This window comes from Salvia splendens, chromosome 10, assembly GCF_004379255.2.
Source record: "Salvia splendens isolate huo1 chromosome 10, SspV2, whole genome shotgun sequence".
NCBI classification, from domain to species: domain Eukaryota; kingdom Viridiplantae; phylum Streptophyta; class Magnoliopsida; order Lamiales; family Lamiaceae; genus Salvia; species Salvia splendens.
In genome coordinates, this window is record NC_056041.1 from 18659739 (window position 1) to 18729356 (window position 69618).

At 40.6% G+C, this 69618-nt stretch overlaps 9 protein-coding genes across 12 annotated transcripts in view; 4 read left to right on the forward strand and 5 right to left on the reverse strand.

The window, feature by feature from the left end:
- Positions 1-4347: 4347 nt before the first annotated feature.
- On the reverse strand, positions 4348-5571 carry LOC121752720 (probable polyamine oxidase 5). Its single transcript, XM_042147819.1, has one exon. The coding sequence runs from the start codon at positions 5569-5571 to the stop codon at positions 4348-4350; it is 1224 nt and encodes a 407-aa protein (XP_042003753.1).
- Positions 5572-30222: 24651 nt separating this feature from the next.
- On the forward strand, positions 30223-36203 carry LOC121752388 (thioredoxin-like 2, chloroplastic). Its single transcript, XM_042147431.1, has 4 exons — positions 30223-30786; positions 34258-34440; positions 35299-35463; positions 35932-36203. The coding sequence occupies exons 1-4, from the start codon at positions 30574-30576 to the stop codon at positions 36067-36069; spliced, it is 699 nt and encodes a 232-aa protein (XP_042003365.1). The 5' UTR covers positions 30223-30573; the 3' UTR covers positions 36070-36203.
- A 643-nt stretch (positions 36204-36846) lies between these two features.
- Positions 36847-37401, forward strand: LOC121752721 (PRA1 family protein F3-like). Its single transcript, XM_042147820.1, has one exon. The coding sequence runs from the start codon at positions 36847-36849 to the stop codon at positions 37399-37401; it is 555 nt and encodes a 184-aa protein (XP_042003754.1).
- A 1162-nt stretch (positions 37402-38563) lies between these two features.
- On the reverse strand, positions 38564-40471 carry LOC121751217 (tetraspanin-2-like). The gene is made up of 2 exons (XM_042145932.1): positions 39854-40471; positions 38564-39082 (listed from the first exon to the last, which is right to left on the reverse strand). The coding sequence occupies exons 1-2, from the start codon at positions 40352-40354 to the stop codon at positions 38771-38773; spliced, it is 813 nt and encodes a 270-aa protein (XP_042001866.1). The 5' UTR covers positions 40355-40471; the 3' UTR covers positions 38564-38770.
- A 1548-nt stretch (positions 40472-42019) lies between these two features.
- LOC121750402 lies at positions 42020-43748 on the forward strand. Its single transcript, XM_042144933.1, has 2 exons — positions 42020-42249; positions 42343-43748. The coding sequence occupies exons 1-2, from the start codon at positions 42065-42067 to the stop codon at positions 43631-43633; spliced, it is 1476 nt and encodes a 491-aa protein (XP_042000867.1). The 5' UTR covers positions 42020-42064; the 3' UTR covers positions 43634-43748.
- Positions 43749-44596: 848 nt separating this feature from the next.
- Positions 44597-53257, forward strand: LOC121751649 (K(+) efflux antiporter 4-like). The gene is made up of 21 exons (XM_042146447.1): positions 44597-45118; positions 45782-45825; positions 46370-46428; positions 46571-46649; positions 46817-46878; positions 46972-47047; positions 47186-47260; positions 47378-47449; positions 47573-47656; positions 48047-48115; positions 49109-49186; positions 49377-49465; positions 49885-49981; positions 50051-50104; positions 50322-50417; positions 51522-51710; positions 51792-51869; positions 52077-52121; positions 52610-52699; positions 52793-52843; positions 52955-53257. Exons 1-21 carry the CDS (start codon positions 44920-44922, stop codon positions 52982-52984), a joined length of 1716 nt encoding a protein of 571 aa, XP_042002381.1. The 5' UTR covers positions 44597-44919; the 3' UTR covers positions 52985-53257.
- A 146-nt stretch (positions 53258-53403) lies between these two features.
- On the reverse strand, positions 53404-56516 carry LOC121751648 (inactive protein kinase SELMODRAFT_444075-like). Its single transcript, XM_042146446.1, has 8 exons — positions 56139-56516; positions 55736-55890; positions 55540-55634; positions 54538-55457; positions 54302-54462; positions 53979-54206; positions 53750-53899; positions 53404-53625 (listed from the first exon to the last, which is right to left on the reverse strand). Exons 1-8 carry the CDS (start codon positions 56290-56292, stop codon positions 53587-53589), a joined length of 1902 nt encoding a protein of 633 aa, XP_042002380.1. The 5' UTR covers positions 56293-56516; the 3' UTR covers positions 53404-53586.
- Positions 56517-59201: 2685 nt separating this feature from the next.
- LOC121752216 (protein NDL1-like) lies at positions 59202-62890 on the reverse strand. Its single transcript, XM_042147166.1, has 11 exons — positions 62622-62890; positions 61755-61854; positions 61561-61658; positions 61324-61412; positions 61130-61190; positions 60961-61047; positions 60787-60864; positions 60603-60659; positions 60431-60486; positions 60179-60314; positions 59202-59902 (listed from the first exon to the last, which is right to left on the reverse strand). The coding sequence occupies exons 1-11, from the start codon at positions 62682-62684 to the stop codon at positions 59681-59683; spliced, it is 1047 nt and encodes a 348-aa protein (XP_042003100.1). The 5' UTR covers positions 62685-62890; the 3' UTR covers positions 59202-59680.
- Positions 62891-68121: 5231 nt separating this feature from the next.
- LOC121753187 (ATP-dependent DNA helicase Q-like 3) overlaps positions 68122-69618 on the reverse strand; it is a 7699-nt gene continuing 6202 nt past the window's right edge. For all 4 annotated transcript variants that reach the window (XM_042148390.1, XM_042148389.1, XM_042148391.1 and 1 more), the window contains 3 exons: positions 69467-69597; positions 68818-68924; positions 68122-68725 (listed from right to left, as the gene is read on the reverse strand). In XM_042148390.1, the coding sequence (XP_042004324.1) occupies positions 68278-68725; positions 68818-68924; positions 69467-69597 (686 nt within the window). In that variant the 3' untranslated portion in view covers positions 68122-68277. The remainder of the gene's footprint in view (positions 68726-68817; positions 68925-69466; positions 69598-69618) is intronic.

Consider the following 69618-nt stretch of genomic DNA (forward strand, 5'->3'; position numbering starts at 1 on the left):
ACAAAGAGCACTTGAGAACAGTCCTAGCAACTCTAAGGGACGAGAAACTATATGCCAAGTTCAGTAAGTGCGAGTTTTGGCTCAAGGAAGTTAACTTTCTTGGACATGTAGTAACCTCAGATGGAATTCGTGTAGACCCGGCCAAGGTGGAAGCTGTACAGGAATGGAAGTCACCTTCTACACAAAATGAAATCCGAAGCTTTTTAGGACTGGCGGGCTATTATCGAAGGTTCATTGAGGGATTCTCGAAGATAGCAAGGCCAATGACTCAACAACTGAAAAAGGGAGTCAAGATGAATTGGACACCGGAGTGTGAGGCGAGCTTTCAGTTGTTGAAGGAGAAATTGACCACCGCACCAATTCTAGCCGTGCCGGAGTCAGAGACTGACTATGCGGTGTATACGGATGCGTCGAAGGTGGGACTTGGATGTGTGCTTATGCAGAAGGGGAAAGTGATCGCATATGCATCGAGACAATTGAAGCCCCATGAGCTGAATTATCCGACGCATGACCTGGAACTGGCAGCCGTGGTACATGCTTTGAAGATCTGGAGACATCATCTTTATGGAGTCCGTTGTGAGATATACACGGACCATAAGAGTCTAAAGTACTTCTTTGAGCAAAAGGAGTTGAACATGCGCCAACGTAGGTGGCTCGAGTTGGTAAAGGACTACGATTGTGGTATAAACTACCATCCAGGAAAAGCAAACGTAGTGGCCGATGCTCTTAGTAGGAAGTCTCAATCTCAGCTGGCCACCTTTCTTACTATCGAGGAGAGCTTAATCCAAGAGTTCAGTAAGATGCGGTTGGAGGTAGTGAGAATGCCCGAGACTGTGGAAGAAATAGTAGCCACGTTGGTGATGGAACCCGACTTAAGAGCCAGAATTGTGGAAGCTCAACGGCGAGATACGTTACTAGAAAAGTTTCGCTCAGAAGTGAGGACGGGTGAACTCGAAAATTTTCGTGAGGCAGCAGATAATGGTCTCACATACAAGGGAAGGTTGTGTGTGCCTAAGGATGAAGGCCTGAGGATGGAAATCATGAGAGAAGCACATGAAACCCCATACGCTGCTCATCCAGGAAGCACCAAGATGTATCAAGACTTGAAAAGACAATTTTGGTGGAACGGTATGAAAAAGCATGTTGCAGCTTTTGTGGAGAGATGCCTAGCATGTCAACAAGTAAAGGCACTACACCAACGGCCCTATGGGAGATTGCAACCCCTCGAGATTCCAGAATGGAAGTGGGAACATATTGCAATGGACTTTGTGATAGGACTGCCAAGATCCCAGCGAGGGAACACTGTGATTTGGGTGATCATAGATCGTCTCACCAAATCTGCACATTTTGTACCGGTTCGTGCTACTTATGGGTCCGACCAGTTGGCTAAAGTATATGTACGGGAGATTATACGCTTGCATGGCGTACCCGCAACAATTACATCTGATCGCGATGCTAAATTCACTTCTAGATTTTGGACAAGCCTGCAGCGCGAGTTGGGGACTAAGTTGAAATTCAGTACAGCTTTCCACCCACAAACCGACGGGCAGTCGGAGAGAACAATACAAGCCTTAGAGGATATGCTACGAGCCGTGGTGCTTGATCGAGGCTGGGGTTGGGAAGAAGTGTTGCCATTGGTTGAGTTTGCGTACAATAATAGTTACCAGGCGACTATCAAGATGGCTCCATATGAGGCATTGTATGGAAAGAAGTGTAGATCGCCACTTTATTGGGATGAAGTGGGTGAGAGAAGAATTCTCGGACCAGACATCCGAAAAAAAATATGTTTATGTTTTTTTTTGAATTTTTATTCTTTTAATTAATGGTTGATCTTTTTGTGTTTTCTTGTTTAAAACATGGTGTGGAAAATCTTAATTGATTTATTTCATTGTTGTGGATGGGATATAATTTACCTAGGCTTTTTATAATTGGGATAATTAATAAATCATGAATTAAAATCCTAATTAACTAAATCCTTTTTTCCTCTCCCTCTTCCTCTGTTTTTTTCGAAAACCCCCCCCCTCTCCCACTAATTTCTCAACCTCCTCCCACTCCTCACAACCGTGGCTATCTACTCTCTCTCAATCTCTCCCTCCCTCATCTCTCAATCTCTCATCTCTCTCGAAGGGTTCTCTCATCGGTAAGCTTCTCTCCTTTCTCCCTCTCGATTCTCATCTTTTTCTTTCACTCCCTCTCATCGAATGGTGGATTATTCAAGGTGATACGCACTCTCGTTGTGAATCGGAGTCGGAAGAAGAAGTAAAGCGTGTGAGTTACGTTGAACTATCCGGGAAAGGTAACCCGATACCCTAACTCATGATAATTTCGAAAAACATGCATGTAGGATGTTTTTGGATGGTTTAGATGTCGAATAGGATTTGTGGCTATGTGTTTGTGTTGAACATGTTTTCGGTGATAACTGACAGTGGGTTCCGACCCCTTTTTGACTGAGCAAAAGATCTCCTTTTGATACGAAATTTTAACTGTATAAACTTGGATGTGTCTTGGGTGTGGTGTGTAAATTTCAGCTTCTTTGGAGGTCGTATGATTTTATTATGATTTTCGCAAGTAAACTGCGCAGTTCTGCGAGTTGTGTGTTCTGGGTGATGTATGTGTGTGCAATGGGGGTGTGTCTGAGTGCTTCGTTTTTGTGAAGTCTGTGGGTGTGTTTGGCCAAGAGATGGCTCGGAGGAATCAGCGTTTGGTTCGAGGGTTTCGTGTGTGTTGGCCGAGAGTTTTAGGGTTCGGCCTAGGGCAGTGTGGTGGAGAGTGTTGAAGGGTTGATCCCAGGTGTTTGGGTGTGTTTTGGGATGTAGAATGTGTGGTGTGGTTGTCGTATAGGGTTTGAGAATCGTTGGTTGGGGAAAAACGGGTGTACACATGATCGAGCCAGTGCCGAGCCAGACGCCGAGACAGACGCCGAGCCAGGTGCCGAGCCATGTGCCGAGACAGGTGCCGAGCCGTGCCGAGCCAGGGCCGAGCCATGTGCCGGACAGGTGCCGAGCCAGGCGGCCGAGGTGCCGAGCCAGGCGGCCGAGACGGTCGGCCGAGGTGCCGAACCAGGCGGCCGAGGTGCCGAGCCAGGCGGCCGAGACGGTCGGCCGAGGTGCCGAGCCAGGCGGCCGAGACACCGAGCTAGGCGGCCGAGACAGCCGGCCGAGGTGCCGAGCCAGGCGGCCGAGACACCGAGCCAGGCCGAGACGCCGATCCTTTTTCCGAGCTTTTTCCGAACCTTTTCCGAGCCAAGTGAGCCGTTGCACAGTAAGGGTATGCCAGGAGTATGAGTGTTGTGTGTGTGTCGTGTGCGCGTTTTGGGTACGTCGTATGCGTGTCGGGTGCGTGCGGGGTGTGTTTTCGGGCGTGTGTTTTTGTGTGATTGGCTTATGAGATGTTGTTAAGTGTGTATACGTGTAACGTGCTAGATGTTGAAGTCATCCAAGTAGGAATCATGCATTGTCGTTAAACATCGTCTACCCTGACTCTAATCATGATTTATTTATCTTTCAAAAAGGGTGATCTTTTACGAGGAAAGTGTGGTTGAAGGGAACTATTTTAAAAGCTAAGCAATCGAGGTGGGCTTTTCTACCCTACTATTTTATGTGGGTTATCTTTAATACGGACTTCGTTCCGGAAATGTTTATGGAGGTGAATTGCTTGTCTTGCCAACTGTTTTGATTTGAAACCTATCTGAAGTGGTTTACCACATATGTTTAATCGAATTCGGGTCTGTTGGGCTGCGAACCCTCAGGCTAGTGTACACGAGATCGGGAGCCATCTGAGAGCAAGTTGGCCGGTCTAGATGACCTGGGGTGTGGCCACGCCCCTTGTCACCGTTGGATCAGATAGTGTATGATGGTGGGGATAAGGGTGGCAATATCTGAAAATGACTGCGCAGTCGAGTTTATGAAATATATTTTGTGTACTTGGGCGATTTTCATTACACTCAAAACCCCAATGTTACACTGTTATGGCATGACAAACCATGTTTTTGGCGTGTGTCCACTGAGTGCAACAAGTACTCAGCCCTGCATGTTGTTTTCTTAATGTGCAGGTTGTGCGGCGATGGGGATGACGGATGTTGAGCAGTGAAAGCCAAATCAGTGATTTACTTTGTCTTTTGGATGGTGTCGTGTCGCCATACCCGGCATCATCTGTCTCTTGGTCTTTTCCGCTGCTTTGTAATCCGATACAATGTTTTTATTTAAACTCTGTTTACTTTAACCTTAGTACAATGTTTTGAAGTGAACTTCTTTTAATAAATGTTTTTGGGTCAAATAATCTTGTTCTCCCCTTTCTTCCCCGTTTCTTTGTTCCTCCCCTAGTCGCGGTCCACCGTACTTCCTATCCTTAGGAAATGCGGGCGTGACAACTGAAGTAGGCTCCATGAGTCGTCGAGTAATGCGTTTTATGCGTTGCTTCGCCGGCGAAAAGGATTTGCAGCGGCGGCGTAGCTGAATCCACGCCGCCGTATTTCGGCAGCGGCTCAGCCAATGTGTCCATGTCATCTATACTCGAACCAACTGCCACGTAGCTGTATGATCCCAAAAACAGCGGATTACTCCCCCATTGTGTCCTCAACACTTTATCGAATTTCTGGCTGATTTCATTCTGTTGCTGTGATGGCAACAAATTCGACACCGTCCTCCAAAAGCCGCCGATGATCTCGTCATCAGTCAGCTTTTCCAACTCGAGGGCCTCCTGCCCTGTGAACCAGGACAAGACTGTTCTCGAGTTGCTATAAATAGGACATAGAAACCACGTCCTCCGGATCCACTGAGGAACCTTCGGGTTCCTCAGCTCGGAATCCGAGGGATGGAACACCATTTGCAGGAACGGGAACCCGTCGTCGCCACGGTAATTCGGGCTAAGACGCAAAAACACCTTATTAACAAGGCCGTAGCCGAGCCTGGAAATGGCTCCGGCCTTGCAGCTGGGCAGCGAGGGATGGAACAGATTCCATCCCTCGCCGCTACTGGTGGTCCCGGCCTTGAGCACCCCGAGGGACACCGTCACGATGATGTGGTCCGCGGACATGGCCGTTCCGTCGCTGAAATGTAGAGCGACGGGGCGGCCGCTTTCGCAGGAGGCGGCGGATGGGGCCCACTCAATTTTTTTGACTTTTCGGTCTAATTGGATGACCTCGTCGGGGAGGACGGAGGCGAGGTGGTTGACGATGCCGGAGTATCCGCCGGCGACGGTGATCTCCTCGCCGGGGAAGAGAACGTAGTCCTTTTCGGCATTGTAGTCGAGGCCGGAGAGATCGTCGGCGGAGGTGTAGGTCCGCTGTATGCTCTCGTGCATCGCGAAAACCGCCTGCTGCAGCGATCGCTTGCTCCATCTTCCCACAGATGTACCCTTCTTCTCCTTCTCCAGAAAAGAGGCGAGGCCACGGCGGAGGAAGGAGCCGACGCTGAGATCGCCGCCGCCTCCATTAACAAGGCATTGATCGGACTTTCCGAGGATGAAATCCATGAGATTGGAGAAGAGGCGCGAAATCGGATCGACGAAGGCGGGGGGTAGGAGGTGGCCACCCTCCGCCGCCGTGACGGGATCTCCGAGAGCGCCGTCCATGCACTCCCACGGCTGATCGGAGACGAGCAAGTTTGTGTCACTGGCGATTTCGTAAAGGGGGCTGCCTTCGATCCCGTGGATCCATGTGGCGCCCTGCTCAATCCGCCGATCCTGGAGCCGCCCTCCACCACCGCGAGCTCCAAGTAGCTCGCTGCGGTTGTGTACAGCCTGTTGGCGGCCGTGAGGCCCGCCATTCCGGCGCCAATTATAACCACCCTGGGTTTTTTGCTCACCATAGGATTTAAAAAAAATGAAATTGGTGTGATGTTTTGAGGTTGAGAGTGAGATAATTGGAGAGAATATATATAGGGTGCAGCAAGTGATGGAGATTAGTGTATTTAATGTTGATGGTATTTAGAGCATCCGCAGCGGTGAGTGGGCACCCGTCCGTCCGTGCTAGCGGCGCGACACCTCTTGCTCGCCGCTGTGCTCTTGCCGCTGGCGCGGCGCTGCTCGATGCATCGAGCACGTCCGTGCCAGAGAGCAGCTGATGTGGCGCGTTCTGATTGGCCAACGACATTTCTGTTGGAAATTCATTTTTTTAAATCGAAAATAATACCAAAAATGAAAAAAATATTTTCACATTCCTAATAATATGGCCATATTTTTACCGTTTTCTGGAATTTTTTATTTTTTTAATTTTTTATTCCCAAAATCATCTATAAATACACACATTTATCATCCATTTTTCACATCAAATCATCTCCGATTCATCTCTCATTCATATTTTTTCATACAACTTATCTACATCTTCCTCTCTCACTCAAACCCTCTCAAATGGATTTCACCAATCTCATTGCGGAAGCGGAGCGCGAAGAACAAGAATACTATGAACAATATCGTGTCGTCTATGAAGCCTGTGTCACTGCGAATACCCCCGCCCCTCCTCCTTGACCAACTAGATCAACTCGCCGCTACATCCATCGTGACCGGGAGGGAGCCAACGAAATGCTCGTTGCCGACTATTTTTTCGACCAGCCGCGGTTTCTGGAAGATTACTTTCAGCGCCGTTTTCGCATGTCAAAACGCTTGTTTATGCGTATTGTCAACACATTATCCGTCCGTGTTGAATACTTTCAAACAAGTACAGACGCAACCGATCGGCAAAGTCTCTCGGCGTTGCAGAAGTGTACGTGTGCCATCCGACAACTTGCTACTGGGCAAACGGTTGATCTCTTCGACGAGTATTTGCATGTCGGTGAGTCAACTGGAATCCTTTGCCTTAAAATTTTTTGCGACAGCGTTCGTTCAGCTTTCGGTGAGGAATTCCTTCGGGCACCCACCACCGATGATTGCCAACGGTTGCTTCGCCTTCACGAAACAGTCCATGGTTTTCCCGGTATGCTTGGCAGCATTGACTGCATGCATTGGAGGTGGAAGAATTGTCCGACTACTTGGAGGGGGCAACACTTAAGCGACCACAAAGGCGGCGGCCCAACACTTATCCTTGAAGCGGTCGCCGACTACCGCCTATGGATTTGGCATGCATATTTTGGTATTGTCGGATCCAACAACGACTTGAACGTGCTCTATTCTTCACCATTCTTCAATGATGTTTTGAATAGCGTAGCACCGGCGATCGACTTCACCGTCAACGGAAATGCATATCACATGGGTTACTATCTCGCCGATGGTATCTACCTAAGGTGGTCGACTTTCGTGAAGACGCTCAGCAACATGCAAGACCTGAGATAGGTTCTTTTTGCGCAGCGTCAAGAGTCCACTCGGAAAGACGTCGGAAGAGCTTTTGGGGTCCTTCAAGCCCGATTCAACATTGTGAAGGCCCCGTCTCGGCTGTGGTATGTGAAAAATATCACCGACATCATGTACACGTGCATTATCTTGCACAACATGATTATAGCTGACGAAGGACCGATGACGGCTAGCTTTTACGACGAGGATGAAGCCGGAAGCTCAACCGCGAGGTCTCCCTCACGCCGAGGTGTGCATACGACGGTGGGCGAGAGGATCGAAACAAGGAACACAATACGTGATACCCGAGCCCACATTGAGCTACAAGAAGACCTAATCAAACACATTTGGGCGAAATTAGGTCACGAGTAGTGAGTTTTTTTAATTTTATGAATTTAACTATGTAACTTTTAATTTTTAGGATTTTAATTATGTACTTTTTAATTTTTAGGATTTTAATTATGTACTTTTTAATTTTTTTGTAATTTGTAATAGTATTCCGGATATTTTTAATGCATTTTAAATTTGTGGAAATATTTTTATTTAAATTGAATAATAGAATGGTGAGACCCTTGAGCTTGTCCTTGCGGAAGAGCACGGATGTGGATGTTGTGCTTTTGCCTAAGAGCAGGGAGTAAAAGTGGGTCCGTGCCCACATCCGTGCTCGTTGGCAAGAGTACGGATGGGGATGCTCTTATTTAGGCTAATAAAGACATGTATCTACTTTTGCTGAAGCTGGGTTCTGGTGTGTTGCAAATATGCAAATTTTGTGGGTTGAAATCACATGCACTTGTATATACAAAAATGAGGAGGCAGATAGTATAATGTGGCGTGTGAGTGTTGTCTATGTTATCATAATAAGGTATGCAGTCTAAGGCTAGGAAGTATTGCGAGGAATCCCACTATAGTCCATTCACACAAAATAATTGTTACTCTTACTCATTTGATTGAGAAGTCTACGTTGGATACAACACTAGAGTTTGAATCTTTTGATTGATTAAAATTTTATTTTATTTTAACTTTATTTTTTAGAATCAAAAGAATTAAATGTGTATATAGCCAATGGCGGATCTAACTTGAACTTTGAGGTGTAATAAATAATTAATAAATGCAATAGTATAATAATAATCATTGATTTTTTTGGCCTTACAAATTTGCAATCCCTGGAAAAATATATTATGGAACTTTTTTAAAAAAAAACTTTGCACTTTTGCACGTTTAAAGTACTTTTACCGTTAGCGGACAACTAGATTAGCATTTTCTCATGTGATTTTTATATAACGGCCATAACCAGTGGCAGACCTATATACGCATGGGGGCACTGTCCCCCAACAATTTTAACTCTCTCTATTATATTTATGAATCCATAAATTTATCTATTCTATTTTTAGTGCAATTGATCTTGAATATAGGTTGTAGAATCACTTGATTCCACGTCTGAGTTCGATTCCTAAAGTTGCTTTTTTGTGCTTTTTTCTTTGTAATGTTCATTTTTCTTGTGTCATGTGCCTATTTTAAAATTCCTAAGTCCGCTACTGATGATTCCGCGAATTATTGATGATGATAAATGCTCGTAAAAATAAATCACGACACAGAGAATTTAACGTGGTTCGATTTACTGAGGTAAATCTACGTCCACGGGGAGAAATGGGGGCAGGTTTGTATTGCTTGATCTGCCAAATACAGCTTACAACACAGACTTGCTATATGATTGTTTCTCTAGAGAGATTCTAACCTCTTCTATCAGATCTAAGTTCTATTTATATAATGAACTCAGATCATGGCTTGCGTCACCACCCTAAGTCGTGGATGTCGTGTAGGTTATGGCCTAAGATCGTGGGTGAAGCGTAGGTCATGGCCTACGATCGTGGCCTGAACTGACATCACGTGGTAGTGGGTGTGTTGGACATCCGGTATGGGTCCACTAACTCCTTGTTCGGTCGAATACCGAGACCGAACTGCTTTGGTTGCCGATCTGAGAGTAGAGCTTGATGCCGACCTGAGAGCAGAGCTTGATTGGTTGGCTTTTACCGAGCTGTAGGCTGAGGCCGAACTCTTTGGTAATGCCGAACTGAACTCTTGGGCTTTGGGCTGGCCGAGCTGTCACTGCTATTGGGCTTGTTTAGTACGTACCCCATCACTACCCCCCCCCGAAAAGCGAAGTGATTCATTTCGGCGAAGCGAGTCACTTCGGCATTCTGGAAAAGGGTACGGGGGAGGCTGAAGTCAGGGGACGTGCCCTGCGCGTGACTGCATTAAATGCGGCATTAAATGCGACAGTAAAATCCGGCCGTTGAATCCTGAAAAGGTGGGATATGAAACGGTGCGATGATTTGAAATCTTTTCCAAATCTGATAAATACCGTCTTTCTTCATCATTTGAACACCTTTGCTATTGGCTTCTTCTGCACTCTCTATCTTCTGCGTGAAAAATTTCCTTCCGCTTTCAAAAATTTCTTCAGACTACCTTCACCTTCAAAAAGTAAGAAAAATGTCTTCTTCTTCTTCTTCGGAGTCGGGTAGCGTTAGGAAAGGGGGTAAGGGGTCTTCTAGCCGGAAAGAATCCGGGGAGAAGACCGTAGAGTATTTTCACAGTATCTTGAGTAAGGATACTGTGATATCCCTTTACGAAAAATACTCTTTTCCTGGGGGGAAGGCGGTGGTACCTGACGGTGATCACAGGGCTGACTCCCCGCCGGAGGGTTACGTCACCGTGTACGAGGCCTGCTTAGAATGCGGGCTTCGTTTCCCCCTCCCTTCTGCCTTTATAGATTTACTAGATTTTTTTCAGCTTCCTTTAGGCCAGGTGACTCCGAACTCTTGGAGGCACTTGTCGGCCTTCGCTGCCGAACTCCGTAGGTTAGGAAGGGATTTGTCTTTGAAGGCGATCCTTAAATTCTTTCAATTTAAGAGGAAGGGGTCTTGGTTTTACTTGATCCCTTTACAGCCCTTTAGGGCCTTTTGTAAAACGAAGTGGCCGAAGTGGCAAAATCGCTTCTTCTACTATGATAGGACCGCGGCTCCTAGTTTTCCCTGGAGAGGGCCGGAGTCCGTTATCCGTCACCCTCGGCCTGAACCGTTGGACGAGCTCGATGGCGAGCTCAACAAGATTCCCATAGTTAGGAAACAATACACGGAGTCTGAGCTCGTCAAGGGCGACGTCGTGTTCGACATCTCGTCTTCGGACGAAGAGGCCGAGGGTGAGGATTTCTCTTTATCTTTATGCTCTACTGCTTTAACGAAGAAAATCTGACTTTGCTTTCTTGCTTTTTGGCAGTGTTCATGTTGAATAAGGCTATCAGAAAGTCCTCCGAGCTTGTGGAGCCGGAGAGAGAGAAGGCTACCAGCTCGGCGCCTGATGCCGAGAAGAATCCGAAGAGGCAAAAGACCTCTTCGGGTCCAAAGAAGCCGGAGTCGACTTCGGCAAGCAAGAAGGGGAAGACCCAGAAGCCCCCAAGGGCGCCAGAGAAAGACGTGGTCTTGGCGCCTCCTTCGGAGCATATCTGTGAGCCATTTTTATGGCCCACGGACTTCGCCGAGGTGAATTGTCTTCTTGATTCCTTGGCTTGGCTTGTCTTGTATTTTTGGTGCCCTCTGTTAACTTTTTTCCTTATCCATTTTCAGAGGAATGATATGCTCTCCAAGCTCGTCGCCGTCGAACTCTCCAAAGCGTCCAACGACTATGCCGAGATGCAGAGGAAATTGGCGGCTGCTTGTCACCGGGCCGAGCAGGCTGAGGCAAACTTTGAGAAAGCCAGGGCTGCTAGGATTTCGGCCCAGGATGAAGCTCAGTTTGCCAAAAACCAGCTCGTCATCCAGCGAGAGCAGACGAAACGGAGGGATGCTGCCGCCGTGGTTGCCCAAGGAGAGGGTCTCCGTGCCTACACGGAGAGACTCTTTTTGAGCAGCCAGTTCTCGGCCTTTGTCGGTAGTCTGGTAAGGCTAATTGCCGATAAGGGCGAGCAGGGGCCCGACGTCGTGCTGCCTCTGTACAGCCGAGAGATAGCTGCTCGGCTTCAGAATCTGCCGCTCCTTGAGGAGCTCGCTTCATCCTCGGTCCTGCTTTCTGCAGACCGAGTCCGGAGTTGTCGAGCTGATCGGGACGAGAACCTGGAGGCTATCTTTGCCTCCGTGGGACCCGTTTCACCCGCTTCGACTTACAACGGAGAGGGTGAGGCCGAGCCGCTGGAGCCGGAGGCCGAAGTCGAGCGGGCCGGGCATCCGGAGGAGGAAGCCGATCAGGAGGCGGAGGCGAGGCCGGCAGGAAGCGAGGCCGAGGCTGAGGTAGCCCAAGAGAAAGAAGCTTGTACCAGACCGAGGAGCCGGAGACGAAGCTGGCGGAGTATGATTTCGTCTCCCTTCTCTTAGTCTAGTTTCTTCCTTGTAAAATGGCCTTGAAGCCCTAGTGTAAAAAATTTTCCTTGTGAATGAAAAATTCTCTACACTTGTCTTCGTATAGCTTTGCGTACTCGCCTTTACTCCTGTTGTATTTTACTATCTGCTCGGTACAGCTGCCGAACTAATATAGCTGCTTTGTACTCAAGGAGATGGAGATACTTCACTGGAAACGGCTGTACTCTTCGGCTTTAGACGAAGCTGAGAGAAGAGCTATAGCCGATCAGACGAAGAATGACGAGCTTCTGGCTCGTTTAGTGAAGCTGGAGGCCGATAATAAGGACTTAGAGTCCGATAAGAAGGATCTGGAGGCCGAGCTGAATACGACCATTGCTGAGAGGACTGCGTACGAGGATTACATCCGTGTGCGCGGGGGATTGACCATCTCAGATGTTCAGAGTCGAGTTGACGAACTGTGGGAGGAATATCTTGTACTCCGGAGGAACAATGCGCTGGAGAGCTCGGCTTGCCAACAAGTTGTGAAATCATTACGGCGCTGGGCTTCTCGGTACGACATTGTTCTTTCTCGGCGCCCCTCCATAGAAAGATTCCTTCGGCATATCGTGCCAACAGATGCTCGCACTCCAGATCAAACCTCTGGTTCCCTTGTTCAAAATCCTACTCCCAGCCAACAACGAACTCCGGAACAGCCGGAAACGTCAAGACGAGAACGGGCTCAGGAGCAACCGGAATCGTCAAGACGGGGACGGACTGAAATTCGCCGAGGAGTTGTGACTATGAGCGAGCAAGATCAGCAGATGCTTATTGCAGAGACTCTTCATCGCCGAGGTGTTAGGACTTCTCGGGCTCGGGGAAGAGGCGTTGGGTCGAGGATAGCATCTCGTCGACCTGCTTATTCTTCATCTGCTCGGAACAACCGAACTCGGCTTCCAGAGGATTTTGCAGATAGGTGGCTTAACTTCAGCAACCCTGGACGGTAGAATAGTCCTTTGTAATAGCGTAACGCCATTTTGTAGGGGTAGCGGAGTTGTATGCCGAACAAGATTTGATAAATGAAATTTTGTTTTCGCTTCTAACACTGTATTTACAGCTTAGCGAAAAAATTTCATCGTACTTGTCCTCGGTCTTATGAAGTAAACTTCTTTGACCGGACTTGGTCCTTGGTCTGATGAAATAAACATCTTTGACCGGACTCGTCTTTGGTCTGATGAAATAAACACCTTTGACCGAACTCGTCTTTGGTCTGATGAAATAAACATCTTCGACCGGACTCGTCTTTGGTCTGATGAAATAAACATCTTTGACCGAACTCGTCTTTGGTCTGATGAAATAAACATCTTCGACCGGACTCGTCTTTGGTCTGATGAAATAAACATCTTTGACCGGACTTGGTTTGTGTTCTAATTTTGCGATTTTTGTCGCCGGGATCGAACTTTCCCTTGTCCTAATTCGGCGAGTTTTATCGCGTGGATCGGACTTTCCCAGTTAACCGAAGTGGTCTTATGCAGTAAACCTCTTTGACTAGACATGGTCATCCCCGGTCTTATGAGGTAAACTTCTTTGACCGAACTTGGTCGTCCTAATTCGGCGAGGTTTATCGCGTGGATCGGACTTTCCCTTATTGCAGTTCGTATCAGACGAAGTGCTTGTTAAGCTGAATTGCGGTCTTGTATCCTCCTTGGAAGCTTGGACTCACAATCGTTGGCTTATTGCAGTTCGTTTCAGACGGACTGCTTGTTAAGCTGAATTGTGGTCTTATATCCTCCTTAGAAGCTTGGACTCACAATAGTCTTTAATAATCGATCTAAAAAGGGGATCAGTCTTTAAAGAACGATATACCTTGGTACCATTTGTAAGAGACGACAAGCACATAGGGACAAAACACATAGAGAAAAAATGAAAAAGACGAAAGAAAAAACTTTAAACTTTTTATAAAACGACAAGTAAAAGGTGCAAGTAAAAAACAAACAAATAAAAACACATACCCCTATGACCGAACTAGACACGAGACGGATTGACCGGACTTTGTCTCTTACAAGTGGAACTTCTTGAGGTTGGAGACGTGCCATGTTCGGGGTACTTGTTCTCCTGACATGTGAGTCAATTTATAAGACCCTTTGCCGAGGACTTCGGACACCCGATATGGACCCTCCCATGTGGGTTCGAGTTTGCCCAGCTTTTCTGCTCGGCTTACTTCGTTGTTTCTCAAGACGAGATCTCCCACTTGAAATTGAAGCTTTTTCACCCTTTGGTTATAATACCGGGCTACTTGCTCCTTATACTTGGCTGCTTTTATGCACGCCAATTCTCTTCTTTCTTCGGCGAGATCTAGTTCTGCTCTCAGTCCGTCGTCATTCATTTCTGAGGAGAAATTTAGGGTTCGGGGACTGGGTACGCCGATCTCCACCGGAATTACGGCTTCAGTGCCGTACACCAGGCTATACGGAGTTTCACCGTTGGAGGTTTTGGGTGTAGTTCGGTAGGACCATAGGACTTGAGGGAGATTTTCTACCCATTGTCCTTTGGCTTGTTCTAACCGAGCTTTTAACCCTTTCACCAGAATCCGGTTCGTTACTTCCGTTTGTCCGTTTGCTTGGGGATGGGAGACCGAAGTGAACCGCTGTTGAATGTTCAGCTCTTGGCACCAATTCTTGAACGTCTTGTCGGTGAACTGAGTCCCATTATCCGAGATGAGGATGTGGGGTATGCCAAATCGGCACACTATGTTCTTCCAGACGAAGTCCAATGCCTTTGAGCTCGTTATCGTAGCTAATGGTTCAGCCTCCACCCACTTCGTGAAGTAGTCCACGGCAACGATAAGGAATTTCATTTGCCGAGGAGCTTGAGGAAGTGGTCCCACTATGTCTATGCCCCATTGCATGAAAGGCCAAGGGCTTTGCATAGTGTATAGATCGGTCTGCGGCATCCTTGGGACATTTGCGTGAATTTGGCACTTCGTACACTTCTTGACGAGCTGCACTGCCTCTTGTACCATGGTTGGCCAATAATATCCCCATCTCAGAACTTTTTTAGCTAAAGCTCTGGCTCCGATGTGGCTACCGCACGATCCTTCATGAACTTCTCTGAGGATGTAGTCCGTCTCTTCTGGTCCTACGCACCGCAATAACGGCTGGAGGTAAGACTTTCTAAAGAGGACTCCTTCATGAAGTTCGTACCGAAGAGCTCGGCACGTGATCTTCCGAGCTTCTCTCTTATCCTCGGGCAATTGTCCTTGATCCAGATACTGCAAGATCGGCGTCATCCAGTTCGGCGAGCTGGATACAGAATGTACCTCGGCTTCATCAATGCTTCGATGCATTAATTCTTCCGCCTTTGAGCTCGGATCTGAGGCCAACTTACTTAAGGTATCTGCTCGGCTATTTTCCGCTCTGGGAATGCGGATTATCCGAAAATAGGAGAAACTTCGGCTGATGCTTTGCGCTTTGTCCAAATACTTCTTCATTCTCTCGTCACGGGCTTCACTTGTACCCAACATGTGATTTACTATGACTTGTGAATCACAATGGACTTTGAGAGATTTGACGAGTAGACTTTGCGCTAACTGGAGTCCGGCCAGGAGGGCTTCGTACTCGGCTTCATTATTAGTAGTGGGGAATAGGAAACGAAGTGAGTAGGTTACCTCGTGTCCGTCGGGAGCGACAAGTAAAATACCAGCTCCACTTCCCATCTTGTTTGAAGCTCCATCTACGAATCCGCTCCAGCAGTCCGGCGGCTCTACTTCGGATTCCAAGGGTTGTGCTAGTTCGGCATTGGCAGAATTCTTCTGTTCGGCAATAATAGGAATTGCTTGATCGAACTTCGCTTCTGCAAGAAAATCTGCCAAGGCTTGTCCCTTGATGGCTTTCCGAGGTAGATATTCAATTGTGTGCTCTCCCAACTCTATAGCCCACTTGGCGATTCTGCCCGATGCTTCTGGCTTGGTCAAAACTTGCCGAAGAGGTAGATCGGTTAAGACGCATACCTTGTGAGCATAGAAGTATGGCCGCAGTCTCCTTGCTGCATTTACTAACGCCAGAGCAATTTTTTCCAGAGGTTGATACCTTGTTTCTGGACCTCTTAATGCTCGGCTTGTAAAGTAGATGGGAAACTGCTTTAGGCCTTCTTCTCGTACAAGCACCGCGCTGATGGTTTGATCCGATGCCGCTAAGTATAAGAATAGTACTTCGGCTTCGGCTGGAGCAGAGAGAATAGGAAGCTCGGCTAGATAACTTTTGAGCTCGTCAAAGGCCTTTTTCTGCTCGGCTCCCCACTCGAACTTTGGTGCCTTTTTCAACACCTTGAAGAACGGCAGTTGCTTTTCGGCTGCTTGGGAAAGGAATCGACTCAGTGCGGCTAGACATCCGGTTAGCCTTTGCACGTCATGTATGGACTTCGGCATTGCCATGTTCTGAACGACTTGAACTTTTGAGGGGTTCGCCTTGAGTCCGTCTTTTGAAACCCAACAACCCAGAAACTTTCCCGAATCTACCAAAAAGGTACACTTTTGGGGATTAAGTTTGAGGTTGGCTTTCTTGAGCACGTTGAGAGTGGACTTGAGGTTGTGCTCGTACTCCGAGGTGCTTTTGCTCTTGACGACTATATCGTCAACATATACTTCGACTTCCTTTCCAATCAGGTGCCGAAAAAGCTTGTCTACCATCCTTTGATAAGTGGCTCCGGCATTCTTTAAACCGAATGGCATCTTTTTATAAGCGAAAATGCCGAAATCAGTAATGAAGGCCGTTTTTGAAGCGTCAATCTCATCCATTAAAACCTGATGGTATCCTTTGTATAGATCAAGAAAACAAAAAATTTCAAAGCCTATCAGAGCTTCTACTTTTTTATCTATGTTCGGAAGGGGATAGCAATCTTTGGGACAGTGCTTATTTAGATCGGTGAAATCTATGCACATCCGCCATCCTCCTTCCTTTTTCTTGATCATGACAGGATTGGCCACCCACGAAGGATACTTCACTTCGAATAACACATCCGCCTTCAATAATTGACGGACTTCGTCATGGATGACTTGACTTCGTTCTGCCGCAAAGAGTCTTTGCTTCTGTTTTATCGGCCGGACCGAAGGATCAATATTTAAACGATGAGTGATTACCTCGGGGGGCACTCCGGTCATGTCCAACGGAGACCATGCAAAGACGTCTTTGTACTCCTTGAGGAGCTGGATGGTTTTTTCCCGAAGTAGAGGCGTTCCCGCGAAGCCGATCTTAACCGTTCTGGATGGATCGTCTTCGTACAGCTGAACTGTCATCGAGTTCGGCTCCGGTATGACTTCGGTCATCGCCTCTGACTCCGGCTGCTGTGATTGCTATGCTTGGTGGTGCCGATCTGACTGCTCGGCACTTCTAAGCGCAATTTGCAGGCATTCCTTTGCTCTTTTTTGGTCACCTCGGATGACCGCTATCCCTCCTTTAGTAGGGATCTTGATGGTGAGGTGATAGGTGGAGCAAACGGCCCGAACTGTGTTGAGCCAGTCTCTTCCCAGGATGACGTTGTACGGGGACCGAGCTTTTACCACGAAAAACTCAATCATCGTACTGGAGCTAGTAGGCGCTTTCCCCACCGTGATCGGAAGGCTGATAATACCTTCAGGGCGGGTGTCCTCCTGGGCGAAGCTCTTCAGGGGAAGCGGAGCCGGGCTGAGCCGAGCTGGGTCCACTTCTAGTTTGTCGAAGCACTCTTTAAAAAGAATGCTGACTGACGCTCCTGTATCCACAAACACCCTGTGGATCAGTTTGTTTGCCACTCCGGCTTGGATGACAATGGCGTCTTGGTGAGGAGAGATGGCCGGGACGGGATCAGCATCCGAGAACGTAATCACTTCGTCCTGCTTCAGCCTTTTATGCGTTGGCTCCTCTCGATTGGAGCCCCTGCGCTCTGACTTCAGGGACGACTTGGTCTTCCCGGCAGGGAGAGCGTCAATAGTCAGGATTACTCCATCATATTGCGGCTCGTCATCGTCTTCGGGATCCGGCTGCCTTTTCGGATCCTGAGGAGCGCAGTTCGCACCTCTCTGCTTCTTATTCTTCTTTGACTGCTTGCTTTGGTATTTTTTCAATGTCCCTGCCCTCACAAGAACATCGATACCTGCAGCCAAGTTTCTGCACTCCTCGGTATCGTGACCGTGGTCTTGATGGTAGGAGCAGTAGTTATCCTGGGGTCGGCGCGCGGCAGATTTCGTCATCCGCTTTGGCTTTTCGAACAGGTCGGAGTGTAGTTCGAAAATTTCCGCTCTCGGCTTGTTCAGCGGTACGAACTGAGCGGGCGGCTTCTCGGGATTGAGACGGGGTCCCAATCTGTCTTGCACCGGAGTCCTTTGAATCCTTTCAAAAGGAGTTCGGCGAGGATGTCCCTGATCGCCAAAAGGAGTTCGGCGAGGATGTCCCTGATCGCTATGATCGGGCTTCCTCCTGTCTCCTCGGGACGATGAGCTGTCTAACGACCGTTTGCGACGGTCTGCCTCATCGGCTCGGGAGTACTGGTCCGCAATGTCCCACATTTCCTGAGCTGTCTGCGGACCGCACTCAACGAGCTTCCTGTAGAGAGCTCCGGGCAGGATTCCATTTTGGAATGCCGAGATGACAAGCAGATCGTTGAGATCGTCCACTTGCAGGCATTCCTTGTGGAATCTTGTCATAAAGTCGCTGATTTTTTCGTCGCGACCTTGACGAATGGAAAGCAGCTGAGCCGAAGTGATTCGGGCTTCCGCTTTCTGAAAGAACCTCCTGTGGAAGGCATCCATTAGATCTCGGTAAGATCTGATGCTGCCCTGGGGGAGGCTATCGAACCACCTTCTCGCGTTCCCGATGAGCAGCTCGGGAAATAGCTTGCACATGTGGACCTCGTTGAGACCCTGGTTCGCCATGTTATATTGATAGCGCCCCAGGAAATCGTGAGGGTCCACGAGCCCGTCGTAAGTCATCGACGGAGTTCGGTAGTTCTGTGGTAGGGGAGTTCGGGTGATGTCGTCCGAGAACGGAGTCTTCAGTGCTCCGTACACGGCGAATCCGATATCTCGTCGGTATGGAGGAGATTGAGTTCTCCTGTGATTCCGGTACCGAGGAAGATCAGGAATATGTCGGGGTTGAGGATTCTTCTTCCTGGAAGACACGGCACTACTGCGGTAGTGACTTTCATGTCTGGATGAGGAAGGAGAATCCTCCGTTTTCGTCTTCGGCTCTTGGCTCTTTTGCAGGAAGGCTAAGAACTCATCCTGCTTCTCAGCCAAGAACAGCTTGACAGCCTCATTCAAATCAGGCTGCTGGGAAGACTCAGTGGGACGATTTTTGGAGCGGCCTGTTCCTTCGCCATGAGAACTGGTGGTGGATTTATCCCTAGGCTGTTTTCCAGACCTATGGGATGGATTGGCTTCCTCCTGGTTCTCACGGGCAGGAATACGGGTACTCTGCGATCTGGTATGCATTTTTTGGGTGGAAAAAAATGGATCAAAAATTCGCTTTATCACAAATTTTGTTCTCTGCTTCCCACAGACGGCGCCAGTGATGATTCCGCGAATTATTGATGATGATAAATGCTCGTAAAAATAAATCACGACACAGAGAATTTAACGTGGTTCGATTTACTGAGGTAAATCTACGTCCACGGGGAGAAATGGGGGCAGGTTTGTATTGCTTGATCTGCCAAATACAGCTTACAACACAGACTTGCTATATGATTGTTTCTCTAGAGAGATTCTAACCTCTTCTATCAGATCTAAGTTCTATTTATATAATGAACTCAGATCATGGCTTGCGTCACCACCCTAAGTCGTGGATGTCGTGTAGGTTATGGCCTAAGATCGTGGGTGAAGCGTAGGTCATGGCCTACGATCGTGGCCTGAACTGACATCACGTGGTAGTGGGTGTGTTGGACATCCGGTATGGGTCCACTAACTCCTTGTTCGGTCGAATACCGAGACCGAACTGCTTTGGTTGCCGATCTGAGAGTAGAGCTTGATGCCGACCTGAGAGCAGAGCTTGATTGGTTGGCTTTTACCGAGCTGTAGGCTGAGGCCGAACTCTTTGGTAATGCCGAACTGAACTCTTGGGCTTTGGGCTGGCCGAGCTGTCACTGCTATTGGGCTTGTTTAGTACGTACCCCATCAGCTACTAACCGTAACTTTTTCTAGATAAAGGTGTCCAAGATACATACGCGAAGCTTTCGAACTGAAGACATCAGTGACCTTGGAAGACTGATTGGACTCCCTCTTTTTTTTCAGAATTCAACAAACTCATTAAAATAACCAATTGATAAAAAGTTAGCTAGCCGCTTATCCAAATATGCAATATTCATTCAAACCGAACACTATGGATGGCCTCATTAGTCAATATTGTTCTGCAATTATTATGTTATTAACATATTTTTATACCCTTAATTAACATTGTCAATCTTAAATCCCTAAATAACAATTAAATAAATTTATCATGATGTTATCCGTTGCAACAACTCGACTTCTAACACCTAAAATCATATCTTTATTTTATCGTTTACTGAATTAATGCCATTTTTTATAACCTAGAAAACATGCAAATTTGGTGCAGGTGTTATAATACTAGTACTAAACATCATCTAGTGTACGAAATTAATCATGTTTATTCCTAGTTGATCTGTTTTTCTGGATGGTAGCAAGCTGGTCTACGAGATGAGAGGTATATAGAAGTATATGACTCCAATTGTTAGGGTATTGCCACTTGTATAATGGCTATTGGCCTATTGCATGTTCTAACAAAGATGGGAGGATGTGGTAGTAGCTAATAAATAGAAAAATAAATATGTGCTATTTATTTATTTTTATGATGGTATCAAATTTTTTATTTTATTTTTATGATAAATTGATCTTGCCAAATGCAGCATTCATACAACTTGCAGGCTCTTTTCGAGTTGTGCATACTCCATTTGTTGTTGGATCCACATGGGATTTTGTTGTCATCAAAATCTCTCTTATGATTCTATTTATAAGTCAGATGTTGAGATATTGGAAAAGAGAAAAGTATGATGATAGTATATTTTAATGTCTTTAACTATACCATCCCCACTTACCCACACTCAATAATATCCACGTTTAGGTCAAGTATAATAAAATAAACATAATTTTAAAGATTGTGTTATGATAGACTTGAACCCGAGATATGTGACCTTTGCATTAGCTATAATATGACATTAGGTGTGCTAGGCATACCTGAAACGAATATCAAACCATATGCCATTTTTAATGATATTTTAAAAAAAATTAGAACATTTACCAGACGAAAATAGTATGCGACTTAAGATGATGTTTTTCCATTATTAAGGTGATAATGTTGATTATGAGGTGTACTTGACCCTATATTATGAATGAAAGAGCTTTCAAAGTTTTTCTTGTACGCAATTATTTCTTGATTAATGAAATTAAGTATTGATTAACTATGCAACAGTAGTTGCAACTGCATCGAACTAATTATTTGGGTTAGTTGCCGTCTTTATTAGTAATAGTAGTAATTTATTATTTTTTAATCAAGTACTACGATTTTTTCTCTTAAACCGATGCATGCCAAATATCGTTGGATTAATATAATACTACTAATAATCAAAGCTAAAATATGCATCATTTATTGAAATCTACTTAGAAGGAAGTGAAGATATTTGAGGATCGTGGATTCGTTAAAAATGGTTAAATAAATGAATAAATTAAAGCCTATTAACGCAAAGATGCTCTCAAAAGGTAACTACAAAAGATTACGTATCAATATTATCTTTCATCTTTTTTACACTTTTTCAAGAAAATGGAAACACTTTTTTCTTTCCCTTTTATTAGTGTTATTCTCATTAATATTTCTAGTTGTGCAATTAGGAAATTAATTAGATTACATAGAACAATTTTTTTATGAAATATAGTAAAACTTCTAACTGTGAAAATATATATACACAGAATTATAATTTTTTATACCTTACCAAAATAATTTTATGCGCCGACTCTACCATCTGGTATGGTTTCATAAATCATAAGTGATGGCTACATCTAAAATCTAAATAATCAATATTGTCTTATGATCAATCATTATTATTCTGCGTTTATTTATGATCAATCATTATTATTCTGCGTTTATTTATTACTGTTAGAATTTGATGTGATCGGAGTCGAGTGTGTGTGTGCGTGTATATCGGAGAAGAAGGAATTGAGAGAATGGAAATAATCTTATTGATTCAATCAAAGAGAGAACAAAGCTACAAATCTATCTAATCTAACTCTCTAACAACTAAACTCAACAAACTATTTATCTGAAATTCAATCTCAACGGTCAGGAGCATCCAACGGTCGAGATTAAAACATCTCAGAGATTGATCCGATGGTCCCTGAAGCTTCTCATCATATGAAATGATTCTTCTTCAATTCTTCTTTCTTCCATTTGTGCAGCTGATCCATCAATACTCTCACAATTACTGTACTACTTTTTTTTGTTTTAATATATTTATAAGGTCAAGGACTCACGATGTTAGAAGCAAAAGATTGCACTAAATTAAGCTTGTGCACGAGACTATCTATATTTTGATTATTTAATAATCAAGTTGATCCATAATGTACTAAATACTATTCCTTGATTATATTATTTGACCATCCACGAATCAAATCGTGCCGATGGTTTTGGTACTATCCTAGATACTTGCAAATTGCAATTATTGATGCAGAACTGATTTTTTATGCTATTTATATCCTCTGCAAATAGTTGGTCAACCTCACCTTTCCAAATATTAAAAAAACACTATTTAATCAATGCACTTGAGAAATATTATTGAAAGTTAGAAACACATTTTTCTCTATATAATATTATACTATATCATTAGTATTCATTACCTACTAAGATTGGATACTTTATTATTGAAACACCTCTTCGTTGTATAGCCATATGTGGTTGAGTTAAGATGAGATCATACTTTTTAATCCACCAACGACTTTACAAACGATTATCTATTATGGTTTATCAAACGAATCATTCATCCTATTTATAGTGCCATTCATTCATCCTATATACCAAATCTTTTGCCACATTCTTTGTTCAAAATGCTCATTGTTCATCAATGGTCGTGACATCAATTAATGTATGTAATTCAATTTCCTAATTACTTCATTTAACCAAATAAAAGTTTTAGAAATGAATTAGAATACAATTACTTTAAGTTCAATTGTATCTGATTCCAATTTCAGTTCCATGGTATCAAAATGACCCTTATACTTCTCTTGCATCCTAAACCTAACTTTAACATTTGAAATTATGAATATGATTTGAGTACTTGATGATCTGAAAATTCCAGAGATAATATAACTACTACTCTAAAAAAATCAACCATATGTCACTATTGGTGTATGCATGTTAAGGGCCTGTTTAATTTGGACGATAGATATGACAAGTCAAAATATGGTTAGGTTTTATAACTATTTTTGGAGCATATATATTTTTCTGATAGGTTGTTAGGTTTGTGATTTTATTATTACATGAAAAAAACTCAGACTTGAGATCGTATTGCGGTTTCATCAAAAATGTTAACTAGCAAAATAAACACATATAAAATGTAAGATCTTTCTATTTTTGTTCTAGCCCATTAATGGAATTACATTTTAATGAAGGAGAGTAGATTTATTTCAAATGGGGGAGTGACGCACAAGGGTTATGCATTGTTATTAATGAAACGCACAACCCTTATGCGTCTTTGGTTAATGACGCACAAGTGTTATGCGTCGTTCAAAGACGAATAAGCATTATGCGTCTTACCTTAATGACGCATAACCTTTATGTGTCACGCTGGTAAGTATTCTCGCCTATCACGTGGGTGACCCGGGTTCGATCCCCAGCAACGGCGCATTTTTTTAAGTTAGTAGCATTTGATAAAAATGAGTTATTCTAAACATTTGTTTTTGACAAATAGATATTACTCTTATAAAAGAATTAATTAAAGAAGTTAATTGGAATTATTTTACGAATTTGATAGACACTTCGCATAAGCTTCTTTTGTTACAAACATGTCTCAAATAATTTCATTTGTATAATGACTTCGTATTGATATTCCACCCTGATATTGTTAACTCATCCTTAAATTGCTAATTACAATCAAATCAAGCACAAGATCATTCAATCACGAGTATCAATATAGTGTATAAAAAATTGTTATTAATCTCATTTAGCAAAAAGTTAGTTATAAAAAATTGTTATTAATCGTATTGATATGTTTAATACACTACATTGATATTCGATCTAAAATCTTAATTTTAATAGTTTTCATATCTTTTTAAATTTAAATAATAATAAAATGAAATTATACATATAAATTTATAAACCACTAGATCTCTACAAATCTTATGATTTAAAATTAATTGTAGTTAGCAATTAAAAATATAGTTAACAATTGATTACACCCCTATCGTGACATATTGTTATTTGTTAGTAGAAGATAGATACAACCCCATACGTCTTCATTTGCATTTTCTTTAATACGCCAAATCATGGTTGAATATCAATACGAAGTCATTATACAAATGAAATTATTTGAGACATGTTTGTAACAAAAGAAGCTTATGCGAAGTGTCTATCAAATTCGTAAAATAATTCTAATTAACTTCTTTAATTAATTATTTTATAAGAGTAATATCTATTTGCCAAAAACAAATGTTTAAAATAACTCATTTTTATCAAATACTACTCACTTAAAAAAATGCGCCGTTGCCGGGAATCGAACCCGGGTCACCTGCCTGATAGGCATGAATACTTACCAACGTGATGCATAAGGGTTATGCGTCATTAGAGTAAGACGCATAATGCTTAGGCGTCTTTGAACGACGCATAACCCTTGTGCGTCATTAACCAAAGACGCATAAAGGTTGTGCGTTTCATTAATAACGACGCATAACCCTTGTGCGTCACTCCCACATTCGGAATAAATCCAATCTTCTTCATTAAAATGGAATTCCATTAATGGGCCAGAACAAAAATAGAAAGAAATCTATAAAATGTATGCAATTTTTTTTAAACATAACTCACAATAAAGTAAAGAATGTGTAACTTCGCGTAGTGTGCTCTATGTCTAAATTTTTGTGTGGCTTTCAATAATAATATGCCTTGGTAGAATTGTTCATTCAATTGTCGTTTTCTCCTCATTATTATTTCATACTCTAATCCTCGTCATATCTCATATCTAATTCCATAGGCTGTATAAGAAAATCTCACCTACCTCATGCTGATTGACTCATTAACATGTTAATACCACCTAATATGTCATAGATTGTATTAACGTGTTACCATTGAATATGTCATAGATTGTATTAACGTGTTACCATTGATGTGTCATAAGGCCACCCGCAACGCGTCACGCGGGTGGCCCGGAACCCGTCAAGCAGGGACGGGACGGCAGCGCGACGCGTTGCGGCGCCCCGTCTCGTCCCCAGCCCATCACCATCTCGTCACGAAACCCGTTCTGCCGGGACGTAACGCAGGACAACTCGCCACGCGCCGCGGCGACGTGGCGCGCTCCCAGGCCATGCGTGATGCCCACTCGCCGGCCCGCGAGTGGGCATCGTCACCGTGACGCAATAATTAATTTTAAAAAAAATCAAATTAACTAAAAAAATTAAAAAAAGTGAAACGGTAATGTTACCATTTAAAAGAGCCGTTTTCAATTTATTTTTTATTTTTTTTTTATTTTTTACTCTATAAATACTCATAATTCATCCTCATTTCACACACAACTATACATCTATTCTTCCAAATTCATCTACATTTCCTCTCCAATTTTTATCTAACATCTAATCACAAAATGTCCGGCGACGGAAAATCCGGCGGTGGCGGCTCCGGCGCGTGGGATCTCAACGCGTTCGGCGACTGGGGGAGCATGTACAACACATTGGGTGGTTCCGGTTCGTCGACGCCGGGCACCCAGGGTTCGGCACGCCGGGGGGGGTACCAACCACCCAATTTTGATGTTGATGCATACGCCCGTCCCTCCGCTCCGCGGTATTCGCAGGGATTATCCCAGATTCGGGAGGATTATCCGGTTCAACCCACTCCGGAAGAAGGCCGAGGCTGGGGAGGCTCCAGGGCGGAGGCGGAGGAGGAGGAGGATCTAGGCCGGCATCCGTACGGCCCTAAAGAAATGCAGGCAGTGTACAACGCCTAGATCAGCGTCTCGTACGATCTCATCGTCGGGAATCAACAACCCCGAAAGTGCTTCTGGGAAAAGTTCACCGAGGCCTACCACGAGATTAAGCCGAAAAAGACCTGCCGCCGCACATATAAGATGCTCCCCGTTCACTTTGACCGAGTCGATAGAGAGGTCAAACGATTCTGCGGCATCTACAAGAATGAAGCGGCTCAGTACCAAAGCGGAGCCACGAGAGCTGACATTCTGAGGTCGGCTTTGCGGGTCTACTACGAAGACACCGGCAAACAATTCAAATATGTTGATATTTGAGAGGTCGTCAGGGACGAGGAAAGGTGGGCCAGCAGTGTGCGGTCCAGCTCGGGCTCGATCTCGAAGCGCACGAAGCACACGGCGAGTGGCCAATACTCGTCTGGTGAGGGCGGTTCGGGCATCGGGCCACAAGAGTTTGCCTCGCAGGAGGAGGAGACTCCGGCAGACGATGCCGGGGGTCCTTTCGTGGGCGCCGTCGGCCGCAAGGGAGAAATGCGGCGAAGGCGGCTAGAGGGAGGAGGGGCTGGGCTCAGGGGGGACTCCCGAACTTCCTTATGTCCATGTAAATGACCGCCACAATGGCGGACACTTCCCGCTTTACGCCCACCCAATACGAAGCTTGGCTTAACAGAGTCTTGTTTATGGCGGCACAACTTGGTATCCCGCCTCCAAGTGGCCTCAAGGCACCTCCACCGCCTTCGGGGGTGATTCGCCGGCGGAGTAGTTTTTTTTATTTTCTATAAAATTGCATTTTAAATTATGTCATTTTTATTTTTTTAGGATTTTAATTATGTCTTTTTTTATTTTTTTTGAATTTTAAGTTGTATTTTTATTTTATGTTGTAATGTTATTTTATTTTTAGAAGTGTGTTTTTTATTAATTGAATTTGGTGGAAAAAAATTAAAAAATGAAATTGAATGAATAGTAATTTAAGGGACGGCTTAAGGGACGGTTAAGGGACGGAGGGTTGCAGGTTCCGTCCCTTAGTTAAGGGATGGAGTAAAAAAGTATAGTGGTGCCCGCAAATAGTGTTTTAAGGGACGATATAGTGACAGCGTCGTGGATGGCCTAATAATGTCGTGTTAGGTAGGCTGGCCAGTCCAATCCCAATTTTAGCACTAAAAAACATGTGTTTTGCTAGCGAATATTGATCCACCCAATTTGTGGGCTTTGTTGGGTCCTCATAAGCCCATCTGTGTAGTCAAAGAATTCGGCCTAGCCCACCTCAAAATAACTTACTGTATTTGACATGAGAATTAATAACTCAATTTAATAATAATAATAATAATAATAATAATAATAATAATAGTAACTCAATTTGGACCATACAATATAAAATATGGGCTTTTTAATTAATTCTCAAAAATATTATTTTTTAGATAAATATATATAGTTTCCGGAATGTACAAGGATTTTTTAGTCATGGTGTAGTTATATGATTATTCCTATCAAAATTATTATAAAAATTAATTTCTCTCTCCTAAAATAATTCAAAATTTTAAATTTTACATAACTTTTTAAATTTAAATTATATATTTTTTAAAAATATATCAAATTAAATGCAATTTTATGGCATACTAACGAAATCGTAATTGCATGATATTATATGAAAGACTTGAAAAAATAATATTAAAGGACCACAACAATGATATTTGGCCATGATATTAATTAATCACACATTGATGGATATGAATTGGGAAAGACGATTAAAATGTGTTAACGGGAGCTCTTAATCACATGTGGCCAAGAAACTAATCACACATTTCTAGATTACAATTATATACAATCATTTTATAAGTAGTACTACTAATGACTATTTTAAAAGATAGGGTTATGTGCAGATGGTCGTGTGTTAGCATTCTACTCCTTCCTTTTTCCATTTCTCTTTTTATTAGTCTTGTTTCTTTGGTTGCCATGAAGTCACGTGAATGCCTCCCATAAATCCCCTTAACTTTATAACACCCTCTAAACCTCACCTTATTAGGCCCTTTGTTTACACACACATCACACACTACCTTCCCTCCCCTCAAAAACACAATATACCACTTCCATTTTCCTCGAATTGGATTGAGCAAAATAACCATTTCTTCACTAGTCACTATTTTCACCAATAAACTTAAATCCTTCCCCTTCTCAATTTTCTATGCACCAAATTACTTGTCATGGCAATGATCGAGAGCAACCCTTTGTCCCAAATCGATCCTCTTCCGTTTCTTGCCATTTTTTCTTTGATCCGATGCATGATCACACATGATTCTACGATCATCACCAACTATACCAATTGACTCATGCTAATTTTGCAATTAAAAGCGTCACCCATAAGTGTACGGGCTAAGTAGCATATGGCAAGCTAAAATTATCGATCATCGAAGACTAAAAGCCGGTTTGAGTATTACGATGCAACTTTGAACACTATTTAGACTACGTAAAAGGGGTTTTTGGTTTTCTATAACTAAGATCAAAGAATAATTAATCAAGTAAAGACAATTAACGAAACAAGACAAACAAAGGATGATTTTTCACACAAATTTAGAAAGGTAGGGATATGGATCCGTTGGTATGGATCACGGGTTTCACCTAGGGATCATGCTCATCTATTAGTTCTCATGTGTGGCTAGGAAGGTCGGGTTAATTGGTTAGACCCCCTCTCGGGTGCATCTAACTCGTGGATTAATCCCTAGTGTAGGAGTCTCCTCCATACAATTCAAGATTAATTCCCTAGAACAACAGACCCAAGTCCTCTCTCTAGCTCATGCATCTCTCGATTACTTGTAACACACGTAGTTGTTGATTACCTAACCATTCTAATCGTGCATCTCCCAATGTCATTAATTAGAACAAGATATATCAAATTGTTAGCTAGGCAATTGGATAATAAGAGCTCAAGGCGAGACGAGCCAGCATCGAGATAGCGATGCAGCCCTCCCGTCGCGTCGCGTGTCCCTTCGCCTCGATGAAGCTGGAGAGCTCTGGCGCGAGGCATGACGCCCACTCACAGGCCCGCGAGTGGGCGTCGTCATGTTGACGCAATAATTTTTTTTTAAATCGATTTTCTGAAGAAAAAAATTAAAAAATTAAAATTTTAAAACGGTAATATTACCGTTTGGGGAATGATACGCCGACGGAGTAGTTTTTATAATTTAAGTGTGCAATTTTTAATTTCTAATATTTTAAATTATGTCTTTTTTATTTATTTTCTAAAGATTTTAATTATGTGTTTTTTTTTTGTTTTTTTAGGATTTTAAATTGTAATTTTCTTTTATTTAATGAAGTGTGTTTTTATTAATTGAATTTGTTGGAAATAAAAATAAAAAATGAAATTGAGTTAAGGGATGAGATGGTTAAGAGATGATGGGTTGCATATGTTGTCTCTTAGTTAAGAGATGAGATAAAAAGTGCAGTTGAGCCCATGAATAGTTAAGGGATGAGACGGTATTGAGATAGAGATGTGGATAGCCTTATGTGTATTAGTTTGTGCGGCTATTAAAATCGGATAGAGGAAAGTTAGTAAACGGTTGAGGCAAAACGACACCGTTTCACGGCACACAACAGCTGCTGTGTTTCCATCACAACAGGGATCCACTCCCATTATGGTGTGTGTTATATTGATAACTACAATTAAATGATAGACTAGATCATTAAATCAAGGTATAAGAGTATGTACAAAAATGTCAACTAGGGTTATTAATATCAATTAACAAAAAGTTAGTTATAATAACTTTTGAAAAATATCTCTAAACTTTAAATGATTATAACTATCTCAATTTAAATTATTTTTCACACGACATATACCAAATTAAAGATAATTTTATAAGGATTGCAACAAGATCTCAATTGTATATATTTCGATGTCAAAATTTGAAAAATAATTTCATGAATTTTCATATTTTTTGACAAGCAGGTAATGTCAATATAACAATCATAATATGTCAATGTAATACATATACAATGTCAATGCTAAATTGTGTTGACATATTCAAGGAATCATATTGATAATTTTTATACACTATATAGACAGTTTTTGCAAAACCCTAAATTTGGTGATTCTTCTTATCTTTTTAAATTTAAATAGTAATAAAACGAAATTATATACGACAATCTATAGACCACTATATCTCTACAAATCTTATAATTTTAAATTAGTTATAGTTAGCAATTAAGAGGTGAGTTAATAATTGATCAAACCTAATAATGTTATAAAGTCACTACTTCTTTAGTGCATAATTAAAAACCAAATTTCAATCACTATCTACAAATGGATGATTGAGATTGAATTTTAAAATATTTAGATTTGAAAATACAGAGTTTACTATAAAATATATTATTGAAATGAATATGATGCTCATATAAAAAACTCAAATTTCATGTTAAAACATGTCAATTAATTTAAGATCATCACAAAACTATCATGTGATAGAGTATTGCACAAACAAAATTAAGGAGTAGATAACAGTCGATTTCATCACCTTCTTCATCCTGTATTCTCGTTCACACATTCTTATTATCATCACATGTTTTTTTAGCTCCCCGCGTCTGCAATTTCATACCCACACACACACCGGGCTACCGTGTGAGTCACCCACAAACATCTAAGCCCTCTTCCCTTCCGTTTTTTTGCTTTGTTTCCATTGATGTTACACCTTCCCCTTCCTCCCTCTTTTCTCCATTTTTTGTATATATTAATACTATGGATGGTGAAAGGAATCAATTTTGAAGCAAATCAATTATAAAAGCCACACGCTCTCCAGGATTTTGGGGAAGAAAGCGAATTCTTTCTCGTGAAATGGCTGATGCAGTCAATTTATGTTGCAATTCTCAACGATTTTCTTGTTCATTCTTAACTCCTCTCTCTTCCTCGTTGAATTCTTGTCACCGGGCTCTTCCCCCAAATCAAACACGTTTGCAGAAAAGTGCAGTTTCTGTTTCTGATTTCTGCTCTGTTAGTGGTGGGGCTCCGATTGCCTTTAAACGCCGCAGGCAATTTGGGAAATTTAAGGTAAAGATACTGACTTTCAGTTGAATATTTTAGATAGCGTGGTTGGAATTGATAAGAAGTGATAGTGAATTTGTATTTGCACGAGCTGAATTTAAGACTGGGAGGAAGAAAGAACTGGAGTGATGTTTGGTTTCAATTGGTTGCTTCATGTAGGGGTTTTCAAGATCTAATTGTGGAAAACTCTTAGGACTTACCCTGCATCAAGATCATCTAGATATGAGACTAGTTACTAATTGAGTAATTGAAAGATTGAGAACATGATACTATGCTTTATTATTTGATCCATCTTGATTGTTCCTAATCTCTGCCATATTTCCTGTCAAACTTAAGAGAAGTTGTTAGGAGTGAAAGGCAAAGGGGAGTCAGGGAGCACGAGTTATGCTCACTGATCAAATCAATAAATTGTAATTGCAGAGAAAGAGAGAAATGATCATTTTTATTGAAGAGAATAGAATGAAATAACAATCCTCCGCAGAGGCCTATGACCAAGTCGTCCAAAACAATTGATCTCTCCAAGATGCTTCTATCATCTATGTATCTCCCTATATATAGACGATTGCTAACACTAAACTAGGAACTGAAATAACAATATAACTGATGAAAGATAGGAATTGAATTAACAAACGCCGAGATATTTGTGCTAGCCCTAACTTCCAAATCTTCTCGCTATTCCTCCGGATTTGATGGCCAAATGACCTCCCTCTTTCCTCGCTTGTAGACCACTCCCCTCCAACAACATCCGTATCAACTACCTCACTCTCGAAATAGCCTTGTCCTCAAGGCTCCGTTAAAATTCAAAATACATCACTCTGTCCGGTGGAGGTTCAAACTCATGCTTTCGAGTAGTAGCCAGAGCATCGAACCATAGAAGATTGCCAACGATATGTAGGAATCGCAGCATGACCAGATAGGAGAATGGAGCGCCTGCCAATGAAAATAGAGATCCTGGAAAGGAAACCGCCATAGGTGTGGACTGGTGGGCAGCGGAAACTAAACATCGCAGCAAGGACGAGTAACGGAGATTGAAACTGCAGAATGTAAGGGCCGGAGGTGGACAACAGCAAGGCTGTCACTGGTGCTAGTGTAGGTGGAGTTGCTGGTGTAAGTGGACTGGGAGGAGATGGTAGAGGCACCAAAACTAGATGTGGAATGGGTTGTTGTATTGTCATGGGTGTGCACATTTGTTGTATAGGTAGGGGCTGTTGGATGGTGTGTAGAGTGTTCTCCTTGGCTGTTGTAGGCGGACTAGAGGACAACATCGGAGCTGTCACCTTTGCTAGTGTAGGTGGACGGGGAGGAGATGGTACTGCGGCGAATGCTTCATATTCATTCAACGCCCCATTGCCGCCAAAGCGTTTCATCAACTCCCTTGCAAACCGAGCCCACGTCAGATCCAGAACTCGCTGTCGCAACAACTGGTACCAAGGGAGGGCAGCGCCTGCCAGAGACACCATTGCGATGCCTACCCGGTCCTCGGAAGGGGTTTCCGAGATAAAAAAGTATTGCTCTGCTCGTGCAAGCCATGCGAGGGCGTCCGAGCCATCAAAGGTAGGCATGGGCGACGCTGAGGTACCACCGGCGGTTGTCGTCTTTGACCCCTGATTCGCTGAGCTGGATCCGTCCTCGGGAAGTGTCCTTGAGTTTCAGCGAAGCGAAACCCGCGCGCATCTCCTGAAGCATGGCGGTCAGTTCGGTGCGGACCTCTGTTACTTGGTCATCAGTGCGGCGGAACTGAGCATTCGGTTCCTTCACTGCCGCGTCCAACAAGAGTCTACCCTGCTGCAATTCAACCGTCGCCTTCTCCAATTCGTCCAGTCGCGTGTCCGCTCGAGAGTTCACCATCGTTCGCCGCACCAATTGTTAGGAGTGAAAGGCAAAGGGGAGTCAGGGAGCACGAGTTATGCTCACTGATCAAATCAATAAATTGTAATTGCAGAGAAAGAGAGAAATGATCATTTTTATTGAAGAGAATAGAATGAAATAACAATCCTCCGCATAGGCCTACGACCAAGTCGTCCAAAACAATTGATCTCTCCAAGATGCTTCTATCATCTATGTATCTCCCTATATATAGACGATTGCTAACACTAAACTAGGAACTGAAATAACAATATAACAATAATTGATGAAAGATAGGAATTGAATTAACAAACACCGAGATATTTGTGCTAGCCCTAACTTCCAAATCTTCTCGCTATTCCTCCGGATTTGATGGCCAAACGACCTCCCTCTTTCCTCGCTTGTAGACCACTCCCCTCCAACAACATCCTTATCAGAAGTTAGGTAAAGTTCTTCATGTCTTAGCAATACTTTGTGATGCCTTTGCAGGCAGAGAACCATAGTTAACTACATGGCCCATTTTGATTTTCTGATATGGAAAAAGAAAATATGATGGTCAAAATGGTATTGTGGCTAGTAAAGTACTAAGAGCTAATTACGCAATATGGCTTGCATTCATAGAGTTCTTGGCATATTTCATAACACTTTAATGTAGTTAATAATGTCGTCCTAGCCTGTTAATGAGAGTCATTAGAGGAGGAGGGACACTCCAGTGCTCTAATGGCCTTTTCGATAAGCTTCACATTCCATATGCAAAGCTCTAAGATTGGTGTATAACTTATAGCACGGATTGATTGGATTAGACGAGTTTTCTCTCCAGTTAATTACTGTCTAGATGAAAGTGAAAATGGTTATACTATCCTTATAGACTGCCAAAGCTATATTTAACTTATGACTGACTTATTATTACTCTACTAGTGGTCTTTAATGACTAGGGGTATTAGTAGTGTTTAGTTTGTTTCCCTTGTGAAATATGCTTCATATTTTCCTAGAGTAGGGCAGTAAACTTATTCATTATTCATGTTTAATCATTCATGCTGCCTAAGATAATTTTAGAGAGCTTATAAAAAGTTGTCATAGTGTTTTGGATTATTGAGCTTATAGGTTAGAGATAGAATTGTGAGTTAGACAACGAAAATCCGAGTTAGAGTGAGAAATGGAAGAGAGATGAAAGTAGAAGTGTATATATTGAAAATAACAAACCATAGTAGAGCTTGTTTTTTGTAAAAATGTTGTACTTACTATAAGATTATGAAAAAATAAGGCAGGATTGAGGAATTTAATAGTTGGGGAGCTTTTAAGTTGTTGGACCTTAGTTTTTACAGCTTATAAGCTGTTGAGGAGGTTATTTTGCCATAAACTTTTCAAGAGCTTGTAAGCTCCTAAACAACTTATAAGTTGTTTAAATGAGTTTATAAGTTCAGCCAGTCACCCTAAGCCATGTCAATCTGGTATAGGGCATGCATGAATATTTTAGTCCTTCAGATTTGGTAAATAATCACTGTTCCATAATGACACAACTTGTTTCAAAAAAAAAAGATACTCCACATGTTTTATGTGGTCACCTCGGATGTTTGTAATTTCTTCCTTAAGTTATTACTAGTATCTAAGTTGCTGGCTATATGAAAACAGGTATGTGCAACCGTTACCGAAACTGAGCCACCCAAATGGTGGGAAAGAAGTGCTGGACCGAACATGATTGATATTCACTCCACACAAGAATTTTTAACTGCCTTGAGTGAGGCTGGAGAAAGGCTGGTTATAGTTGAGTTCTATGGTACATGGTGTGCTTCTTGTAAAGCATTATTCCCTAAGGTATTTTTCCCCAGGATTTTATACTAATTATATGCTCTATCGTTACCATAGAAATAGGCTCCTGAAAGGTTCATTGTTCTACAGGGTAATGTCATTCTCTTAATGTTTAAACATGATGGTCATTACAAAGTTTGGGATATTAAGTAAAAAAAATGCAAAATGTTCACTTGAACAAATAGAAGAAATTTTATGCAAAAAGCAAGACCTTTACCCATTTAGCCATGGAAAATGGCTAGAACACCCTTCAGGTTAAAATACTTCCCCAAATAAACTGGGTGCTCCTCTTTTCTTCTCTCTGCTTCGAGATATATTGGAATAGCTGCAAGAAGTAAAAATAATTCATACTTGCGATTCAAACAAAACTCGAGTATCCCTAACTGCATCAATAATATTCACTTTCCACAGCAAAATTGGCCTAATGCGAATTTAATCCTAAATTCACAACAACTTATTAGAAACTTCTTGCATCATTACGAAAGCTTCTTCCCCACACCATTTCACTGGGTTCCTGCCTCTTTATCAATAGCCTAAATGGTTCCTATTCTCATTTTGCACCTCAAATAAACGTATTGATTCCTTGTGTATAAGTTACCATCCCATATTTTCTGTGGATTTCTCCTACATAATATTTTGGCATGGGAGTAGACAACATCTTGAACTGTGTGCACATAGATTTTGCTATCAATTACCATTGTCACTTATTATTCAACTTCCTAACCTGTTGTGCTATCTTAAATTGAGTTAATCTATAATAGTTTCCGGCTAATTCTGTACCACAGTGTAGAATGTTATTCAATTTGAATGCTCAGTAAGTCTATAAATCAATGTTAGTTGAATTAAAGTGTTTCCTGTTATCAGCTTTGCAGAACGGCACAGGAGCATCCAGAGATCTTGTTCTTGAAAGTCAATTTTGACGAGAACAAGCCCATGTGCAAGAGTTTGAATGTCAAGGTTCTTCCATATTTCCACTTCTACCGTGGAGCAGATGGACAGCTCGAATCCTTCTCTTGTTCCTTAGCAAAAGTAAGCGAACTTAACACACTTGCATTTTATTTTCTCTCACTTGCTCAATTGATTTGCTTTAAAATTGTTGAAGAGATCAGAGCATTCACGTTAAGGGTAACTAATCTCCGTTCATATTTGAGATGAATTTGCATTTGTATAACTTTGAGGCCATATGATTGGGGCAATGCTTATTGCTTTGCTTCAATTTTTGTACCTCATGGGAATTGTAAGGACAGTCCGGAAATAGGGATCTTTGAGCATTCTTGTTACTACTAAAGGTTTCATAACTGATTGACAAACAATTTACTGGCTGACACATCCTCTAAGTTAGTCTTTAAGCACTTCTCCGTACATGTCTTCTTCATTACAACTTAATATACTGGCGTAAAATTGGAAAAAAAAAAAGAAACCAAGAGGTTTATTCTCTGAACCAGATGATGTTGATGTTGAAATGTTGACGAGTGCATTTACAAAATCTTCTTGCAGTTTCAGAAGATTAAAGATGCCATAGCACTGCATAACACGGATCGTTGCAGCATTGGTCCTCCTAGAGGTATCGGAGACCTAAATCTCGGAGGCCTCACTTCTTCAAAAGAGAAGCTATCCGAGTCACCTGCAACTTAGAAGTAATTGTTCTATAATAGCAATATTTTTACTGAAGCAAAACTGAGAAATGTGTACTCATTGGTTAGGGTTGTGGCCAACTTTCCCAACTATTTCTGAGATATATCAATTGCTGCTCTGCCTTATAGCATTAAGCCTTAAGAATCATTTTACATTTATTTTTGGTTTTAAAACACAATCTTGAATAAGGCCCAACGAGTATATGTGAAAAGGTTTTGGAATAATTCATAAATATATAGTATATCACTTTTGGAAACCATTTCTTCAAATTTTCGTTTGATACATTTGGATTTCTCAAACATTGTACTTATAATTATTTTTACGTTCTTTACATGTTCATAATCGGACTCAAATAAAACATAATGCAAAGTTCAATATATACGAAATGTTGGGAGATAAATGCATGGATATTATAATAATTACTTTAGTTTTAAATGTTAAGAAACAATTATCTTAAAATAGCAGTAATAGATAAAATTGATGCGTTGAAATTTGAAAATATTTTGGAATAGAATGCATACAATGAATAAATTTTGAATGGTATGATAGGTGTGATGAAATTACTAAAGATTGAGATAGTTTACACTTTACATACTGATTTTGATTTGAACTGACGACGAAAATGAAATTGTCAAATTAAAATAAAATAAAATAAAATTTATGAATAAACAGTAATTTTCATGCTCCAAGATCAAAGGAAATAAGAGAGAATTGCACCATCAAATCGATCTATCACATATTTTTCATCTTCATCCCCACATTCACATCTCTCCCAACATGAGCACCGTCTACGGCACAATCTCGACGGCCACCCCGCCCGCGCCGGACTCGCCGTTCTACTCCCGCGCGGGGCAGCGGATCCGATCCGGAATCGGCACGCGCCGATCGTGGCGCGTGATGGTCGCGTCCCTCTCCCCGCCGGAGAGCCTCGGCACGGCGTTCCAGCGCCTCCTGACGAACGCGGGGTATTTCCACGTGAACTACGCGATCGTGGTGCTGTTGACGCTGCTGGTGAGCCTCCTGTGGCACCCGGCCGCGCTCATCGTGTTCATCGCCACCATGTTCGCGTGGCTGTTCCTCTATTTCCTCCGCGACACGCCCCTCGTCGTCTGGGGCTACGGCGTGGAGGAGCGCCTTGTGCTCGCCGTGCTGTCCGTCTCCACCGTCGCGCTGCTGCTCCTCACCAAGGCCACGGTCTTCCTCGGGGGGATCGCGGCCGGGTTTGTGGCGGTGCTCGCGCATTCCGTGTTTAGGAGGACCAACGATTTGGATTTGGACGAGGGCGCGGTGAGGTTGAAGGAGACGGCGTCGGCCAATTATTCTGTTTTGTAGGCTAAATCGTTCTTTTTCAGTATTACTGTAATTTTAGGACACATTAATTAATTCTTCGTGATTAGTTACAATTTTGAGAGTGCTATATGTATTTTTGATGATCTGATGAATGCAGATTAGTTCCGACTATCTATAATTTTTTATGATCTGAATTCTGATGAATATCTTGTGTATAGTCTATTTGCATGTTTTCTTTATCAACTATGTAAATTGGTGGAAATGATAATTCTACTCGGTGATTAACTGTTAATTAAAGCATTCGATCTAAGACTGATGTATCAAATAGAAGCACCAATAACAAATCCGTTAAACCATGCAACTTATATAGTCTCCCTAGGGAATGTAATCAAATGCAAACTCTAAATATTGTACAAACTTACAATATATTGAGTTTGCATTTTATCACTACCCGTCTGCATAGGCATTTTAGTTAGTTTGTATGTTTCACATTTTAACTTATAAATTTAGATTTTTTTTATTATGTATTATATTTTATATTTGTTTTATTCTGTTGTAATTTCATTGAGAGTAACATAGACTATTTACAAAAGAAAAAGTGATTATCGTTAATATTTACTAATTTATTTTATTACAAGTAATGGTCATTTCTCATTTTACGATATCTTTATAAGAAATATTTATTATCGCCTATATTTCTCAAAATTCATCTCTTTTGTAGAACTATTATTTGTGGACAAAGAGAATAGTAGTGTATACTAATTTTTGTTGCTACCATAGTATTAACCTTTGGGTAAACAAAATTTATTTACAAGTATTAACACTCATTTAGTTTTTGGTTGTTCAATTGATTTTGATTCTTTATATAATTAAGAGGGAATTGTTTGGTGCTATCAATCGTTTTTTAAAATTTAAATTGTGTTAATTAAATTTCTATTATTTCAATATTCTATAATTTCCAAGAACGTTAAAGTTCATAATGAATCCGGAGTACCAAATACTGAAAGTAGAAATATAATTTGATTTTATCTGTTCTATAGGCTCGTTTTGTAAATCTTTTTGCTCCAATACATTTTATTGTTATTGAAAATTAAGAAACAGAAATTGTATGTCCAAGAAGTGACATAGGTAATGAAATTCCTGGTTCAAAGATTAAAAAATTTGGTACGTGGTGGGCATAGCGTTCCCGAATGTTGTGGAAAAAGGTGGCAAATCATTCAAATGACTAAAACTAAAAGATTCCCACATCAAAAAGCTAGAAGTAGATAAGATAAAGAGTTGAGACAGAATCTCTGTTGAGTCTTTTTGAAATGATAAGGAAAGATGGATATGCATGTGGTGTGGTGGAACCTAGCTAGCTCCCTTTATTCTATGATTACAAACTATTGTAGTGTAGTAGATATGATCAAATTCAAACCCAACCCTGTTTGTATCTGCGAAAGAGTTGCTCGGTTTGAGCGTTCCTGTATGCGCTGCAGGCGATGAGGTACACCCAAATTAGGAGCACTAGTGTGATTATCAGAATTATGTTCGCTTTCCTCCATTCATCTCTTAGGTTTCCCAGCACACCAGCCTTGCATGAATCGCAATTGTAGCATAGCTGGCTTGGATCGTTGCTCCACAAGCCGCAGTCGGACCCTCCTCCCATGTTCGACTCCCCCAACCACGTCGTTGGGTTCGAGTATTGCAACCCACACATCAATGGTGGCTTGCAGCATCCTGACTACAGTCAATTCAAAATCAATGTCAATGTCAATGTTGGCTTTCAAATTAGTTTGGAATCATTAACAAATTTTAATTGAGAATGTATGAATCTTAATTATAGCTAGGCTGGATACGTAGCTGGATTAAACTAAGGATTGATTATAGATAGGCTGGATATTCCATTTACTTCTGATCAAATTTGGGTGTCGAGAGTTGTTTTTTTCTCTCAGACTCGAGTATCTAATCCTGTTATACTGGCCTTTAAACTCCATTTGTCCAAAAAAATACTCCACTTTTATATTTTTTTGAATATTCACATTTATTTATAAATATTGCTTCAAAATATATTACTTTGAATACTGCATCGATTTATTTTGGTCCACCTCTTTAATTTAAATTAAAATTAACATGTAGATCCCTTCCCTTGTTCAACTCATAAACACCTTCACAATATTCTTACCCATATTGTTCGGACAGAATGAGTGTATTTTAACATGAAATTATACACATATAGTGCTCTCATGGTAGTTGTTTCGTATTTCTTCGAGGATGGTCTTAAGATGGTTGCGCCATTTCTTTTTTTAGCAAAAACTTTATTTAATTATTTTGCTTATTTAATTTTTTCTTTACTTAATTACCTTTACACACCCATTTTATTAATCTCGTACCTTAAGACTTGACGGAGGGTGTCTAGAGTTCTAATTCTGTATCAAATGTTATCTCAATGCTTGAATTACAGCGTAGACACATTCCAACAATAAAAACAGAATAAATAAGAAAAACAAAGAACCTGAATAGGAGAAAGATGAGCAGCAAAGAAATCAGGAGCAGAGACAAACTTATGAGCCAGCTTAGGACAAATCTGAGAAGCAGCCAAACACGCCCTTATCTTCCCCCAACTACCAGCGCCCGTAACATGATCCCTCAGCCACGACGAGAACCCCTCCAGCCTGTACTCCTTGAACCTGGCCCCACCCGCCGCGGTGTACGCGCCACCGGGGCGCGTGACGACGAAGGCGAGGACGAGGACGACGAGGAGCACGACGATGAGGATGAACATGGCGACGAGGTAGACAGCAAGGAGGCCCTCCTTCTTCCAGTAGGCGCCGACGAATCCGGCGGCGGAGACGAGAAGGAAGGCGAAGCCGAGGAAGACGAGCGGCCAACGGAGCCAGAGGAGGCACTCGTTGTCCGCCCGCGACGCCAGCCAGACGCCGGCGGCGATAATGGGGAAGGAGCACATCATCGCCACGAAGTTCAGGATTGCCGTGATGCTGTTGCTCACAGCCATGATTGCGCCTGGATATGCTTTGGGAAGGGGAAAGGGAAATAGAGGTTTCCTCTGATGAGAATATTAATATTTGCAGTTAAGAGTTAGACTGACTTCTACTACTACTCCCTCTTTTAATACTCTCACACATAAGTCAACTTCATACATCATCTTATTTCAATTGATATTCTCCATATCAAGTGTAAAAACATTATTATTTCTATTTTCTTATACTTGTCTCTCTATTCAACTTATAAAACAAAATTATGTGCGAAATAGCAAATGTTGAGCTAGTTAAAATCAGAGGAGACAAGAATAAAAGAAAGTTGTTGTGGGCCTGGATAGGGATTAGGAAATTTTGGTCACGCCTTCTTGTTGGGCTTTTGGTTAATTAAAATGACCACCCACGATTCATTTACGTACAACATAGTTTTAAAAATTTATACCAATATCAAAATTATATCGTCCAAATTCAAATTATGTGTATTTAATTTATTTTTGACAAATGCCAAAATTAAGAGAGTGGTTCAATAAATTTTACTCTCTCCTTCCTATAATAAACATTTTTTTCTTTTTTAGCTTGTCTTATAGAAGATGTCACCTTTAAAAAAAAATTCCATCTCACATCATTATAAAGATATTATAATCTATTTGGTTTATTGACAGATTGAAATGGATCTAAAATTGACTTTTTTTTGAGCGATAAAATAAAGAAAATAGTACTCGTACTGATGAGTGATGATGGAGGGCAGTACAGAAGAGTTCACTGATTATCAACAAGTACTTCAACTCCGCTCTTTCTAAGACCATCCACAATAGGCGCCCAGCGACCGCCCAGTCGACCGTCGGCGCTGGGCGGTTCGCTGGGCGGTCTATTGCAGCCGCCCAGCGGCTAAGTGGAGAGAGAAACCGCGCAGCGCTGGGCGGTTATGTTGCGCTGGGCGGTCGGCTGGGCGGTCCGTTCGGCGCTATTGCAGCGCCCGGATCGCCCAGCGCACCGCCTAGCGCGAAAATTAATTTTTTTTTTCCGAAACACTATATATACGCGCTTTGCTCGTCATTTTCATTCGCACCACTTGTTTTAACGAGTACTCTCTCTATCTTAATTTCTGTTCAAGATCAACAACGGGAGATGGATCTCAACAACGGGCCTAGTTCCGGGAGTAGCGGGTCACAAACTCCGACGAGGAGTGAATTGTCACTCTTTTTTATTAATGTATTTTTTTTTAAATAAATGTACTTTTTTAAATTATTGTACTTTTTTAAATTTTAATAGTATTATTAAACTTTTCCCGTATATGTCTCGTAAATTAAATTTCGCATATTGTGTGATTGTTAATTATTTCATTTTGTATATATTTGTTAATAGTGATGTGGATAGTATTATTAATGTTTCCCATATATGTCTCGTAAATTAAATTCCGTATATTGTGTGATTGTTAATTATGTCATTTTATATAATTGTTATTAGTGATGTGGCTATTGATGTGGCTGGGCTATTTATGATGTGGCTAGGCTATGGCTGAGCTATTTATGATGTGGCAGGAGGATTTTTAGTGCTGATGATGTGGCAAGGCTATGGCTGGGCTATTGCTGGGCTATTCCTATTATGGATGGCCTAAAAATCGGACGCACGATTAACTCTGATATCCCCTAAATCAAAACCCTAATTTCATTTATTTTCAATCCAGACCCGCTGCGATTCAGTGTTAATCAATTATAAACATCAACATGGAATCCTGGATTCCACTGTTGCAGGTTTTCTCAAATTCGACATGCCCCGAGACCGAAGCTTCAAAATGCTTGGAAGAAATGTTCAACCCTCCTGCATCGAACTCCCCTCCCATTTCCACTACATCTTTCCTCTCCCTCCTTATGAGACCTTCAGACAACTCTTCTTCTCCACAAGAAAAAAGGTGAATGTGTGTGTCAAAATGTGTTCTTTTGTGTTTATACTTGATAAAGCTGTTAGTTTTGTTGAAAAAAGTACTCATTTATTTGATGATCAGGGTTATGTGGATTGAGACACTGCCTAGTGTAGTTCAGGCCCGGATTTTATCGTTTCTTGCATACCAACATCAGAGATTTTGCTCAAGGGAATTGTGTAGACTTGCTAGGGTTTTGCTGAGTGAGGGCAGAAGGGTGGATTTTTGGGTGGAAAAAGCTGCTCAACAGCTGCTTGACTTGGTATCTTTGTCTAATTATCAATGGCTTTCTCATTTGAATTTGGAATCCGAAGAGGAAACTGAAGAGGATGACTTCTATATGATGCCAGATTGGCTCAGGGATGCTGCTAGAGATGGTGAATCAGTGTTTCCTTGGCTCCCGATGTCGGTTGATGAACTAAGCGCCACTAAAATGCCGTTAACTGGCAGTAGTGGAGGAGATGAGGATGATTTGCTTATTGATGTTGAGGAGAGTAAACAGAAAAATACTGATGTTATGATGGTAGAGATTGGTGAGGATGAATCAGACATTGACGATGAAGTTGAAAAAGTGGCGAAATCGTTGAAAACTGAGCTTCTGCATATCGATAGTAATTTGAGAGCTGTGGAGTTGGCTAGGGAAATTCGCAAACTTTGCTCTGGTGGTAGACGAGAGCGTTTATTGATTTTGAATTTGATTGAGCCATGGAGTGCAGACGATGAAGCTGCAGCTGTTTTATTGTCTCATTTGTCGGGTGGAATTGAAGCTGATGAATGCGATTGGCCATCCCATATTTTGTGCTCTGTTTTCCTCCCAAAGTTTCTAGTCTTGAATGAACCATCTTCTCGTGTGCTGTTGAATATAACACTAGAGTATTGCAGGGCTCACCAAAGGGCTGCTGAGTACGCCCTATTCTTTCCATTAATTTTACGAAAGGATGGTATAAATAGCCCCGTCTGTGATGTGCTCACTAGAGTAGTTAGAGAATGCCTGCACCCTCCTGCTCATGTTTCCGCGTTTTGCCAAAAACTCCTCACAAAAGATGAAGACGTGCTGAGATTCGTGTGCCTTCCCTGCCACCGGTGTTTGATTGGCGAGGAGCTAGTGTGGACAGAGTCGTTGTTTAGCTTATGGAGAAACATTTTGGATCATAATGTTCATTTGATGCAAGACTCGGTCGATCAACTCGTTGAGCAGGTTTGCAAGTATAGTAAGAGATATTCAAGATCTTTGAAGTTTGCCAATTTTGTGTTATGCCTAATCAACAAATGTACTCCATCATTGAGGCCACACAAGCTTATTTTAACTGCGGCTGTTGAGAAGTCTGATACCATCGTTACCAAATCAATATTGTCGAAACTGTCTGCTTTGTAGCTTCTCTTGCTTATGTAAAATGTTACTCCTTTGGTCTTATAATCGGTATAAAAAGCATGAAATTGCTTGAATTCAGATTTGGTGGTAAAAAATGTAGCCTGAATTTTACTCAAAAGTTCTGAACTCTTCCAACCTGCTAACCCGATTGAAACTTTGTGGTGGTTTTTCATTTTCGTCCGCTTCTAAATACAGATTTATTTTATATCTAAATCTGAATTGCTAAAACATTTTAAAATTGTTGTTAGGTATGTTAATCGAGTCAATCCAACGTATTTAGTCAACCCTATTCGGCTTATGAATTAATTAAGTGCGGGCTAATCGGACTATTAACATATAAAATTAGCATGTGATTCATGTAATACATAATGATAAAAGTAATTATATGTATATTAGTATGATAGAAGAATAGACGATAGTTACACATATGTCCAGCACATCGGGTTTTAGGTCAGCCATTCGGTTGTAATTTAAACGGATTAAAAATTTGTTAGTCTAGCCCTCTAAAATCTGAATTTATCGGGCTATTCATATTAGTCTACGAGTTTCGGCTACACTAACATTCCTACTTGTTGCATGATTTCATTAATTTTGGAATATTCTTCTTAGATTATTTACTTATTGCATGATTTCATCAATTTTGGAATATTCTTCTTAGATTTATTATAGATTATTCTCTTCACGACCGAAACCAAAATTTGTATATAACTAATTAAATACAATAAATTAAAATGAGGGATATTAAGCACGCAGGTAGTAAGAATAATAAATTTAATTATGTAAACGACTCAAATAATATTTTAATCGACTACCAGTAATAGAGTATTTAATTAAATTTAGTAATACATTAATTATTGGAATTAATGTAATTGATGAAAATGTCCAAAATTTTAAAAAGTGTTGGAATAATAAATACTATTACTCCAGAATAAACACACGATTCCATTCTGGCGATTTTGATTTTGTAAAATAAAAAGGATTGCTTAAAACAAACCAAAAATTGGCGTTCCTTTGGAATTGAAAAAGTGGCGCAAATTGTACACCTAGAACAGCCACCGCAGAAGACGGCGCGTCGATCACACGCTCCGTGGGCCGCGTGGATCCAATCCCAACCTACTCTGTTTCGCAGATCTCAAGCGCCGAGTATCTGGGTCTGGGATGAGTAAAGTTGAGAAACTCCTTTTATGCAATTCACTCCACCTCCGCCGTCTCTGCTGACCTGCGCGGGGAGCCATTTATCTACCGCACTAATTTCTCCACCTCCACTTCCGACGGAGTGAATTCGTAAGATGCGGACATTTTTTGCGCTCCTCATTCTCTTCTATTTCTTCTTGTCGCCGCTCATCGCCGGCGACTCGATGCCTGAAATCGATGGAGTTAATGCTACTGCCCTAAACGATACGTCCTTGCGAAAGGAAAATACTCTTGCTGATATGCTTGATCACGCATTGGAGAAAGAGTTCAACGAGACTGATGAACTCACCGACGGTTAGTGCAGATCTCTGATGATTGTGCTCTCTGTCTCGCCTTGTTGTACATTGTCAATTAATGCTGCCTATTATACCGTTTTGCTTTTCATTCAATTTTGTGTTGTGTTGTGTAGATCAGGTCCCTCTGTGTTGCATGGACTAATAATAGAGTTTTTCTTTAATTCCATTTCTGGCTTATTTATTTTTATGCATTTAAGTCTTGTGATTATCTTCAAAGATTCAGTGTTTGTGTATATTCTTTTGCAGTAGATTCATGTTAAAAGAAATGCTGATCAAAGGTTATTTTAGGGCTTAAGGTTCATGATATATTGATGTCAACATTGAATAACAATTACAAAATATTTGAGCATATCCTACAGTTTCAAATGAATATAGTGCAAGTAAGTTCAAGAGGTAGCAATGAAATTAATACAAGATGGAGACGTGACACTAGGCTTCTCTTTGACAGACTGGTAAAATCTTCGTTAGTTTGGTGATTGGGGAAAATATATCCCTGTTTGATGTTGGGTTTCATGAAATGAGACCCAACAAGAAGTTGAATGATGTGTTTTTAATCGTTGGAGCTTATTTGAATCTCGTAAAGTAGGAATATGCATTTCTACTTGGAAGGGAACATATGACTTGAGTTTGTGATCACACTCTATCTTCTTTAAATTTGCAGTAAAAGATCATGGGAGCTTCAACAACAGTGTTAATGAACAGCAGGTTTCTTTCTTGCCTTATAATATCTTCTTATGTTGGAACATGCTTATATTTAATTATTTATAAATTCAGATGTGCTTAGTTATTTGGAAAGGGTGAACGCCGTTAAATATTTTTTAAGTGCCTTCTTGAACTAATATTTGGTGAGCACTATATTTCTGGCATCTCGAGAATTAGAACTTTAGGTGCTTGGAGATATAATGAAAAGCTGCTGTTAGATTTGCTTTTGCTTCGTGGGGATTTCAGATGTGCTTTATATAATTAGGTTTGCTTTTTACATAGCATTGAACTGCTCATGTTCTTTTGGAGTTAAAGCATAATATTCATGACTTCAATGGTGTTTCGGTCATATGAATAATTGAGTTAAACTTAAAAACAGCTTCAATCAAGTTTTCGTTACTTCAAATTATCTATTTTCTAAACTTGACTAAACATCAAGATCATTATGTGAACCATATTTTGTTTTTAAGTGTTCCCCCCTTTCTTTTGCCTCCAATTTCAATTTGGTTGTCTCTACTGTCCCTACTGAAACTTCTAAAATTCTCAGGCAGTTCTGGAAACTGTTGCCAGGGTTAAGCCCAAGAAGAATGAGACAAAAGATGAAAAGTATGCTTCCTAAACCTGTATCCTCCAAATTCAACAGTCTGCTGTGTTCTGTTACTTTTGAGTACTATTTTTTTTATTTTTGTGTCTACAGCAAATTCGAAGTTGGATTTTGGTTGATACTTATTTTCTGACTTTATATTAGGTCATTTCAGTTCCATGATGTTTTTACTCTTGATGCTGAGAATCAACCTGAAGAGACTCCAACCTTGATAGATAGCAAGGTACTTTTTTTTAAAAAAATTCAGCAGCTATTAGTTTCATTAGAAACTCCAACATTCATTATGTTCTTGGCTCTGGGGTTGCAATAAACTTATTTTCAATAATTGCAAGTTTTGCTTTCTAGAAATGTTTGAGGTAGATATTTCCAGCCATTGAAAATTATGTGCAGGACAATGTCTTCATTATGTCCAATCGCAAGTCGAAATTTCCTATCTTACAATTGGACCTAAGGTTAGATATCTGAGTTTCCCCCCAAGGTACCCGTACTCGTCATTTAAATCTTATATAAGCAATCTAATATTATGGTTTTTTTTTGTTCCACAGGTTCATATCTGATCTAGTTGTTGTAATTGTTTCTGCAACCTGTGGTGGAATTGCCTTTGCTTGTGCAGGACAACCAGTAAGCTTCCCAATAGGCTTTATGCTATTTTTGCTGATTTTGGCAACTTTTTATTCATCGATTCTCCATGTTTTGGTTATCCCTGGTGTATTGCTGATTTCTGGATTTCTGTGATGATCTGCAATTTTAACCTCGCAGGTTATAACTGGATATTTACTAGCAGGATCCCTTATAGGACCTGGAGGTTTTAGTATTGTCAGTGAAATGGTTCAAGTATGTTGCTACTTGCACCACCTTTATGTTTGAGCATATGATTATTGCATCTTTGCTGTTTTCTTACTCCTGTGAGAATGTGACCTCGTTCTAACTGCTCACAGTATGTTCCTGCAGGTTGAAACAGTGGCACAGTTTGGAGTTATTTTTCTTCTTTTTGCACTGGGGCTAGAATTCTCAGTTGTGAAGGTTGGTTGTGTTATTATCTAAATATACATGTTCCCTCATGCTATTAGGTGATGTTAAAAAACGCAATGGAAAAAAGAAATCGAAACCTTGAAAGATTGATAGTAAATTTTACTGATAATGCAGATTCGTGTTGTGCGAGCAGTTGCTTTCTTCGGTGGGTTGCTTCAAATACTTCTGTTTATGTGTTTGTGTGGAATAACAGCCTTGGTATCCTCTCTATTCCCTGTTTCTTATATTTGTGCCCCTTTGCAATCACAACTCTGTTAAACGAAATGTTGACTGAAACTAACTTTAACTTCCTTAGATATTATTGACTTTCGTAATCACTAGCTGTATGTTAAAAATTAAAAAAAATTACTTTTTACTTTAGATTTCAAATATGTATGGAGGTTCGTTTTGTTATGCTAGGAGTTGTATGGGAAAATACAGAAAAGAATCATGGTTCACCTTGTCATTCACCTGATCTATGGACTTTCCTTTATGCTCCAGGGCTATTCATTAAATAATCTTGTCGTGTCTATAAGTCTATTCATTTCATTTTGTCTAGTCCTTTCATTTTTGTTTACTTTTAAATATGTATAAGTAATATATTTGCAGTTATGTGGTGGGGAAGCATCTGAAGGTGTCTTTGTTGGTGTATTCCTCTCAATGTCTTCAACGGCAGTGGTACAACCTCCATCTGATTTTTTAATCTTGAGCCTAATCTAATTTGTGAGAGTAAAGATGATTCAGCTATGAAGTTTTAATTTGAGTCCTTTTTCCTCTCTATGGTTTAAAACACTGTTTGGGGAATAATTCCTTTCATGCTCTCTGAAGCTCATAATAATCATTTATATTCAAGGTAAAAGAACCAAATATTCTATATGCATATTCAATCACAATCACAAAACCTCAAAGGCAAGGGGTTAGATTTTCTCCCAGAGAAAATAATCAGAATGTTGGATATGAAGAGATTAACTTCATTATGGAATTTGGAGGAAGCTGTCACTATTTTTATGTCAGAAGTAGAGTTGACTTTTATAATGTGCTTAAAGGAAACTTCATCTTCTTACTGACATTAGGCGAGGGGAATTACAAATATTCATGTAGTTTCTTAGACGCCGTAAGGAATCTTTATAAGAGGTCTATGCTAATGTACATGGTTAATCCTTCCACTGGTTAGCTTCTTAGACACTGTAAGGCGCCTTTAAAAGTGATCCGTGTTCCTATACAAAGTAATTCCCTTAACTATTTTCCTCAGAGTATACCAAGACACTGCTGCTGCAATCAGATGACATCTTCTGATGATACAATTATCTAATATGCCTCTAGTTCCTGATGAATATGGATTTTGTCTTATTGAGTTCAAAGATATTGTGGCTGTGTTCGGTGAAAACAGGATCTTTTGCATCACCAAAATTTGCTCTACCAAACAATTTATTTTACACTAAGGACACGAACCAATGAAGATAGAGTGCTCTTAGTACTTCCATTCTGATAAGAAAGTTTCACTTTTTACATACATGGGTATACGTATTAATAATAAGTGTGTGGTTGCTGTCTATTTTCACCTTAAAGAATCTGGACAACATTGTATAACTCGTGCAATGAATATAACAGAACTCATGTCTTTCTTCAGCCAATCGCCTAATTCAAGCTGATGCAATATCTTGCTTGTAGGTTTTGAAATTCTTGATGGAAAAGAATAGTATCAATACATTATATGGGCAGGTTACTGTAGGCACCCTTGTTCTGCAGGTTTGTCTCTGCTTAACATTATTCCTTTGATACACCTATGTATATAAAGTTGAAGCCTAAATTCTCTAAAATCTGACCATTTCACATAAACATAATACCGACAGATCTTCATAACATTTCTTGTTATTAAGTTTATATTTTGCACGAGTTTTGCTTTGCGAAAGTCTGAACGATCCCTCTGGTTTACAAGGACTGTACTGTGGGTTTGCTATTTGCTCTTCTCCCTATCCTTGGTGGTACTTCTGGTGCTCTTCAAGGAATTGTTTCCATGACAAAACTGTAAGACAATAGACAATACAGAATGATTTTTCCTGTTTCGGTGACTTGCATGCAATATAGATATAAATATCTATTTTGTCTCTAACTTATGCATTGATGATACTGTTGTTCCTGTTTACTTGACTTGTACTTACAACAGCTTCTGGAATTGATATTCTGAAAAGATATTAGTTGATATGCAGATGTTCTATAATTCCCACCATTATATACTCTCGTCTTTTATAAAAAAATATTAAATACGAATACTATCAGTTGTGTGTGATGAAATCTAATAAATTCTTACTCTTTCAGTGGCAAGGTTATGCTTAGTGTTTAGACTATTTTTTGTAGTTCTTAGAAACACTTGGAAGCCTTTATGAAACCGGGTTTTTTTTTCAATGATCTATATTCATTTATGGGACCCTACTTTCCATGTACAGGTTGGTGGTGTTAGTTACATTCCTGACCATATTGGCAATATTGTCCCGCACTCTTATACCTCGTTTACTGAAGTTGATGATTAGTCTATCATCACAGGTGCCTTTGCGTTTGTGAAAATGTGTTGCATGCACATTGATCTTATATTTGACTTAGTCTTCTTTGCAGACTAATGAACTCTACCAGTTGACATCTGTTGCGCTCTGCTTGCTTGTTGCTTGGGTTAGTTGCACTTCCCAATTTGTCTTGTTTGACTACTTATTGGCGTTTGGAACTTTTATTTGATTAAGTTATCTTCTTCTGTAATCTATATGCAATTTTAGTATATTTCAATTTGTCTCCTTTCGAAATCTAGTTACTAGTCCCGACAATGTGCCTTTTGAGTTTTGACTGCAAAGTTATTGAATATATGCATGTAATGTAAACTATATTGTTCCAGTGTAGCGATAAGTTGGGTCTGAGTCTTGAGCTAGGCTCCTTTGCTGCGGGACTGATGATATCAACAACTGATCATGCTCATCATACTCTAGAACAGGTATGGCTTCTCTATTATTGCATGGTATTCTAATCTACTATATATATCTTCCTGTGTGTTTGTCTCTCTCTCTCTCTCTCACACACACACAGAGGTATGTGGTATTGATTGATTACTAAACTGGAATTTCCTCTATATGGTTGGTTCTGTTACAAATGTATTTCTCAATTTTTATTGAGTCTGTTACCTTTCTTCTTTTCATGCCCCTTTTCTTTTATCTGGGAGGAAGACTTGAATTTCAAAATTTAGTTATATAAATGGAAATGGTTAGGTCTTAGACTTAAGTGTATGGTTGGTGAAATTTTGGATTTGTTTATTCTGCTGTAGGTGATGAGTACATGATTCTAATTGTTTTATGAAATTAGTTTTTAAAGCTCCACCACTCTTTTCGATAAAATGATGTTTTAGATGGTTGGTTTGCTGCAAATAAGTGTAGCAACTGGCAGTTCAAGTAGATGGTAGAGATGCACACATGCCTTTTGCCAATGTATGGTCAGATTACCTTCAGGGTAGCCAAAATTTGAAGTTCTGCTGTCTAGGCATTTCTCTCTTTGAACTGTGCTAATTGCTTAATCTGCTTGAAGATATTATTTCCTTTTCTTCCTCAAAGAAGAGTGCCACCTAGCTTTTTGTCCCTTAAGTTTAGAACTTATCCCCGACTGGAAATAGGACTAAGTGCTGAGTGGCCATATAACTATTACTACAATTTGACTTCCTATAGTATACTATAATGTACATGATTGAGTCAGAGAAAGTTGCACTTTTTTCCTTTTTTTCTCAGAACTGACTGAGGCCATTGAGGTTGTCTTGCACCCAATATTTAACTTTAACCTCATTATTGATCTGTTGCTGCTCTTTTGTATTGGAGATCCTCCAATGGGTCTATCCTGAAATTATTTTAGATTTTCCTGCAATTGTAAACTGTTATCCTGCAAGAACATAACTTTGCTATTCAAATATTTAGTGTGTATGACCGAACCCCTAGCTTTATGGGTCATTGAGCTAACCCGTTCATGTTTCCTCAGTTCTAACTGTTGTCATTCAGATTGTGCGCTGACTTTTCACTATGCAGAGGTTTCTTCAATCTGACTCTTTATTTTGTAGGTGGAGCCGATCCGGAACTTTTTTGCTGCCCTTTTTCTAGCCAGTATTGGAATGCTAATTCATGTCCAGTTTCTCTGGAATCACATTGATATATTGCTGGCAGCTGTTATCTTGGTGATTATTATCAAAACAATTGTGTTCAGTTTGGTTGTGAGAGGATTTGGCTACAACAACAAGACTTCCCTTCTTGTATGCAACTTTCTAGTGTTAATTTCTGAAATGTTGGTAATCTTTGTTTAACTCGCAAAATTTTGTCATATGCACGTGCAGGTTGGGATGTCTCTTGCACAAATTGGAGAATTTGCTTTTGTTCTTCTTAGTCGAGCGTCAAACCTCAAGTTGATAGAGGTGTTTCTTTATTTCTGAGTTTTTCTTAATTGTGAAGTGTCATATCCATTATATGCTAACTTTGAACAATTTTGTCTTTTTCTTATAAGAAATTGGTGATCTATTGCTCAATATTATTAAGTATTAGTATCAACTTTCGATGGCAGTCCTGATTTTGTTATATTGTCCTTTTTTTGAGCCACCACTAACATAGGTGATAAATTACAGGGTAAACTATACATGTTGCTTCTTGGGACAACAGCACTCAGTCTGGTATGCTAGACTTTTAGTTGTGCCTAGGCAATATCCCATGAAGCATATTTCTTCTCATTGATAAACAAAATGATCTGTTAGGGTCTGTAGTTAAGCTTCATATTTTCCATTGCCTTCGATATGTCATGGAGCACTTCACATAATTTTTCAAACATATGTTATGCTTATATATTACCTGGCATATACGCTTAACATAGCTTACATATGGTGGTTGCATTGACTTATTTCGTGGCATAACAAGTGGTGTAATATTTGTGCATATGAAATGGATAAAAGGAGTCCAAGAACTTGTATTAATTTAGAAGTCGCTGGAAAACGCAATGTCCAATTTGTTGATCCTCTAGTCAAGCAAGTAGATTCATGGCTTTCATGGGTGTGTCTGAAACTCTAGGAAATGACTAAATTTGATGAGTACTTCAGGGAGAAGTGTTTATTAGTTTTTCCAATTATGGCCGCAATCGCTTTCTTCTTACAAATATTATGCACAGGTGACTACACCATTACTGTTTAAGCTAATACCTGCCGTAGTACATCTTGGAGTGCTATTACGGTGGTTTTCTCCTGATTCCACCTATGAGGTACTGTATTACCGAAACTGCACAACTGCTTCTTCGCATTGTACACAGTTTCCATTGAGTTTATGGGTTTGTTGAATATGATTTTTGTTCCAGATTAGAGGAGAGAGTTTGCGTGCGGACAGTGCTAAGCATATATCTTTGATGGTCCACAGCTCTCATGATTCTTGATAATAAATACAGTACTATATATGTATGAGCCAGAAGTGCAAATATCAGACTTGACCTGATGGATGGTCTCTTCTTGTTGGGGGACAGGTGATCAAGAGTGCAAAGGAGGTCGACTGACTCCACCCCCCCCCCCCCCCCCCTCCAGTGTCTGCCATGCCGTTTTCTACAGAGATTTCTCGCATACGGCCGGAACCTTTTTTTTCCCAGTTTGTTGTTAATGCGGCAGGTGTTTATACAATTTTCTGAAAGCATGTCCATATAGCAATTCGTTTATTATTTTAACTAGCCACACTACATTTACAACTGGAAATTATTAATCAGCAGCTTGTAAAGGGGATATAGCTGTGCATTTTGTACTATAATGATTAAATGTATAGTTCTCTTTCAAAATTTGCTACTTACAATATTCCTTTATTACATCAAATATTCATTTCATTACCAAGTTAATACAATATTCATTTTTATGACATCATCTAATAATACGTGAGTCTTTTATGAGTGAGTCACTGTTCGTTAATCGTTATCACTATCATCGGTATCAGACTCAGGAACCCGAACTCCCAAAGTGAGTCGGGTTCTTTAGAAATTTATACGAAGTGAGGCTATTTGCCAAATTCCAATCAAATAAAGGAAAATGGGCTTTGAACATAAATCATACTCTATTTTATCACTAAGTTCAATATCTACACATTCAAATCTGAATTCCAACACATTTAATTTCATCTCATCGAAATGTCACCTTCCAACAACCGAAGTAGCTGCAGCACACAATCAAATCATTCAGCACAAAGTATTGTATAAACTGAAGTGTAGCTTTTTTCACTCCAGAAATCATCTTGAAATATAAGGAAAAAGCAAAAGAAATCTGCATGATTGTTTTACCTTAGACATGGGAGGCCTCGAATGAGGGTCTCGTTGCAAGCACAGCGACGCACAATGCATCATCCCTTCCACCTCTCTCTCCGAGTAGCACTTGTTCAAGCAAGGATCCACATGCTTGGAGAGGCCATTCTCTTCCAGCAAGGGACGCGCCTGCTCCATTCATATTACATATACTACCATGTTAAAAGTAGACATACTTAGTTCTAAAAACATGGATAGAGATGTGTACCCATTCTGTAAGGCATTGCTCGCCCTTAGGCCGGCATATATCCACCGCTTTCCTCCCCGTGACCAGCTCCACCAACACGACCCCAAAGGCATACACATCCGCCTTTTCACTTACTTCCCCAGTCTGGGCATATTCCGGAGCCATGTAACCAAATGTTCCTATGGTTTTGCTCTCTGCACCCGAATCTCCATCGCCCACCTGCACCCTTGCTAGTCCAAAGTCCCCAACCTTTTCTCCACAATTTCCCACACAATTACACGGTTAGTGTAAACGGATTGATGCCAATGTGAAACAATGCGATGACATAACAATTCAAAACATACCAATGCCTCAAAATCATGTGTGAGGAGAATGTTGTTTGGCCTCAAATCACGGTGGACTATGCATCCAACTCTGCACTCCTCGTGGAGGTATCTCAGCCCTCGAGCAGCTCCAACTGCAATTTTTCGACGTGCAGCCCATTCTAGTGGAATTTGATTCCTTCCTGCAGATTCAAATCAAACCAAGATAAGTTTCACACAGAAAGTAGATAATAAAGAAGGCGATCATGAAATTTTACCATATAGATGCAAGTCCAGAGAGCCATTGCAGATGTACTCGTAAACCAGCAGCCATCTCCCATCCTCCACGCAGTATCCAATCAGCATCACAATATTCCGGTGCTGTGCACAGCTCAAGGCCTGCACTTCAGAGCAGAACTCGCGGTCGCCTTGACTGCTACCCAATTTATGCTGTTTGACAGCTATAACCTGGCCATCAGGCAACACACCGCGGTGCACTGAGCCATATCCCCCCTCAGCTAAGAAGTTCGCCTGCAGAAATCCCCCAGTGGCTCGTTCCAGCTCTGCGAACGTGAACAGCCTAGGGGGTTTCCCAACGGATGGTGACTTGTGGCAACACACAGAGCAAAGTGGAGGGGGATCCGTACGTACATTTCTGTTCAGTGATATCATCTCTCTCACATTCCTGCACAGATCAACGTTCACATCCCTCGAGCCACTAAATTGGCGCGCTACAGGCTTTACATTCATTGATTTGCTGCTGGATCTATGCAGCCAATCTTTCAAGAGCTTCCCACATTCATCAGCTGAACTAAGGTTGTCTTCCATGGATGTGACAGAGCTGTGATTTTCACTGTCTGACTCAGAATCAGAATCATCATAGTAGTTGTGGTACTGTCCGAGCACTAATGGAGACGCCTGCATCACCTTTGGCTCCCAGTCGATGTCGGACATGAACGTTGAGGACACGAACTTGTCTAAGCTTGGCATCGAGGATAGCTTCTCAGGGCTGCTCGTTGGAGTCACATTTGGTACCTTACAACGTTTCTTAGTCGATTTTGAATGCTTAAGCATCTCAGAATCCGGCCTTCTTGGCTCGATCAAGTTCAATCTAAGGACCTTCATCTCAGAGTTCTTAACAAGTACAACGTTGCAGTCGAGCTGCTCAGTGCAAGAGCTAGCTTCGCACTCCATTCTCCTACCAAATGATTTGTATGAATCTCATAAATGCTGTGAAACAGAACACACAATCAATAAAAAAAGGGGGCAATGTGTCTTACTTGTCCAATACAACCCACTGTGCTTGAGTCCTCTTGGCCTCAGCAGCCACTACTCCATCTTTGGATTCAAAAACAACCTTCATCTTCACCGTTACCTACACAGCAAGGAACATTATCACAACGTCTCAATGTAAGCCGGCCTCATGCATCAACGAGACAATAACAAGACTAGAGGGGAAAGCACAGAAGAAAACACCTTTGCAGGATCATAGACATGGTTTAGTTGGTGCATCATCTGGTTGCATATACCTGCAATATACTCCTTCTGTTCTACAATGGTTCCTGACATGAATCCCCAATATCCGGTGGCGCAATCACTATGAAAATATGGAATCCCCCATAGACCTTTACCTATCAAGGGCTCAATAATTTATATAACAACAATATGAACAATGCCTTTATGGGGTGGTTTCTGATAACAACTTCTTTGAATTCCCTAACAACACACTAAAAGGAAATTTCAATGCAATGATTCAACTATTCCAACTTGACCAAATGTCAAACTCCATCATGAACTCACTCCAAAAAATTGAGCATTTAGTTACAGAATCTAATTATGGTAGGGTAAAATTTCAAAGAGAGCAAAAATGAGAGTTTACTTGAGGTATGAATTGGGATGACGACGAGCAACCTAACACAGTCCCCAGGCTGAACTACATTTGTCAAAGCCCAGGTTAGAGCTGTTGTTGAAATTTCTTTAGCAGCCCTAACAACAACAACCACAACATCGCTGCTTCTGCCTATTCCACTCATCTCAATTTCATCAAGATTTGATTTTTCTTTGGTTTCCTCACTCAAAAAAGCAATCTTTATTGGACTAAGGAGAGAGGGGAGTGGGTAGTGATAGTACTAGCATGAGTATGATGGAGATTGGAGAAAGTCAATAACTGAAAGTGAATTTTTATGGAAGAGATCATGTAGGAAGTGTGACACAACAGTTCTGGCTGATGTGGCACAACAGCTTTTTGAAATGCTGAATTTGATATGGAACATAATTATCTAATTAACAAAGAGCAACAAATACTTTGGTAACTTTATCTCACCAACTGAATAAATTGATGATACATGCTCCAACACATATTTTGATACTTTTAAATTTCAATCTCTACATGACAGAATCATGTGCAGATCACCCCTATTTATTTTATTATGAATAAAATATTATTAATAAATCAAAGGAATTTTGTTGAATTGTCAACGTCAAGTACTCTAAATGCTATAGCAGTAATTCAATTACAAATCCGATTATTAACAATAAAAGAATCAACATGATCAGCGAGAGAAATTTTCAAAAAAAATTAATAATGAAACAATCCTCCGAGGTCAAAATATGTGATCCATTAACAACAATTACTAGTATATCATCTAGTGTTTCGAAAAAATCGTAAACACATTATATCATTGTATACAAAATTAAATATTTTATAATTCCTAAAAAATTATAACACGTGACTTATTTAAATTTCAGGTTCAGTCACATAATAGAATTGACTTATATCATGATACTCTAAAATAAAATACGACTCAATAATATAAGTGAATTCTATTATTTGACTGAACTGAAATTTAAATAATGCAGGTGTTAGTAATTTTTTAAAATATATAAAATATTTAATTTTATATATAATGACATAATGTGTTTACAATTTTTTTCGAAGCACTAGATGATATAGTAATTATAGTTAATGAATCACATATTTTGTGACCTCGGAGAATAGTTTCATTTTTATTTTTTGAAAATTTCTCTCGGTATTGATTCTTTATTGTTAATAATAGGATTTGTAATTGAATTATTACTATACCATTTAGAGTACTTGACGTTGACAATTCAACAAAATTCCTTGATTTACTAATAATATTTTATTCATAATAAAATAAATAGGGATGATTTGCACATGATTCTATCATATAGAGATTGAAATTTAAAATTATCAATTTTCATGAATATTATTATGTACAGAGAGAAGGTATAATGTACACGTATACATTTGAAGATTGGGAAGTGGGCTTTAACAGAGGCAAAGCCCAACAACATAACTAATGCCCAAACCCAGATTCATTTCATCCTCACTAACACGTATGTAATTCAAGTGAAATTGTTTTAAAAATTGTGTTCATGTTTAATCAAAGATTCATGCCATAGTGCAAATTAAACGATTTTCGCATGCTAGTGCAAAATACATGTGAAAAATAAAAGTTCATATGCATTCAAAGTTTATTGGGATTGAGTGAACTAAACGATCTCGTGTAATGGTATAAATAAATTCATCTAAAAATCAGTGATTCATATTTCATGTAAGAGTGATAGTTGAATGAAAATCATGTGTTCATGCGCTTAATTGAATTGAACGATTTCACGTAACCCTTCGATTTTTTTGCGATAACGTTCCGCTTAAATTATTGCCATTTTTTTATTTGCTTTGGCCAGAAATTATATAGTACTAGTACTATATTTTTAAACTTTGGCTGTTATTTACACATTAATTATGCAAAATGAGTATTTTTATTTTTTCCCTCTTATTTATACTTTATTTCAATGAAGATACTATTTTTCACTTTAATTTGTTCTGAATGAGGGTATAGTTACCGCCTTACCGGTGTGATTAGAGCATCCACAGTGGTGCGGATGTTCCGGCGGACATCCCCACGGACATCCCAAAAACACCTCCTGCCTCGTCATAAGGACTTCCCGCTGCATTGTCATGTCATAAGGACTTCCCACTGCATAGTGGCGGACATCCCCAAGGACCAAAAACACCTTTTATTTTGATCATCACCACTCACTTCTATCAATCCTAAACTCTGAATAATATAAGATCATTTAGTATACCAAATCAAGGTCCAAATTACCTCTATATATAAGGAGTCGACACAAATTAATAATGTTTCAAATTTAATGTAGACATAATCAACATTAGTAGTGATCCTCATGACCTAATATAATTATTAGGACTAGTATATACATACATGATGTGACCCCAAATTTTTGCAAGCTTCGTCGGTTTACACGTATATGTTGTCAATTTTTGGGATGTTTTCGTAATTTTATTCATAATAAAATTATTGTTAATTGATACTTTTTGAGAATCTAAGAAATGGATGTTTAGTGTGTTAAGCGTAGGGGTGCGTTATATTGCTACCTATTTAAGTTGATAACTTCCTTAACTCATCAATGCGTTATATTGCTACCTATTTAAGTTGATAACTTCCTTAACTCATCAATGCAGTGTATATTAAAAATGTCAACACATAATGTCAATAGAATATATTGAAAAATGTCAACAAAATTATGTGTTGATATATTAATGTCATTGTGTTAACATTTTTAATACACTGCGTTGATGAGTTAGCAATTTAGGAAAGTTAGCAATTGATCACACCCCGTTAAAGGTATAGGTAAAAAAGTAGATAAACTAATAGAAAGAAAAAAGTAAGATAATCTATTATAGTACAATTTGCATATCAATTTATAGTGACTACCTTACTACATTCCAGGCAAATCTCATTATCAAGAACACATTAAATTACCAAAATGGCTTTACACTTAATTTTAGGTCATACTATAGTTGCAGTTGCAGTTGCAGCAGTATTTACCTTCGATTAATACAAGGAATCTAATAGATGGAGTACATGTATAATTGAGTGTAGTGTGATCACAAATATTAGATTGTAATATCCATCACATTAATATAAAGGTATGCAGTAGCTATCACATTACAGTTGTCCATGAAAACTAAAAGCATATTGCCAGCCCAGCTCCATGTGCTTGCAAACAACCTAAGGGAATATGATCAAATCTCTATTCTATATAAACAACAACAAAATTGACAACACAAATAGATGCCAGATAATTCGAGCAACTAGAGTCCACTCTCTCTCCATTCTTTATTGCTCATGTCACGGTCGTTGTAGTCGTCTACGGATCTAACAGATCACGTCGTGACTGTCATAACTAACTACACACGAAAGAATAGTCTAAAACAATCCCAACCCTATGTTCAATCAAGAATTACTACAATCTAAAACAATATCTACCCTCCTCAACCGCTCTAACACGATGGCCTGACAAAAATCGAAAAAAGAACAGAACGAACGTGTTATACGAACCTTCCAATTTACAAATGGTAATAAGTGACTGCTTCTATCTTTGTGATGAAAGGCGAGTCTTGATTGGTTTTAGCTTTAATCCCATGCTTTCTGGAGATAGGAGTTCTGGGGCGATACACGTAGGGCAAAGTGGACTCCTGGGGCTACCGTTAAAATGATTCGGTTTGTGTATACCATACCCTAGGAGAAAATATTCCAGCGGCACCAACATTGCGTATGGCTGCTCCTCGGTCACCACTGACCCGCAAGCTTGAACCTGTGTAGTAAGTAATAACATTCTTCCATTAGAACAGCATTGGAACCTTTTACAAGCAATGAGGCGATACACAAAAATACATCACATTTTCTAAAATAATCATTGTCAATGCATACTCCAGAAACATGAAAAACTAGTGCAAACATTTCATAAGCCATTCATAAAACTTGGATCTTGGTATGCAGCAGATTATATACGATGCAGATGTGATGCTAGATTTTTCCGCATTACTTATTAACAAAGGCGGTAATGTTGCATTTGATCCATATTGCATACCTCTACCAAGGCACTGTATCTTCTGTCTAAGTTAGCAGCCATGTGAAGACCTTCTGAATGGAATGGAGAATCATCTCCAACAAATATTAAAGTTCGACACTTCAACGTCCTCAGCCCATCAGTAATGTCAGGTCTCCTGTTCATCAGCAAAAAAATAAGAAATAAAATTGAGTAAAATTCTTGAACATGCAAAAGTGAAGTGGCCATCAAGAAATTTCGGCTGTATATATTCATATTATCAGACTTTGATACCTATTTATTGCTTGAAGGAACCGCAGAACATTTGAGCTCTTCCTCTCATCAAGCAGCTGGAAAACTCAACCAGTTAATACTAATATTTTAAGCATAGAAAATCATACTACTACGAAAAGAACATAGCATTATTTGGCCTAGATAGTAGAAACTACATGTAATAAGCACTAACTTTTCTGCATGCTTGAACTATGTCTGATTCTGGAACTTCAGTATTGCCACGAACTTCCTGAAACACAAATAAACTTTACTCATAAAACCTTACTAGCAATACCTCAATCAATATCAACAAAGATGACATCTACAAAATGGGGCAGGATAAGGAATAGTTCACCGATTAACAAGATATTAAATACCTTGCTAAAGTACCGATAAAGTAAACAATCCTTTAGCAGATTGCATATTCCATAGTAATAGAGCAAGTTGGACATCACCTGCAAATTTCATATCTTAGTATCACCTCAGTTTTTATGAGTTGATCAGTTGATCTGCATTGCATACAATACTGATTGAGAATTAGAGAATGATACCTTATTGCACAGCCATTCTGTCCAAGATGGAGCTTTACATAAAGGAGATACAAGTATCAAACCAAGAACTCGCTCCCTAAATTTCATCTGTAACATATATTTCCCGACTATATGAAAAATTGGGGACATAAAAAGGATGATAAGTGAAACAGATCCAAGTACAACATACAGCAAATAAGGTGAGAACATAAGCTCCAGCCATTACGCCCATGCACATAACTGCACCAAGCCTGAATAAAATTAGAAGTCATTTTATCAGGGACATATGACTACTGGAATTTCGAGTTAGTACCAACCCAACTTAGAAGTCCAATCATAACTTAAAAGACGGTGAAGTCAACACAGGAAAAATACAAGACATACTTAAAATAGTTGAGCACTTCAAGAATTTGATCGGCTAAGTCACTGAGAGAAGGCACAGGGATATCAGCACAAATTTCTGCAGCTCCCAACTGCAAGAACTCTTGCCAGAGTCGAAGTTATATATCAAGTGAGCTATATCATTAAGTGTATGTATAAAAATGTAATAATAGTTGGAGAATGTTGAGCAAAAGGGTAAGTTTACTATGCCATCACGCACAGCCAGGCTAATTTACGGACCTCGTGCCCTGGAGGACTAATATGGTAAATGCAGAAATTGTGAAGCAGCAAAGCTGCAGCTTCTGGACAAAAGAACAACCCTTGGAAACAGGACATGTCTGCACGACAGCAAAGACAGACAGTTAGCTTGTAATATTTGGCAAGCACACATCTAAATGAACAAAAGTGACCACCAAGGTTGACACAGAACTCACGATTTAAAGCTAAATCAGGATAAGTGACTAAAGCTGGCTTGTCGGGATCTCCATACACTATAACTGAAACAGAGCCACTCCCAGTCCGTACAATATGTTCCTGAACCATGAAAATCAATAATGGGCATTAAGAAATTGCCACAAATCAACATTCCAAGTAGTTCGAAAACTACAATCATATCTATGATATCATTACTATGTTCTCCAATCTCCATACATAAACAATGTTGCAAATGAGTTGAAAGGATTGCTTAAATGATTACCCTTTTGGCAAAGGCAAATACCATTGTTTGCTATCTTTATGAAAAGAGAATACATGTGAACTCAACCACTTGTTGATCCAGATTGCTCATAATCGATGAAAATGAAAAGATTGAAACAGATAAATTTCTATATTGAAAAGAAACAGCAGAATAACTACAGCCTGTACTGAGCCATAATTTCAACAACGAAAATGACACCTTTCACAATGTTCAGTTTTTACCAATGTTATTAAAAAAAAGGAAAAACTAACAACTAAAAAGAAAGATCGTTAGCACCAATATCACAAAATCTCCAAAGATAAGTATCCAACAACATGCAATGCACAGAAGATGAGATTCGATTCAATTCAAAGAATTCGGCAGCTACTAAATTCTTTTCTAGCTGCATATTTTGCAGAAAAAAGAGCATTGAGTTGTATTTAGTAAAGAAAGAATGTCAAGAAAATTCCCCAAAAAGGCCAGGTACAGAAACAAGAAGCTGATCTAGAAATTGCTTAAAGTAGAAACAGGAAATTCAATCCTGATCAAAACACAAGCTGTCTAGAAAATTGGAAGTAGAAAATTGCAATTGAACAATAATAGGAAAAAATAGATGGAATAGAACCTTTCCGCCGAGATAAATGGTCTCAACGTCGAGGCAAGCAGAACCGCGGCAGGGTTCAGGCATGGCCGCGGCCTCTTCTTCACACAACACAGGCTAATTGTTTGCTGGTCTGAATGTCTCCTCCATAGACACGAGCAAGCGCATTCGAGAGAGAGAGAGAGAGTGGAGGTTATTGATTCGTCGGGCAACTCCTTTTCCACTGTGATTCTGTCTCTATCTGTTGTGAGTTGTAATTCTTTTTCTTCTTTTTCGAAAGCGGGGGCATTTGTGTAATTTGGAGGAAGCAAGGGATCCGTGATTGACTGCGGTGAAAGAATCTAACCTCCCCGACAGCTCTGATGGAATATTTCTGCCACCTGCATCCCTATTTTGTCTTCCATTTTTTCATTCATAATCATTTTATATTGCTTTTCCCGTTAGAGCATTCACAACCATGCTCTTGCCAGCGGCACGGTTGTAGGCCCGGACCCATTTTTTCTATCTGCTCTCTGACAAGAGCACAACACTCATAACTGTGCTCTTCCGCAAGGACGAGCACAATTAATTTAAAATTCAATTAAACAAAAACATTTCCATAATACTAAAATTCATTAAAAAAACCTAAATAATATTACAAATTACAAATAAAATAAAAAAGACATAATTAAAATCCTAAAAATTAAAAATTACATAATTAAAATACTAAAAATTAAAAATTACATAATTATTGGCTAATATTACCCGAGGAAGACTACTCATCCGACGACACTAACCCCAATTGTTTTTGGAGATCCAATATCATGGTCTCGTGCGTTTGAAGTTGCGTGGGGGTCATAGTTGTCAAATCGGCCATATTGAGTTGGCCTAAGAGCATCCACAGCGAGTTGTTCGGGGGTGGAGGTGGCGCATAGGGAGCGGGGGCAGATGGAGTCGCAGCGCGACGGCGGTCGGCCGCCGCCTTCTTCCTTCCTTGCGGTCGGCGTCGGGAACCACTTGGTCCGGCGTCGGGGCTACCCAAGTTAGCTCCGGCGAGTTGGCTAGCCACTTCTTCGGAGCCGGCGTCGGATAGGGATACCGACCTTGACCGTTTGGAGGAGCCGCTAGAGGAGGATGTTACGCCTCCTATATACTTCGGGTGGGTCCGCGTGTCCTGCCAAACGTTGAGGTACTTGAACGACTTGCCGTTCATGGATTGGTAGGTGCTCAGCGCGGCAGTGATGATGTCGACCTCGCTCCGGCCGCTCCCGGCATTCCGCGTTTCCTGGAGGAAATAGCCATTAAACTTGCCTATTTCTTCGTTGGCTCGGCCGATGGAGTTGCGCACCATACTCTCGTTGCGCTCGATCGTTCCCGGCGGCCGGTTTTCATTGTACCGGCGAGAGACGCGCCACCAAAAGTGATCACCGGATTGGTTCATGCCAACCACCACATCCTCGGAGATTTCCAAGTACGTCTTGAACAATTTATCCATCTCCGCCGGAGTGTACGATGTGCGGACACCGCGAGTAAGAGGAGACAGAGTTTGGGAGGGGCGCGGTCGGCCTAGGATCCGGTGTCCACCTGTATCGCCCTTCGGAGGCACCTTGGTCGTCGATTGGGTATGGCCGGTAGCCACCCGGAACGCCCGAATCTTGGGTTTGAGGAGGGGCCGAATATTCCGTTTCCAGACTAGGAAAAGGTTGTGAACCGAACCATTCGGGGTTCCAACCGTGAGAGGGCGGGTGGTCATCGCCTTGGACGGACATTGTTATGTTGTAGGGTATGAGAGAATGAAGATGAAAATGGATATCGGAGAATGAAGATGAGAATGAATATGAGAGAATGAAGATGAGAATTGTGTAGTTTGATGTGAATTTTTGGGTGTGAAAGTGGGGGTATTTATAGATGAAAGTGTGTATTTTTGGGGGAAAAAATAAAAAAGATTAAAAAATGTTAAAAAATAGTAATAAACGGATATAATTTTTTTGGGAAGTGAAATTTTTTTTATTTTTTATTGGTTTTTTTAATTAAAAACCGATTTTTAATTAAAAAAATTCAAAGAGCTGTTGCCCAATCGCCGCGCGCCACGTGTCCTGCTCGCTGGCACGGCGTGAGCGCAGCGGCGGCGAGACACGTCCGTGCCAGCGGCGCGGACGAACGCGGGCTCGGCCACCACCATTGTGGATGCTCTTATAATATACCCACGTGTATTACTTGCTCTGTCCAACTCAATATGGTCATATTTTTTAATTGCATATAAATATAGGTGCAATAGTTATTTATAATATAATAAAGTGGAGAAAATAATTAAATATTTTAATGAAGAGAGAGATTTAATTCTAAATATAAAAAGTGGACATCTTGAATGGGACAAACTAAAAAGGAAAGGTGAGCATATTGAATGGGACGTAGGGAGTACTTAACATATCACTTTTTCAAAATCACTTACTTTCGTCCATTAAATATTGTCCAAGTTTGACTCGACACATGTTTTTAAAATATGTGAAAAAAGTGAATTGAAAAAATTAATGGAATGAAGGTCCCATAATTATATATTAGTTTTATAATAAAATGTGTATATAAAGAATTAGTGGAAAGTGAAGTCCATTTACCAAATTAGTAAAAAAAACAAAGTGGACAACTTTTTATGGACGGACTAAAATAACAAAAACTGGACAATATTTTACAGACGAATGGAGTATAAGATTGCTACTTCCTCTGTCAATCATTTATAGGGCCCTTTTAATTTGGTATGAATTTTTAAAAAATGTTTGACTTTGTGAAGAAAAGCAAATGAAGAAAGTGAGTGGAATGTTAGAGCATTAGCAATGGGGCGCCCTAAGGGACGCCCTAAAGCCCGCCCTATGCGCCGCCACGTCAGCATTTTATCCTGCTACCCTTCCACCTGCAGTGGGGCGCCCTATAAGCCGCCCTAAGCATTTTCTTTATTTGAATATTTAAATAACTACAAAAATTGAAAAAAAAACCTTCATTTCATTTAAAATTAATACATTACAATACGAATTAAAAAAAATACGCATTCTCAACGACGGCGGTTACGGGCCCAAACTTTTTCAACCATGTCGTTCATGAGCTGAGCATGGTGTTGTTGGTTGCGCATTGAGGCCTGTCTAGACAGAACCTCATTGAAGCCCGTCGGTAATCCTCGAGCGTGGGGCGCGGTCGCCGTGCTGGCGCTAGATCCACCTTCATCATCGGCCCAGTCGGTGACGCTTCCACCTTCGTGTTCGACTATCATGTTGTGCAAGATTATGCACGCATACATGACATCGGCGATGACTTCCTTGAACCAGAGACGCGCCGGCCCTTTCACTATTGCCCACCGTGATTGGAGCACACCAAATGCCCGCTCCACATCCTTCCGCGCCGTCTCCTGTTTTTGCGCAAATAAAACTCTCTTCTCACCCATTGGGCAGCTGACCGTCTTTAGAAAAACAGGCCACCTTGTGTATATGCCATCGGCCAAGTAGTACCCCATGTGATATTGGCGCCTGTTGGCAGTGAACTCGATGGCCGGGCCGTTGCCATTGCATTTCTCGGTGAAGAGGGTGGATGAGTTGAGGACGTTGATGTCGTTGTTCGACCCCGCTACACCGAAGTAAGCATGCCAGATCCAGAGCTGATAGTCAGCGACGGCTTCAAGGATCATCGTCGGGTGGCTGCCATTGTATCCACTAGTAAATTGGCCTCTCCACGCCCGCAGACAATTCTTCCTTTCCCAGTGCATACAGTCGATGTTCCCTAGCATCCCATGAAAGTTGTGCGTCGTCTCATGCATCTTCATCAGGCCCTGGCAATCCACAGCAGTCGGCTTTGGCAAATATGTGTCGCTGTAAGCCTCCACAACTCCCCTACAAAATCTCTTCAGGCACTCGCGGCCAGTTGTCTCCCTGACGTGAAGGTACTCGTCGAACATGTCCGTCGTGGTGCCGTAGGCCAACTTCCGGAGTGCAACCGTGCACTTCTGCAACGGCGTAAGTCCGGGTCTACCGAGGCCATCTTCCCGATACTGGAAGTATTCATCTCGTGACTCCAACGTCTGGACAATGCTGAGAAAAAAATAACGATGCATTCTAAACCGGCGGTGAAAAACAATCGGGCCCCACCGTGGTTGCTCGGCAAAATAGTCTGCAAATAGACGTTCGTGAGCTACGGCGTGTTCGCGGCGGACAAATGTCCGACGTCGAATAGGCCTGGGCATATGCTCCGCCACCGCCGCCTCGCGCTGCATTTCAGCTAAGCAATCCGTCATTGCGTCATTGACGACATCGAATAAGGCTCGCATCAAGGTCCGACTAACGCCCTCCGAGGTACTCCAGTCGTCGTCGTGGTTCATTTTTGTCTGTGAGAGATTATCGAAATATTGGTATGGAATGTGAGAGATGAGATAAATGTTCGTATGAAAAATAGAATGACAAACGAGGTTTAAATAGACAAAAAATCGAAAGAAAAAAAAATGAAAACGCGTTGCATCGTCCGCGCCATCTTCCGCGTCGCCTACAATGGGCGGACGTGGGGCGGACGACGCCCTATCGTCCGCGGATGATCTATAGGGCGCGGACGATGCATCGGGCATCGTCCGCGTCGCCTACAATGGGCGGACGTGGGGCGGACGATGCCCTATCGTCCGCGGATGATCTATAGGGCGCGGACGATGCATCGGGCATCGTCCGCGCACCCACAGTGGGCGGACGATGGCGCGCCCGAGGCATCGGGCGGCCTATCGTCCGCCCGATTGCGGATGCTCTTAGACCTATTTAAAGTATTAGTTTTATATTGGATTGTGAGTGTAAAAAGTTGATGGGCTGTGGGATCTATATACTAAAAGTGGAATAAAGTAAATTGTTCTATAAATTATGGACAATCCAAAATAGTAAAATGATTCTTTAAGTGATAGACTTTAAATGGTGGACGGAGGGATGAAGTAATTCACATATCATAATTGTCAAAATTAGAATTAATGTGACAAAATCAACTATTCCTACGCTAATACTCCCTCCGTCCCGCTTTAGGAGTCCCGGTTGATCAATTTCGTGCGTCCCACTTTAAGAGTCTCAGTTGATCAATTTCGCGTGTCCCACTTTAGGAGTCCCGTTTGAGGTAAACTAATAAAAAAATGCTTACAATTCAATTTAAAAAGTGTTAAAAGCGAGTCACAATATCCACTACAATATTTATTTATTAAACACTCAAACACTTTCTTAAAATGTGTGCTAAAAGTGTGTCCCAATATCCACTACAACATTTATTACACTCAAACACTTTCTTAAAACATGTGTCCGACTCAACCGGGACTCCTAAAGCGAGACAGATGGAGTAATATTTTAATTATTTTTTTATTTCTCGTACTTTATTAAGAGTGCATTAAAATTTACATTGTTTCAAAAGTTATATTTTTAAAGGACGAAGGAAGTTCGATATAACAATAAAACCACATATATTTAGATACATCAACCTCTTTTAATTAATACCCAAAATATAGTAACTGTGGTGGAAGCTAAAGATGAAGAAAAGCTAATGCTTATGTAACATTGTTATGCATTTAATCATGATGAAATAATACAAGATAGGTCGGTATTTATAGAGATGACATGACAATCTAGTTGCTAAACATATCAGTAACAATGCGTTCATTGAGAGTGTCAGCGCTGCAAAATTTGAAGTTCCAGTTAAGAGCCTAGCACTTAGCTTTCTTCTCCATGCCTTGGCTAACTCCATCCTTGGACTCTCTTTTAGATGTCGAAACCTGCTTATCCATCACTTTTCTCCTGTTGATGAATTCTGAGAAAGACAGAATTGGTGGTGGCAATGTATGCTCGACGACAGTAGAGTTTGATTCAATGGTAGCACCACTACCACTCCCATTCTCTTCATGGACTGGTGTGATTGCTGCGATGAATGGCGCTGATGGTGATAAAGAGCGATCTGCTTCGGGTTTCGCAGCCTCTGTTGGCATGCTAGACCTAGTAGTGGTACCAAGTCTTTGTGTTAGTTCATCAGGGACCACAGCTGACAGCCATCTTGCAGTACTTGCCATCTGGGATAAATAAATTGACTTCCCACTTTTCCCGTATTTCCGGTAACATTCAATCTCAAGTGTCTCCGCAGATGTCACAAAGTCCATCCTGAGAATTTTTCATCAAATGGAACAAACATATGCTAGCGAATAAAAAGCCACTGCTCATTCACATAAAAGCAAGTAAGGAGGGAAGCGTACTGTAAAGTGCTGGAAAGATGCTGATTTTGCTTCAATGCATTTAGTAACCTCTGCTTTCCAGAATCTCTAAGCGTCGCGGATATGAATTTCTTGTCGACCTTATTGGCCTACCAATATGAAATGTAAGATTAGTAACAACTGAAATATCTGAGCAAAAAAAAAACAAGCAGAATGTAGATGGATCCGAGTACAACGAGCTCGAATAAAAGATGAACATTATGAAGGTCTTGCATCTGGCTGGCTGTTATTACTCTTATGTCTGAATACAATAAGCCACAAAAAGGAGAATGAACCTACCTTCATTCTCCAATGACATACAGAATCAAGACTCAGTAAGATGTCGGAGACACAATTTAATAAACCGTGTTTAAAATGTTTCTTAAAGCCCTAGCATTACCCAGAACTTGGAACAGGACAGGCATAAACCTCTTGCCATATACAAGTAATACAGCTTTGAAAGGTATGTCTTTATTATGATCAACACAAAAGATAAATAATATCACCACTCCTAATCGATATTTTTATTCTGGATCTGCTTGCATGACTTTTACCATTTGTACTAGACATGAGTCACATGACTAATCTTCTAGTTTAACCTGTAAAACTAATGAAGCAACTATGATCAAGTGGGGAAAGAGTCAGTATTAACCTGTTTGTCTTGGTTATTTTTATTCCGATAATAATTCTCTTCTGCGCGCTCTAATGACTCCAATCTTTTATCTAGTTTCCATTTGGATGATTTTCCCGAATTTGCTACACTTTTTGCAATTTCTGTTGCATCTGAAGACATATTGGAGGTTC

Bases quoted from the DNA above. Each gene is read 5' to 3' on its own strand.
- LOC121751648 (XM_042146446.1), bottom strand. From the start codon at position 56,292: ATGAGTGGAATAGGCAGAAGCAGCGATGTTGTGGTTGTTGTTGTTAGG. The intron at 55,891-56,138 runs GTAAACTCTCAT...AGCCCTTGATAG, and splicing joins CATCCCAATTCATACCTCAA to GTAAAGGTCTATGGGGGATT. The intron at 54,463-54,537 runs GTAAAATTTCAT...TTGAATCTGCAG, and splicing joins TCTGGACTTGCATCTATATG to GAAGGAATCAAATTCCACTA.
- LOC121752388 (XM_042147431.1), top strand. From the start codon at position 30,574: ATGGCTGATGCAGTCAATTTATGTTGCAATTCTCAACGATTTTCTTGT. The intron at 30,787-34,257 runs GTAAAGATACTG...ATATGAAAACAG, and splicing joins GGCAATTTGGGAAATTTAAG to GTATGTGCAACCGTTACCGA. The intron at 35,464-35,931 runs GTAAGCGAACTT...ATCTTCTTGCAG, and splicing joins TCTCTTGTTCCTTAGCAAAA to TTTCAGAAGATTAAAGATGC.
- LOC121751217 (XM_042145932.1), bottom strand. From the start codon at position 40,354: ATGGCTGTGAGCAACAGCATCACGGCAATCCTGAACTTCGTGGCGATG. The intron at 39,083-39,853 runs GTTCTTTGTTTT...AATTGACTGTAG, and splicing joins CTCATCTTTCTCCTATTCAG to TCAGGATGCTGCAAGCCACC.
- LOC121752721 (XM_042147820.1), top strand. From the start codon at position 36,847: ATGAGCACCGTCTACGGCACAATCTCGACGGCCACCCCGCCCGCGCCG.
- LOC121751649 (XM_042146447.1), top strand. From the start codon at position 44,920: ATGCGGACATTTTTTGCGCTCCTCATTCTCTTCTATTTCTTCTTGTCG. The intron at 50,418-51,521 runs GTATGGCTTCTC...TTTATTTTGTAG, and splicing joins CTCATCATACTCTAGAACAG to GTGGAGCCGATCCGGAACTT. The intron at 51,870-52,076 runs GTGTTTCTTTAT...GATAAATTACAG, and splicing joins CAAACCTCAAGTTGATAGAG to GGTAAACTATACATGTTGCT.
- LOC121752216 (XM_042147166.1), bottom strand. From the start codon at position 62,684: ATGCCTGAACCCTGCCGCGGTTCTGCTTGCCTCGACGTTGAGACCATT. The intron at 61,855-62,621 runs GTTCTATTCCAT...TTCATGGTTCAG, and splicing joins CCATTTATCTCGGCGGAAAG to GAACATATTGTACGGACTGG. The intron at 59,903-60,178 runs GTATGCAATATG...CTTACTACACAG, and splicing joins GATACAGTGCCTTGGTAGAG to GTTCAAGCTTGCGGGTCAGT.
- LOC121752720 (XM_042147819.1), bottom strand. From the start codon at position 5,571: ATGGACGGCGCTCTCGGAGATCCCGTCACGGCGGCGGAGGGTGGCCAC.
- LOC121750402 (XM_042144933.1), top strand. From the start codon at position 42,065: ATGGAATCCTGGATTCCACTGTTGCAGGTTTTCTCAAATTCGACATGC. The intron at 42,250-42,342 runs GTGAATGTGTGT...TTTGATGATCAG, and splicing joins TCTTCTCCACAAGAAAAAAG to GGTTATGTGGATTGAGACAC.